This window comes from Chelonoidis abingdonii, chromosome 1 (genome assembly GCF_003597395.2).
Source record: "Chelonoidis abingdonii isolate Lonesome George chromosome 1, CheloAbing_2.0, whole genome shotgun sequence".
NCBI lineage: Eukaryota > Metazoa > Chordata > Testudines > Testudinidae > Chelonoidis > Chelonoidis abingdonii.
The window spans coordinates 93,682,118-93,754,206 of NC_133769.1; the positions used below are offsets into that span (position 1 = coordinate 93,682,118).

Below are 72,089 nucleotides of genomic sequence, written 5' to 3' on the forward strand. Positions count from 1 at the left end.
TCTGGAGCTCATTAGCTAGGTTAACCAGATGTCCCAATTTTATAGAGACAGTCCCGATTTTCGGGTCTTTTTTCTTACATAGGCTTATACAGTTGCTGTCTGGTCACCCTATCGTTAACTGAGGGGCCAAGTTCACAGGACAGGATTGCAAAAGTCTATGAAAAACTCCAATGACTTCAGTGGTGCCGGACCACTTTAACCCAGCTGAGAATCGAGCCTAGATCTTAAGTTACACATCAAAAATATTATTAAAAATATTATTAAGGTTGCAAGGTCAATCAGTCAAAAGTTAAGAAATAACTGAATGAAGCTTGCCTGTGCAGCCATCATTCAGTCCCCTTGTGCAAATGCATTATGATATAGTCAATAATTACTTGATTATGTCCTGCTTTTGCCACAGATCCCAGCCTCATTCATTGCACAGGACAGATGATACTCAATTAACGAGCAGCTATTCAGTATTTTGTTTTCTCTTCATTGGTCAGGGTGTGGCCCTTGGTCTTATTTCCTGCGCACTATCCAAACTCTGCTCTGCAGACAGAATTATCACTTTCCTTGTGGGCTTTTCCATAGTGCTTACCTGTGCCTTCCACCTTCTTTTCTATGGTGCTCACCTGTGCCTTCCACCTTCTGCAATAAATACTGCAGGGGTCCTAGAGACAATAGCCTCCTCCACAACACAGCCCTGATTCATCCTCAGAGCTTGTCCACTCTGTGCACTGAATGTGACAGGAGCCCTGTAGAAAAAAAAAAATAGCATGTTGTTATGTAACTAAACTCAATGTACACACACAAGGGGGCTGAATTACGGTTGCAAAGGTAACCTTAATTATGGCATTTTCTAATTTGACTGCTTGACTTAGCATCCTTAATCCGCTTCTAATGTAGTTTGTTGCAAGTAATTTCCTAGGTTTATAAAAAAAAAGCAAACTGAAAAAACAAAAATTCCATCATGTGGCATCATATTGACCCCCACATGATTAATCAACAGGGTTGGAACTTTTAGATTGACCACAGAGACCTCTGCCATTTCAGCTAACAGAATAACCAATAGCAATAGCAGGTTGTCATCTTTTATATGGACAAGCACTAGAGGGGGACGACACACACACTTTGCCAGTGGGTTTCACAGATATTTTCTGACAGCAGAGGAATAGTGAGACTCAGGAAACTTGGGTTCCACCCCAGCCTCTGGAGAGGCATATGATTTAAAAGTCACAGACTCTTCTGCTTTTTTCCCACAAGCTTGCCCTCCTTCTAGCCCATCTCCATCAGCATATCTCTTCCCCAGTCCTGTCTCTTTCCTACCCATAGGTTCTTGTCCCAGTCTCATCCTACTAGCCTACTGTGACAGACTGTACCCGCATGTTCACCACTTTTACAAGACTATGATACATTTTGTACAAAGTATGCCTTGCGAGGTATCATTTAAAAACTTATAATCTACTGATCGTTATTGTCCTGGTAAAATGCGTGTAGCAACATTGTATGTAGAGACTCTACTCTATGAGATTGCTGAGACATGATCCAAGTTTAGAAAAAACAGCCCAAACCAACTCCTCAGAGGCAAAAAGTTAGCCAGCACCTCAGTCAGGTGTCAACATAGTCAAGTGGACTATTACTGGGCTGAGCAGCTATTCTTTGGCAGGAAGAAGGGTGTAAGCGAGTAATGTACATCATGGCAGACAGACTTGCTGTCGCCTGAACCCCAGCTGGAGATGATTCTCAAAGAAGAGAAATGTTATAAGAAGGAAGAGCAGAGGACACAAATCACCCCAGTGGAGTGGTTGTTCTCAAAGCAAAGCAATGTAAAAGGTACCCAATAAAAGAGTTAAGGGGACACAGCTGTTCAACAGTCCAGATTGTATCCTCGGGAACGTCACACCTACCCAGTCTCCACTCTTCAGGCTTCTCATTACAGTCTACTTGCCCTGCCAATCCTACTCTCCCTTTCTGGGTTTGCTGTCTGAGTCCCAGTCTTCCCCCAGCTCTCAGCCTCTCTCCCTTCCCACATTCAGGCCCAGTATCCTTGCCCAGTTAATCCAAGTTCCCTCTCCCAGCCCATCTGACCTGCTTCTCCCCACCTCACAATGGTTCCCAGTCCTAGTCTCCCCACACTAGGATCCTCATCCAATCACAGTCTCTCCATATCTCTTTGGCCCAGTTTCTGCCCATCCCATCCCAGTTCTCTCCCTGCACCCTAACTCTTTGTTAGATCATGACCCCATCCCCCTGCCACTGGTTCCTACTCTCATTCTCCTTGTCCAGCCAGTCCCAGTATCCCCTCTTTCAGATCCTCGTCTGCTCTCAGTGTTCCCATCCCCAGACAAATTGTCCTATCCCCTTTCCCTCACCACCTCCATCTCTCCCCCATTGTTATTCATCACAATCTCCGTACTCAACCAGTTCCAGCATCCCTCTTGCCAATTCCCAGTCAGAGTTTCTCTTTCTCCTCTATTTCCAGTATCACCAGACTCCTTATCCCAGTCTACTCTTTCTCCCGCCCTCAGTCCAACTCAGTTATTCTGTGGGGATGACACATAAGCAATCTGCTCAAAGGGAGGAGCAAAGAGAGGCCGGAGCATGCTCAGTGAGGACAGAATCTTCCAAGATTTTAGCTGTTAAAATCAAAGATATCTCCCGAGCATGTGCAAATTGTGACTTTACAAAGGTGTGTACCTTGACCAAATCCAGCCAGATTTCCATGGGGATGGTAACAGACTTAATCATCCCTCATGCAAAGGTGACTCCCCTGTCAGTATTCAAGGCCCTGTTTTAAAGCAAGGTGGCACTAGAGCTATTTTAAAAAAAAGACGCAAAAATATTCTAATATAAGTAAAGCAATGTGTTTTTTAGCTTAGCCTCATTCTCAGAAATGGCTGAACTGTTGTGGCAGATATCTTCCAAAACAATTCCACCTGAGGAAGGCAATGCGTAGAGAAAATTTCAGTCCAAAGTGTTAAAGTTTGGCAAAGTAATATGCAACTGAAAACAGCGTCTTCTAATGGGAATTATTGGGCAACCTTAATAACAGGCGATGCTACCATACCTGCTTATAATGTTCTGTACAAACACTAATTAATTCTAACAACAATTCCCATAAGGCAAGCAAGACTTATAATTGCCAGACTTCATAGCCAAACACTAAATAGCTTGACTAAATAAAGACTATGTGGGAGACGAGCAATATTTACAGACATCTGCAAGGTGTGATTATAATGAAAGAGAAATTTGTTAGTGTGTTATAAAGGGTATAACTAGGAGAACATGCATAATACTAAGTGGAAAATGATGTTCTTTCTTCCCCCAATCCAGCAAAGCCCCTACACACATGCATAAGAGCTTTGCTGGATAAGGGCCTCTGGTCCTACCACATTATCTGGTTTCCATCCAAATGCGAAAATCCATTCCTGAAGGATTTAAATGAAAATGAAAATCTAGAGCGTAGCTAAGAAATCTTTCCAAACAGTGAAAGCTATTACACTGTGGAACAGTCTCCTGAGGAAAGTGATGGATGCCCCATTGCATAAGCCGTATAGAAACAGACTGGACAAAGCTCTGGAAATGGTACTGTAAGGGAACAGTCCTGCTGGATTGAATGTAGGGAAATCGACAAGATGCTCTAACAGAACTTCTCCATTTCTAATTTCTATGATATGCCGTTTTTATATAATACAGTTAGCATGGTTTGAAACTCTTCTGTAGGGGCTACAGAATCTCAGAGGGGAAGAGAAAATAGATCTGTGACCAGGGAGACAGGAGGGTGTGGCTAGGATACAATCAGAAGCAGCCTGCAGCCTTGCAGTTGCTGAGGAGCCAGGCAGCCTATCTGAAAGGAACAAGAAGTCCCAAGAGAGAAGTCAGGGGTGGCAACAGCTGCGGCTGCCGCTCTGAGGGGCTGCTCCCAGTTGGATGAAACATGGAGAGCAAGACAAATGAGACTTGCAGTGAGGATTATGTGTCACAAGAATGTTACAACAGCTATGACAGGGAACAAGCCTACCCATAATCAGGCGCTGTGATCTCCGGCCTTGCTCCGCCTGACTCAGACCCACTTCCAGGGAGAGCTGTAGAGAAGGGGGAAGGCACTGTCCCAGCCTGGCTCTCACCCATCGTTCTTCACAAGAGGATTTTTATTTTAGTTAACTGAAATTTTAATGATTTCCCTCATTTTCTCAAAGTAAAATGGTTTTTAAATCAGGGTTTACAAGAATGGATTAAAATCTAGAATGCAGAGTTTGATGTCTCACCCTTTGCTAACCCAGTGTGGGCACACCAAACAGCTCTGCCAATGCTCTCCAGTACTTTGTTGTTCCAGGCCTGGGACTTGGCTCTCAGCTCTGCCAATGCACCTCAATAGTGGGCGCCAACACCCAGACATTACACACTTCAGCCTTGGCATTCTGTTATTCAGCAGCGGAGTATTGTGCTTCAGTATGGGCTCATTTGTCTCACACAAAGATGATGGACGTAAGACTTAATTCCACCATGCTTATTATTTCAGGCACACTTAAATCTACTCCTCTACCATGGTTACTGGTTCTCTGCAACATTGCTCCACCCAGTGATTGTAGAGAGGAAAGCATAGCAAAGCTTGTGACAAAAGTGAGTAATATGCCACATCTACTGTTAATTAAAGGCTTGTTTGATCCACCACATGGTCGTCTGCCCTCAAGTCGCCCATTGTGGATAAGTTTATCGGCTGAGATATTTACAGTAGAGGAGTGTGGCAGGCTTCATGATCCGCAGAGAAAGTGACAAATAATTATCTTGTCTTAGACCTCACTTAGCTTCAACCCAGGTTTGATTTTCCGCGAAGGCAATGGACCCTTCTGAACCGGTTTTGTACTGAACATGGAATTTGTGTTGCAGTGGAATTCCAGTGGCATTGTTGAGACAGTCCACAATGTCAGTGTAGGCAGCCACAAACTACGACACCTATTGTTGAGAACTGCAAAATGACTCAATGTCCTGGAGGTCTTCATGCCTTGAATATCATTGATAAGAATGCTGTGGCTTAGCTTGACTGGATTGCATACGCCAAACAAATAACCTCAGTCGTGACACTGGAAAACCTGATATTTCAATCCCAAGGATGTCCCATGGCTCTGCCAACACGCATTTAGAAATCTGACCTGCAGCACTTCAGTCCTACTGTGCAGCTGCCCCTCCCATTTCCTCCCTTGGCCCGCCTCCTCTTTAGAATTAATATGGGATTCTAGAACAATGTCCTCTATTTCCCTCTGACAATAGTGCTACTGTAGGCTTGAGTGATTGTTACAGAATATTATAGCATTAGAGTCACAACAAAACTGTTCCAGAATGTATTTGTGGTTTTTCTCCCTGTCTCCAGTCCATCAAGGCCCTTCAGCACATGCATAAGCGCTTTGCTGGATTGGAGCATCTATGCCTACCCCATTATTTGGTTTCCACCCAGAGATGAAAAGACACTTTCTAATGATTTGAATGAAAATGAAAATCTAGAGAGAGTAAATTTCCCCATTCATAGCTGTTTCATCAGCTTTACCTCAGGTCAGGAGAACTGGAGGCCTTTCTTCTGAAAGCCCATATGGAGTCTGCAGGGTGCTTTGGGATCCTTTCGGATGGACAGTGCTAGAGAACCCTATTACGTGCGGTTATTAGGAAAGAAATTGTTTCCCTATCACTAATAGGCTGCAGCTTGCATGGCAAAATTTTCAACTAGCACCTTCACATTTGCTTGTTGCCTCAGGGGTGCCCTCCTTTTGGTGGGCAAAGGGGAGGGACACTGGGAAAGCCACTACTCGTACCTGATCTTTGGCCTCACTCACTATATTACATGTGGGGGAAGGTGATTTCTGTAACATTCCCCACCCATGCCCATCCCTCAAGCCTGTGGCTCAGATGCTTCACTGCTGGTGAACAACTTACATTTATATCCAGAGAAAATTATTTCACTTCTTCAGGCTCCCGGACAGCTATTTGATCACTGCTTGGAAAAGAATCATTGCTTTAAATGTCCAAATCCACACCACAAAAGTTTTGTCTCCAATTTTAGAGGGCTCCGTGGCTCCTTTTTACTCCCAGAGTACGCCTGGGCTGCACACTCCCCAGAGGATGGACCTGCAGGCAAGCGTGGTTTCCACCTTCTGCACTGGAGCAGGTGTGTCAAAAGATTTTATCAGAGCACTTTCACTAAAGCTGAGAGCTCTGTTTAATTACTGTTGAGAATTAATTATTCTGTTTCCATTTCCCAGGGATTTCTTGAGGACTCTGTCCCAATAATCACTCCTCCCTTTGTAATAAACCTTCTGAACTGTAGGAGTTCATAGATTTTAAAGAGATCATTGTGATAATCAAGTCAGATCTCCTGCATAGCATAGACCAGGAGTCGGCAACCTTTCAGAAGCGGTGTGCCGAGTCTTCATTTATTCACTCTAATTTAAGGTTTCACGTGCCAGTAATACATTTTAACGTTTTTAGAAGTCTCTTTCTACAAGTCTATAATATATAACTAAACTCTTGTTGTATGTAACTAAGGTTTTTAAAATGTTTAAGAAGCTTCATGTAAAATTAAATAAAAATGCAGAGCCCCCCAGACTGGTGGCCATGACCCAGGCAGTGTGAGTACCACTGAAAATAAGCTCACGTGCCGTCTTCGGCACATGTGCCATAGGTTGCCTACCCCGGGCATAGATCATAGATCCTCACCCAGTAATTCCTGCATCAAGCCCACAGCTTGTCTCAGCGCAGGTGTACCAATTAGAAAGAGACCCCATCTTGATTTAGAAACTTCAAGTGATGGAGAATCGACCATGTCCCTAGGTAAGTTGTTCAAATGGTTTTTTTATCCTCACCAGTCAAAAACATGTGCCTTATTTGTATTCTGAACTTGTCTGACTGAGCTTCCAATGATTGGATTTTGTTAATGTCTTTTTCTGCTACGTTAAAGAACCATATTCTGTCAGAAATCTCTTCCCCATGGAGGTATTTGCAGACCATGATCAAGTTACCTCTTAACTTTCTCTTGGATAAGCTAAAATAGATTCAACTTCTTAAGTATCTCACTGTAAGGCATGTTTTCCAGACATAGAGTGTGTCTACACTAGAAACATACGTCAACCTATATTATGTCGATTTACTGTCACCACGGACCATATAGATCATTGTTGCAACCACTGTTATATATTTGCAGCAAATCTTATACAAAGGTTGTCAAGTGAGGTGTCTATGAAAAGGTTATGGTTTGCTGGTTATGATTATACTATCTGTATGCATTTATCATTTTCGTATTTGAAGTTACAAGTATTGGCTGTATATCTGGATTTCAAATATTTGCTTCTGGGGTACTGCCCACAAGCTAGCTAGCCAGCACATCTTGGAGGGACTATTCAAATGGAGTGGCCTATCGAAAGGACACTTAACTCACAATGGACCATGGTAGATGCCCATCTACACTTAATGGAATTTCCTGCTGTGACTGTGCGAAGTACATGGCCATGTGACTTGCCCATGTGACTCCAAACTCCATTTTGTTGCTGTAATTTTCCATAGTACGAACAACGGGATTCCCTCCACACGACAGAAACTATAAAAGGCCCTGGAAACACTTCCATTTTGCCTCTTTCCTGCCCAAACTTCTAGACTATACTAATGAGAGCTTTCTAACCAAGGGACTGAGGTCCTTCCAATGATTTGGAAGCAACCAGAGACTTAGTAAGCCAGCACTTGAACCAAGAACTGTGCAATTACTGTATGTATTTGCTTCTTTTAACCAATTTTAGCTCTCATCTTTCTTTCTTTTTATTAATAAACCTTTGATTTTAGATACTAAAGAATTGGCACCAGCATGATTTTTGAGTAAGATCTAAGTTCTATATTGACTTGGGTGTGTGGCTGTTCCTTTGGGATCAGAAGAACCTTTTAATTGATGAGACTGGTTGTAAAGAACCACTCATCTTAAAATCCAGTGTTTTTGGTGGTAATACACGGACTGGAATGCCCAGGGAAACTGCTTTTATGACTTCTTGTTAGCCAGTGTGGTGAAACAGAAATTAACTTTTGTTGCTGGTTTGATATATCTTATGAGGGATTAGTCACCAGTCTTAGGGTGTATCTGCCCTATTTCTCAGCAGTTCATCCTGAATCTGGCATTCTCAGTTGTGACCCACTGAGGCACGGTTACACCAGACATAGTATGTGTCTACACTAGAAACATAAGGCAACCTCTATTATTTTGATTTACTGTCGCTACAGTGTGTGCATGTCCACACTACCCTCCTTGGGTTGATGGTGTATGCAAAGCCGGCTCTAGGCACCAGCGAAGGAAGCAGGTGCCTGGGGCAGCCAATAGAAAGGGGCAGCAGTCCATCCATTGTTGGGGCGGCATGTCTGGGTCGGGGCGGCGGTGGCACTTCGGCGGCAACTCAACCACTCTGCTTCAGTATTCAGTGACAATTTGGCGGTGGGTCCTTCACTCCCTGTCTTCCTCCTCGGCAGCACTTCGGTGACAGCTCAATCTTATTTTTTTTTTCTTTTTTTTTCTTTTTTCGCCACTTAGGGCAGCAAAAAAGCTGGAGCTGGCCTTGGGTGTATATCCTCACTAGGAGCACTTCCACTGACATAAGAGGGGCAGTGTGGGGAACTGAGGACCCGGTCTCTCAGCTCCACTGGTAGCTCTCTGATGGGAGACTGACTGCCCCACAGGCTCCTGATGGGCTGCCCCCACTCCCCTTTTCCCTCTGGGAGTGAGGAGAAGCCACCTGGGACTTCTTGCCTCCCCATTCCCCACTGGGAGTGGGTCCAGCCACATGGGCTTCTCACTCCAGCTCCCAGCTGGGAGCGGGGTCCAGTCGCTTGGGCTTTTCAGCTCTCCAGGGTGTAGCAGAGTGGATCTCTGCTCCGGCCCTGAAGGGGTTAAAAACAGCCCAGGGAAGGGGTTGGGGCCGGAGAAAGCAGCCTTTTAGGCTGGGCTGATTGGGGAAGTGGCTGCAGCTGGGGCCATGCCCCAAACTGAGCCACAGGCCCTTATATAAGGGCAGAGAAGCCAGGAGCCCAGAGAAGTCTCTCTCTGCGTTCAGAGGGAGAAGGACCTGGCTGCTGCAAGGGACCAGACAAGGTACCCAGGGTGAAGCAGGGCTGGGGAAGGCAGCGGAGCTGGGGAGCTCCTGCCTGGAAAGCCCCAGGCTGTGGCCTAGGAGTAGGCCAAGAGGTACTGGGGTTGCAGGGTGCAACCCAGGGGTAGGCCAAGGCAGCAGGTCCAAACCCCTTTGCTGACGATGAGTGGCTGATACTGCAGTCTGCCCTAGGGTGTGGGGCTAGACAATGACTGGCAGTAGCCTACAATGAGGCAAAGTGGGAATAGAGGGTGGAGTTCCCAGGAGGGGGAAACCCTAAGGAGAAAGGGGTTACTGCCAGGGGGCAGAACCCCATGTAAAAGGGGCACCGGGGTCCAGGGAGGGACACGGGGCCAGTAGCAGAAGGCGGATCACCGGCCTGCAGAGGGCGCTCCAGTTGCAGTTTGAGCTAATTCCCGGAAGTAACCAGTAGGAGGCGGCGCAGGGGTGAGTCATGCCGGGTTACAAGGGGAACTGGCCTGCAGCTGGGATCTAGCTGCCTGATTTTCTTGTCAATTTCAGGGCTCCTGCAGTGAAATTGACAAGATAGCCAACAGTAGATGTAAGTAATGCAGTGTCTACACAGAGACAGTCTCGCCTTAAATACATCGACATAATCCCTGTGCCTCTCGTGGAGGTGGGGTTATGATGTTAATGTAGTAGGGCAGTTACATCAGCAGGAACGAGGCTGTAGTGTGCACAGTGACATAATTAGGTCGACATAACTGTGTAGTGTAGACCGCCCATAGATTCCAAGGCCAGAAGGCCCCATTGTGATCATTTAGTCTGACCTCATACCACACAGCCACAGAACTTTGCCAAAAGTAATTCCTGGAGCATACCTTTCAGGGGGAAAAAACCCATCCAAACTTGATTTTAAAATTGCCAGGGACTGAGAAATCCTTATCCCTTCATAAATTGTTCCAAAAGTTAATTACCCTCACTATTAAAATGTATGCCTCATTTCCATGAATCATTCTTGTAGTTCTTTTCTGAATCCTTTCCAATTGTTCAATATCCTTTTAGAAACATGGACTCCAGAACTGGCCATGGTATTCCAGGAATGGTCCCGCTAACATCTCCCTACCTTAATTAATATTCCCCGTATACATCCAAAAGTGTGTGGCCCCCCCACTTACCTCCATTGCACTAGAAGCTCATGTTCAGGTGGTTATCAACACTAAGTCCTTTACAAGGTTACTGCATTCCAGGATACTGTCTCCCATCTTGCAAATGTCATGGATATTACGGGTTCCGAGATGTATGACCTTGCATTTGGCTGTCTTAAAACACAGTTTGTTAAATGAGTCCACTTCACCAAGCAGTTCAGGTCAGCCTATATAACTGAACCATCCCCAACATTATTTACCACACCACTATTTTTTGTGACATCTGCACATTTTACAAGCAATGATTTTATATTTTCTTCAAGATGACTGATAAACATTTTGAACAGCACTGAGCCAAAAACAAATCTCTTCAGAAACTCACTAGAAACAAGACCACAGGCTGAGTCCACATTTACAATTACTTTTTGAGATCTAGCAGTTAACCAGATTTTAATCCATATAATATGTACTACACTGATTTTGTATAGTTGATATTTTCCATGTTCTAACCCTCGACCTCTGGGGGAAAGTTTGTTTTGTGACAGGGAGAAGTTACATTTCAATGTCTTGACTGTTATATCATGATGTAATAAAGCAAAAATAACCACATTACAAGGGGAAGGAAGTCCTTGTGGTTAAAGCACTGAAATGGCGCACAGGAAATCTAGGTCCAATTCCAGGCTCAGTCACCCACTTTCTGCATGTCCTTTTTACTAAATTTGCCCTCAGTTCCTCATCTGTAGAATGCAGAGAACATTTCTCTACCTCATAGCAATGTTGACAGGATAAAGCCAATAAGGAACTCAGATGATAAGGCGTTGAGGACTACGTAAGCACTAAGGCAGAAGATAAATGTCACCGTATTATTACACCAGCATCTCATAACGGCTCCACATACTCATACAAACATCACTATGTTGCAATACATCTATTACTGCATCCAACATGTTTACCCCTCAATGATATCACGAAGTCTCAGCACAGCTATCACAATGTGATGATGCTGTGTCAACCCCAAGTATATTTCAGGACAGGTTTGAGGTCAAATTTTCAGAAGCAATTTTTAAAACTACACCTATGTATACCGAGCATGTAGATTTACTCCAGCAGGCAGCATTTGATTGATTTGTATGCACCACTGCAGTCTTCATACACAAATCTGAGTTTCCAGATCGTCAAAAACTTGCATGTGAATTATCATGCGCTGTAAACTGCAAGCAAAGTTTTCAATGTTAACCCAAAGCGCTTTGAAAATTTAGACCCCAATGTTGTGTGGACTATCCTTCAAAATAAGGGCTCTCTTGAAAATGATGATGGGAACATGCAATGTCTAATGTGTGGCACCATGCCAGATAATTGAACAGAGCATTCCTTCCATTCTGCAAGTGTAGCACTCCAGGGCTCAATGGTATTAAGTGCTGAAAGTTCAGATCAAGCTGAGGGAGGACGGAGGTCATTGAATTAGCTCTTATCTGCAAGAGTACTTTGACATGTAGCATGTTTGTTTAGTGTGATTATCTGGGTGGAGAGAGCCATAGAGGTTACTATTGCTCAAATAAATTCCTTATTCATGAAACCACAGTATTTGCCTTCACCTTTTCCCTCCTGCTGTCTACTCCGAACACAAATATACCCTAGTGCAGTGGGCGTGCCTGGGGAATACCAGGAAAGATTAGATGGAATGGGAGTGGAAATTTTTCACTGAGGAGTGCCAAAGAAGTCCATGGAGAGGAAATGTTTGCAGTCATTATTCATAGGTGGGCGGGGCCAGGCATTTCAGAATGAGGCTTGGTGGAGAGGAAATCCATGAGAATCTACCAGACAGGGTGGCGGAAAAGGGGGAGATTATTGTGTTTTAGTGAATTGAATTTGTAGCTCATGGGGCCTAATGGATAGCTAGGAAGGGCGACCTAAGGGGAAGGGCATGTCCTCTCCCTCCCCTGCTTGTGGAAAGCAGGATAGGCCTCTGTTTCCCAACATTTTGCATGACACTGAGTCTCTTGCATCATCTGTTTATTAATAAAACTGGCCCTGAGGAAAGGAAAGTAGAGCTGAACTTTAGAGTTTGGGCTTTATTTGGACTACCCCCAGGGCAGCTCCAGGCACCAGCACGCCAAGCACGAGCCTGGGGCAGCAAGCTGCGGGGGGCGCTCTGCCGGTCGCCACGAGGGCGGCAGGCAGGTTGCCTTCGGCGGCATGCCTGCGGAGGGTCCGCTGGTCTCGCTGCTTCGGCGAACCTCCCGCAGGCATGCCGCTGAATCTGTGGGACCAGGGGCCTCCCCTAGGCAAGCCGCCGAAGGCAGCCTGCCTGCCGTGACTGGGGCGGCAAAATACCTAGAGCCGCCCCTGACTACCTCCGAACCAGCTCCACACTTTGGAGTGTAAGCAAGAGATCTGTAAGAAGAATTACCGTTAGATCATATAGGGCATAATCATTGTACATTGACCATGGAAAGTAATAGCAAAGTTCCCATTAGCTTTGATGGAGCAAGATCACATCCATAGTCTTTCCCGCAGCCTAGTTTCCAGTAGTTTGTCCTCTGTCCAGTCCAGTTTGAAATTGCTGAAGTGCCTGGGCTCACATGAAAGTGGGAATCTATTCCGCACACTGATAGTGTTCACTGGTAGGAAATGTTTTCGGAGAGCCAAATGAAAGTTTCCTTTTGCTCAATTTCATTCCATTACGTCTAGTCACATTTTCTTGGACCACCTAAAATGATCAGTGCATCCCATGTGCATTTACCCCTCCAAGTTTCACTTTCTTCTCCTTGAGAAAGAATCCAGCTTTTCAGAAAGACGCCCTTCTTCGTCAGTCAGAAATTAAATAGCTCAATCAAAGGGAAGCTTGAGGTTCCAAGAGCTAAGAGCCTGACTGGCAGAGTTGCTGGGCATCCAGAATTCCAGCTGCAGTCAATGGGCACTGCAGGTGCTCAGTACCTCTGGAAGGCAGGCCACAAATATCAGCAAAATGTGAAGTGTCCCAGTCCAAGGGCGGGGTTGGGTGGAGGCGATCATTGGAATTGCAAACACATGCAGCACTGATTTAAAGGCGAGTCCAACGAATGGCACAACTGATAGGATGAGGCCCTTGATGTCGCAGTCAATATCACATGCCTGTAATAAAGCCCAAATTACTCAGAGTGAAGAATATGGAAAATCTAAATGACTTTTCACCATTTAAGCTCTTTTGTTCACATTTTCTCTGGAGCTCCATAACTACCACGCTAGAGGACTGCCATACATTCTCCCAGGGGCTGCCCCTCCCACTGCCAATGCGGAGAGATGCACCCATTAGACTGTACACTCTTTGGGACAAGGGTTCTCTTTTTGTACATGGTTGCATTGTGCCTAGCACAAAGGGTCCCTGGCTTATGGTGCTACCATTATACAAGTAGGGATGATGCTGACTTGATGGTTCAGCCTGACAGAAGAGGGGTTAAACAGTGCATAGGTGTCATGCTGGCCCCTGCACAAGAGTAAATTTCACCCTAAGTGCCATAGAGGTTCTTACTTTTGGCATACAAAGCCTTGGGAATACTGGGACCATCCATCTGAGGGACCAAGTGCCTTACCTATTGTCACAGACGGCTAGATCTGCAGACACTCTCATGATACAACCTGGAGAAAATAGGAGGCATGGCCTCTCTCTATCAAGGCCTTGTAGCTGTGCAATGCTCACTTCTTGTATATAAGTTTCAGCCTATAAGGGATTTCTTTCCATGCAAGGAAGCTCAATTACACGTGGAGCAAAATGATGTAAACAAATCAAAGTGGAAAATTCTTCAGAAATTATACCAACACAGAGGAACATAAACCACAAAATCCACACGCATTTGCAATGTGAGCAGCAGCCAGCGGTTGTGGTTTCAGACAGGGCAGATGCTCAGTATCAGAGGCAATGTTTACCTAAATCTGATACTGTTACACACCCTGGTTGGTAGGGTGCCAGGGTTCCAGCATGCAGCCGTTTGCATATAGCCAAAGCTGTTTACTCAGGGTTACTCTACACTGGCAACGTTTAAGCACTGCTGCAGCAGCACTTTAACATGGCTTGTGCAGTTGCAGCACTCGTGCACTGTCTACACTGGCACTTTCCAGCGCTAAAACTTGCTGCACTCGGGGGATGTTTTTTCACACCACTGAGCAAGAAAGTTGCAGCGCTATAAAGTGCCAGTGTAGACAAGCCCTGGATGTGAAAGGTTGCTGTTATCAATGGTATTTATAGCAGAGAGCCATTGATGATATCAGAACGTTGGAACCGTGGGATTCACCCTGGGTGCACGGGTGCAGTGCTAGTGGATCGTGATGCAGGATCAAGGCCAAAGGATTTATCTTGCCTTGCCCACACCTCGTGTTTGGACATGCTGACTTTCTCTATAATGAGCCAAAAAGCAAGCAGTGTCAAAACAGTCCCATGCTAGTGCTTGTGATGGGAGCATGTTTATTAATATTTTTAAAAAGAACAGGAGTACTTGTGGCACCTTAGAGACTAAAAAATGTATTTGAGCATAAGCTTTCGTGGGCTAAAACCCACTTCATCACATGTATGCAGTGGAAAATCCAGTAGATAGATAGACAGGTAGATAGATTAGATCATGAAAAAATGGGCGTGGCCATACCAACTCTAATGAGGCTAATTGATTAAGGTGGGCACCTACAGGCCTCAATCATAGATCAGGGCCCCACTGGTCTAGACTCTGTGTAAACACAGAACAAAAAGATAGTCCATACTCCAAAGAGTTTTCAATCTAATTAATTTTTCCTGGTGTAATTTACAGTGTTTGAGAGGGCTTGATTTAACATGCATCTATATAACCTGCCTGTGGCAGGTTCACCGTGTTTAGGTTATTTATCAGATTACTTTCAGAACAGGTGTTGTGTGCACTTAGAACTATGAAACCCAATTCCCATATAACGACTACATTCGGGAAATAAATGTCACAGTGCATATCATCCTTGGGTTTGATTCCTGCTAATCAATCACGCAGGCAGGGGCTCTTTTCCTGGACCCCTTCACATAGCCCTTTTCCAGCTATGCACATAATTCAGGAGGCCCATTTGGATGGAAGGTTCCATTCATGCATTGGATTTCAAAAGGAGGAATGTCAAAAGAAATCTTCCAGATGTAAATGGCCTCCAGATGTGGCTGTTTCTCCTCCACGCAGGAGGGGGAGGAGACTTGTGAGTGTCTCTCAAGTGAAATGGAAAAACATTCTCCACCAAGAAGGGGAGGGTGGGAGAAGAAAAATAGGAACAGAAAAGGAGAGTTGAAGAAAGAGAAGGACTGAGCTACAGCTAAATGATTCAGGAAGTTTGTTGTGTTACAAATAATATTTCCTGTGTGTATATTAGTAGTTCATATGGCACATCAGATACCAGAAATCCAACTGCAAACAATTTAAAATGGGATGGGCCCAATGAGTGAAGGGAGAAACAGGAAGGAATTTTGTTTGCAGGAAGTTCACGCTCCCCCTAAGGGGTGCTTCTGGTTGAATTCTACATTCTGAAACTCCCCGAGATCCTTTCGAGCCAGCACTCAGATCATGACCACATTATGGTTCAGCTGTGTTTATGTAGGCTCATTGCTAGTCCGGCTCCATGCATATTTTATAGACAATCTTCTTTTTCTCTGCAAAACTTGTCTAAACAGTGTACCTGTCTCTCAGATTTACAGTATTCACTACTCTAAATTATTCACCCAAGGTGAAATTCCTCCCAGGGCAGAGGGCCAGCACAAGGCCTGTTCAATTCCCTGAGGGGAGTATCACTTCAAATTGTTGCTGTGAATAGTCTCCCAGTCTGCAATTTGCTGTGAGTGTTCTGGATGGTGAAATTCAGAGTCAGGCTTCCAGAGAAAACTGTTCATGTTTCCTGAGAGCAGAATCCAACCCTGTTTGTTTTGTAAAGCACCAGGGGGCATCTATTGCACTGTAGATGTAAATAAAAACAGCAGGTTTTCTCCAGTTTTACAACTGCGAAACATGGCATTTGCTTGCCTTGCCTCATGGGTCCCCATCCATAAGTCATTAAGGCATCTCTCACCGTGGTTTGTCAAGCCCTAGGTGGCATCTGATGATGTGGTAGCACACAACCACATAGGTACCTCTGAAAAAGTCCATAAGAGATCTCAGCTGCCATACTCCCGTCCTGCTCATTGTTTCACTCTACCCTGGGAGGCTCTATGAAATACTGGCCATGAGAAAGATGTTTTCACTGAGGGAAGCCTGCGGCCAAAAGGTGCGTTCTTTTCTGTTTGATCTGATCACAGTTGGCTCTGACTCAGTCTGATCTCCTTTGGCAAAGCATCTCACAGCCCAAGTCCTATTGCCAAGAGCTTCCTAGCTTCCATGAGCCTGATGCTGTGCTTCTCCAGCTTCAGTGGACTTTGTGCTTCCTATGGGGTAAGAAGATCTGAGAGTTATCCAGATCCTAATCCACTGAGGTTCTTGCACATTAAGACTAGGACACTCAGACCTGGCAGAGACAGGTAGCTGCAGGGCATTGGTTATGGATCTGTCATTCAGAGCCACTCAGCTTTGAGCAAGTTAGGGCCACACAGGGGCAACCTGTCACTGGCAGGGCCTTACACCAGTGGAGGGTTGAGAATAGTTCCACTCCACTCTGCCATGACATCTCCCCCCTCCCTGTTCCGCCTGCTCCCTGCCCTGGAACCTCCCTGACGTGATCTTGAAACTGGCAGTGGGGTAGGGGATGGCTGGTGTAAGAGGCAAGGGAACTGCTTTTGCCAAATTTACACCAGCAGAGAGCTCCCTGGCACAGGGAATTGCTTCATTGGCCATCTCAGGATATTGTAAGGCCACTTTGCATGATTAACCTAGTGCAAAGTGGTTTTAGCCAGCTGGAAAAATCCAGTCTAGGTTTGTAGAGTCGACGCCAAAGTGGACAGGAAGCCCAAGAAGAATGCAGAGTACATGCCAGCCTCCACTGGCAAATCTTAGGCTCCATCTTTCAGCAGAACTCGCACACGGATCATTGTCATTCACTTTCTTTTCCAAAACATCTCTTCTCCACGATCCATTCCTAGGGCTGGAATGCTGGCCAGGGGGAGGGGAAAGGGGCGTGTGTGTCCTCTTGAACTCTGCAGCTCTAGATGACAGGAAGAGTTAAGTCACATGACCTGAAATTTCAGGAGAAATGCCTCCTTTGAGGTGAGAAGCAGCTGTTCCAGGGTACAGCAAATAGAAATGTATCCCAAACCTGCAGACACCTCAGCCCTTCTCCAGCTTCCCCACACCCATTTCCTCCTCTCTGCTTTCCACCCTAGCCTCTGCACAGCTAAACTCAACAACAGAAGAGTTTGTCACCTAGCCAGTGGAATATTGATTGTACAGGCAGGTGGAAACCAAGGAATGTAAAAATATGTCAGCCACACCAGAGAAGTTTATTCACCTTCCCTTGGGCCCGTTGCCAGTCCCTCCCCACTGTGTTTCAACATCCCAATTGCTCACATGACAGCTTGGCAGGTAGTAATTCAGGTATGGCCATTTCACCTCACATGCCTCTTTCATTTGTGGAATTCCAGAGACCATTTTCTCTGCCACTGAGATTGCCACTGGTCACCGGACAGGGCCGGCACACAAGAGCTCCTCTGTCTGCGCAGCAAACACTCCCGTTATCTGTCACTGCATGTTGGCACTTGCCCGCCCCCACAATGCAATGGAGAGTTCCAATTACAACTGGAACCAGTTAGTCCTGAATTAAGGGCTCCATTGTACCAATTACATATGGCTCCGAGGCAGGGATGGGCTGATCAGCAGCCTGCCCTCAAACTGCACAGCAGCCTGTGCTCAAATTCTTGCACACAGTCATGAGGAGTTCCCAGAGCCAGACAGCTAGTGTTTGTTTCCTGGCTTTTGTGACTGTCCCATCACTGTTTCCCATGCATGATGTGGGTACAGTGTGTGCTCTGCGGGACTCCTCCCAGTTACACATGCTCGCCAGCAGCCGCTGTGCAGCATGGGAGGCACACTGTCAGCACACAGTGGGACTAACGGGACCAGAGCACTGCCATGGGGATGGATGCGAGTGGATTGGCGTGGCTCCGGTTCTATTAAGAGAGACTCTAGAGACACAGCTTTCAGGTACTTTGCCCCGTCTGTTTTTATTCACAAAATATACCCACAGATCCTGTCTTCCCTGAATGAAGATGGCAAAAAACAGCAGCAAAGCCCCACACAGGCATTTGAAAGAAGCCCACCTGGAGACACATGTATCCAGCCCTCTAACCTGGAAAACAGATGTTTATTTTCTGATCCTGGCTCTCTCAGACCAGCTTTCATTATTAGTATTAATATTATTTATTGGTATTGGAGGCATCTAGGGCCTCAGTCCTGTGTGCTAGGTGCTGTACAAGCACATGACAAAGATGGTCCCCTGCCTTGAAGAGTTTACAGTCTAAAAAAAAGTCAATAAACAACAGCTGGAGCACCAATGGAAAAAAATTAGTGAGTGCTTAGTACCCACTGCAGCCAAGCTCCTCTCCTTCTACCCAGTGCCTCCCACCTGCCAGTGGCCCCACTGATCAACTGCTCCTCCTCTCTCCCAATGCCTTCGGCACACCGCAGAACAGCTCTTCACTGATGTGCAGGAGGCACTGGGAAGGAGAGTGAGGAGCAGAGATGGGGTGCACTCGGTGGAGGGGGTAGGGTGATATGGGAAAGAGGCAGGGCAGGGATGGAGTGGGGGCAGGAAGGAACGGGACCTGTGGAGTTGGGGCAGGGTAAGGAAGGGCTGGGGTGGGGCCAGGGTAAGGGGTGGAGTGGGGGCAGGAAGAGGCGGGGTAGGGGTGGGGGCTTGGAGGAAGGGGTGGAATTGAGGAGGCCCTGAGGCAGAGGGTTGGTGTCGAGCACCCTCCAGGTAGAGAGGAAGTCGGCGCCTATGCTGGGATGTATTAACAGAAGCGTTGTATGTAAGACATTGGAGGTAATTGTCCCTCTCTATTTGGCACCAGTGAGGCCTCAGCTGGAGTTCTGTGGCCAGTTTTGGACACTTTAGGAAAGATGTGGATAAACTGGACAGAGTCCAGAGGAGAGCAACACAAATGATCAAAGGCTGAGAAAATCTGGTCTAGGAGGAAAGGTGAAAGAAACTGGGCATGTATAGTCTTGAGAAAAGAAGACTGAGAGGGGACCTGGTAACAGTCTTCAAATCTGTTAAGGCCTGTTATAAAGAGGACTGTGACAATCTATGTCCACTTCAGGCAGGATGTTAACGCAACTTATTAGATAATCTTTCCATTATCCCTCCACAAGCCATTCCCTAAAACACTCTCTCTCTCTCTCTCTCTCTTTCTGCAGGATTGTTCCCTACAGTCTATTGTCCTTTGCTCAGTCCATTTTGAAATGACTCCAACAACAAGGCTTCTGTCACATGGTATAATTGTCTGCCGGGGGGAACGTATCAGCCCTCACCATTAGGAAATGTTTCCTGATATTCAAGCTGTGCTTCCCTTTGCTCACGTTCATCCTCTTACTTCCTTTGGGCCAGCGCCTTAACTAAAAACCCATGTCACTGCATGTAACAGAGGAGGGAGTGCTCGTTCTGAGCAAGATGCACCAACAACTTCAGGGCTATTTAATTCACAGCCTGCTGATTACTAAAAACATAGTGTACGTGTTTAAAATTTCACTGCTTATCCATTTGTCCTGGAACATTTGTTTGGGCTACTCTAAATAGCCCCTCCTCTCCCCCTTGGTGTTTTCATCATGATTTCGCCAAGTTATGTGTATTTACTTGTGTTCACCTTCATACATTAGTCCCTTCAGGCTCATAAGCATTTGGTTGCTTTTTTCTGAATTGACTCACATTTGCCAATGTCTCTAGGGTACTGAGGTAACCGGCATTGCACACGGTATTGTAGAGGCTGTAATGAACCATTGATATTTAGACAAGACTTGCCATTGACTTCAATTCACTGCCAGTGAAGCTCCATCACTGATAGCTACAGTAGAGACTATAGCACAGGCAAGGTTCAGGCATTTGCCCATCATTTCATCTACCCTGTCAGAGAGCAGAGTTAGACAACATGGTGGCATAACCTTCCTGAGCCCTGTCTAACATTACAGGTTCTGCCATTGCTACCATAAATGGCGCTGCAAGGATCGGTAATGATGGCTATGAAGTTTGCCAGTGTGATCTCAGCTCTAGATATCACAGGCCAGGAAGAAAATAATCCCTCTTTTGGCAGTGGTGAGCCTCCATTCTTGGCCATCCCATGCCACTGATTTTGAAGCACAACTCCCCAATGATAAGGAAGTAGAGCCTTTGGTATAATTGCTCTCAGAAATAGGGATGGTGGTGAAATACATCTCTGAAGTTTGCTGATGTAGGAAAGGCCACTGTATGAACAGCTTGGAATTGTGTTAGCTTTCATTGCACCCCTCCCAGATTCCTAAGTCACATTGCAAGCTCATAGCCAAACGTCTGTCTGTTGTCCCCACAAGTTGCTTTCATCTTACTGCTTTTCAAGTTCCAGTGTCTCTCAGTGAATAGCCGAGTTTCACTTGATTTTCCCCCAGATAATATAGTTGCATTTTTCCAAACTGACTCTCATGTTAATATTTCCTGCCCATATCCTGCTGCAACAACAAGGGAGCCACAAATGTGGCGACAGTATCTTATAAAGGAAAAATACTTAAAACGTGAAAACGGAGAGTGTTTCCTAGCAAGGGAGAAAGGGCAGGGTGAAGAGACAGTGAGCAAGAGGCAAAGGAGGGACTCCAAAGGAGAGAGATATTGACCTGCCCGCCCATATTCACATTCTCTTGAGAGTTTTCCCGCAAACCCTTTAACTACCTTTAGTTTCCTGGAAAAAGGCACTGCTTGAAATTCTGATCCCACCTATACTGGTGTCAAACCAGAGCTATGTCACTGGCATCAGTGGAGTTTTTCCAGATTTACGTGGAAACTGGTCCAACGTACATTGTACGTTTTCTTCTTTATAAAGGGACAAACGTCACTACATTTGGCAAAGTGATTTCTGTGTCTCTCCCCTTGTTGCTGAGTGTGAGGTTTGTTGGTTGTGTGTGGGTTCACACGGAAACTGAGTTCTTCCCCCTCCCTCTGCCATGTGGTGAAAAGCAGCACCTGGGAGGACCTTTCCCTGTCTCCTGCCATCACTTTTAGCTCAGCTCTGATTTTTTTCTCCTCATTGGCTCTATCACCATTGCTTGTTCAACCCCCATCATTTGGCCCCTCCCATGCCACTGCAGCCCTTCAGCTGCCCAAACCCACTCTCTCTGCCTCTGTGCCTTTCGTCCTTCCCTCACCTCCCATGCAGTTACCCTCTTCCTTTACCCCTGTCCTGGCTTAGTCCCACATTCCCTTCCTTTCCCACCATTCCTCTTCCCCCATTTCAATCCCAGCAAGTGACTCTGCCATAGAAAAGAAACCCATCTCTATGATCATAATATTAATAATTCAGTAAAGCATAGAACTACTTGGGCCTGTGTCTAGCATCATCCTGGTCACTATGCTTGTATGTCATATTCCTTTTCCCCACCCTTCCTCTGATTCTTGTTTCTTTAGAGAGACATGCTGGGTGAGATAATATCTTTTATTGGACCAACTTCTCTTGGTGAGAGAGACACACTTTCAAGCGACACAAAGCTCTTCTTGTCTCTTGAGGCTGTGACTGGGTCTTCCTGTATATGCAAAGCACCTGGCACATTTTGCTGCTGTTCAGTATAAATGAATCTGCAGATAAAAGGGAAGTGGTTCAGAGAGGGAGCAGTGAGGGCAGTTTATCTTCATGCATCACCCCTGTATCCTACCTACCAAACACAGAGCTAGATTGTAATCTTATAGACTGCCCAGAAGGCAAGGATAACATCTGTTTTGGACAGAAAGGCCATGGGAACTGTAATTAGCGCTGGAGAAAGGCACAGCTAACACTCCAGTGGAGTAGCACCAACTCAAAGGGGAAGAATGCCACCTACTAAGCCATCTGCATCAGCTCAAGTAGTGCTTGGGTCTTTATGGGTCTCCCAGCCAAGTAGAGGCAAAGCCTGACATGTTTAGCTTGTAGAAGAAGACAATGTTGCTACAAATCCTTTGAGCCATTTTATTGAATGTAAGGGGAATAATGTGGCACCATAACCCTGAAATTCCTGGCTGTTGACAGTTTAGACTCAGCTAACATAGGAACATACAGTTAGATTTGTCAATACCAGAACAAAACACATTGACATGTCTGTCTTGACTCTCGAGGTCCCTTCTAACCCTATGATTCTATTCCACCAAAACCAACAGCTGATCCTTGATGCTTGTGAGGATGATGAACCTTTGTTCCGTTCCAGCCTTTCCTTCAACTGCCAACACACCCAGCCTGCTGTGCAATGATCAGCCACATAAGGGAAAGCACCACAATTCAAATAGGTCCACACAAAAAAAGCTACGCTAATTCACAGTGTGGACTGGTGGCTTGAGCATGGGCCCCAAAACCAGGAAACCCCTGAGTTCTAAATTCTAGCTCTGGTAAAGACCTCCTCTCTGGCCTTGGATTAGTCACTGATCCCTCCCACCTCAGTTTCTCTAGATGGCAAGCCACATCTAACTATCTACATCTTATGAGATGGGTGTGAGGAGTAATTAATGTTAATTAACATCTGTAAAATAATCTGTATGGGGCAATTACTACTATGTTGTCAATTGACCAGGGCTCACCAGACAGCAGCTCTTGTCTCTGTTTTCCTTGCATGGGAGTGATGTTACCTTTGTAAAGCAGCCAAGAAAAAAGGGGAGGACAATGCTTTGATAGGAGCAGCCCAGCACCACACCCTGGGTAGAGCCTGCATTGTCAAAGAACCATCTATGACAACAAGTGCTGGAATGGACTGATGTGGAGTGTGGTTTCTAGGCAAGTCTCCCAAAGTCAGTACTTAAGGCATCTCTTAAGACACAAGTGGTGTCACCTAGTTATATTCATCGCATTCATAAGCAGACACTGCACTATGCAGCATCCCGGAGGGGGTAAACCAGCATGTGCAGAGACATTCCAGGGGTCGCCAGGGGGCAATAAAGAGAATTAGCTCCACTGCCAGTGTGGTAGAGTGAGGAGCTCCAGCAAGGGAACTGGGACAACCTCCATCCATCATTGCTTTGACAATGGAGGCATGAGACTCTGGGAGGGACACTTGGCTGGCCTGCATGGGAGAGCCAGTGCAAATGCACCATTTGTAGTATAACTAGTGAGCTTCTTCAACAGGAATGTTTTCCGTGTCAAAAGGAAGCCACTGGGGCTGAGGTTAAAATAAGGGGGATTGGATGGGAGCATAGTTCCCTCACCTCTACTATGGCAGAGAGGGAGAGCTCTTCCTCCTCTCCATCCCTCAGGAGAGCTGTGTTCGCCCCTAGCTCGCTCTCCTCTTTAGCGGGTGCAGTGATAGCTCTTCTTCTAGTTTCAATCTACTTTAACCAGTGCATGGAGAAGAGCTGTAATCCCCCCAATTCAGACATCATTGCTATGTCTTCACTACCACAAGCAGCCTCAATCTGCCACTCCCATGGAGTCAAAATTTCAGTTTGATGAAATTTCCCAACAATTTCCCAATCTGATGGGCAGGGCCATAATCCCCAGGTCCCATGTTAGCGATTCATAATCACCCAATATTATGCGAGAGCTAGTCTAATCCCTGCACTCAGCGAAGCCATAATTTCCTCAGTTTGCTGTTCTCCTACCTGATGCAAAGACCACAGTCCACTCTAGCCAAGGTTAACGTCGTAAACTGTCCAAACTCAAGTGAAAAAGTTAGTTCTCTAAGACAAGGTGAGCGGTCAAAATTCTCCAGTCCAACCCCAAACCCCAACCCCAAAAGAACGGCTGTATCAGTCTCACATTCTGGGAAGAAAAGTTGTTCTAGTGACTCTGAAAGTGACTGGGGAAGTTAGTTTCTCATCTGGTAAATGGTTTCATGTTGTTTAGAAAGAAGACATGTGGGTAAAAGATTTTTGCCATGACTCTGGGCTGGCCATATCATATTACTCTAGAGTAGAGGAGTCAAAAGTGAGTCATTGAAGGTCATGTCAATAAATACTTCATTCTACACCATGCCAGCCTGAATTCTACAGACCTCAGGTACAATTCTCCACCACACATAAGCCCCATTTTCAAAAGGTCAATGGGACTTACAGTCCTTCAGTGCTAAATTACTTTTGAAAATGGGATTTAAGTGTTTTTGAAAATTTTACCTTTCATTTGGTTTGCAGAAATACTTGAGCTTGTAGAGCCAGAGATCATCCCTTTTTGAATGTCCAGAAAACACCTAGAACATCATTGGTACTACCATAAAAAAAGCCAGAACATTGCTGGAGAAAGACAATGAGTTTAATGTTGACTGCTATTATGTCTTTTCATGTCCCTCTGCCTGTAAAGCCAGGCTCCCTTAGTACCATGAGTCTAACTGCATAGGCCTCAGAGGAAGAGCAAAATTACAACAAATACATCTGAGAAAGCTCTAAACATTATTTATAACAACATAATGCTCCTGTGATATCAAATACCCGTTACCTGAAAACCTAGCAGAACTTTAAGCAAGTCTCATGTAATGCCCACTAGAAAACTGGAATTGTCTCTTTTCCAGCGATATAAATGAAAGTTCCCATTTCTAGCCCTGAAGGATCATGCATGAAAAACACAATTTATCACATGGTTCTGAAATGTATCATATGCTGCTACAAATTATCATATCACATGGCGATCCCCAGAATGTGCATACACATCAATTGTAAAACCTGAAAACAGTGTATGCAATATTAACGAACCAGCTCTGCCACAAAAACCTTTTAAAGCCCATTACAAATGACCTACTGTAACTGTGTCTGCATTTCTAGAACAGCTGCTACACTAATTTACATTTGAAACCTTAAAGTTGCTCCTCACTCCACCCACTTCAAGAAATGACAAATAGAGGTGCAGTGAATTGCATGGAGTTCATCTCCTGTTTTGATGACCTCTGACATTTCCCACAGCAGTCTCCCATGATGTGACAAACTGATGTGTGCATGTGTGCAGTGGAGAGATCAAATACATTAGGGCAGTAAGTGATGGAAATTGGATTGGGGATTAATCTATACATGAGGTATATTTTTGTCTGAAAGAATTATAAAAAGAATACACCTAAGTGCTACAATTTCTCCTATTTAATTTGTATGCTGAGGAGTTCTGATAAATCTAGCATGCTCTTTGGACATCCATAGTTCAAACAAACCTTTGTTTTAAGATAAATCCTTATACAATAAGAGCATAGTCCACTGGTTTCTGTAGTCTGGTATCCCACCCGCCATAAGTGACCAATTCTGGATGCTTTAAAGGGAAGTTGAGCATACTTTTGTCCTCCAGTCCCAGTAATGCTCTTCATTGGGCAATATAAAATATGGCGGGATAATTATCCAGCTCCTCTCCTGATAATCAATTTTCATTTTTAAATGAGGCTTGACAGTCCTTCATTTTGATCCTACCAAATGTTGCTATAAATGCTATTCTTGTTATATAAACAACTGCTTAATATACATATAAAATACGAATACCCTGAAGCAGTGAGCTCCTCTGGTTATTTATGAGTTTAAAGACATTTCATTTAATCTATTTAAAATTATATGCTACCTTTTAACACACTAAGGAAGAGATCATTTATTCTCTCACTTCCACTCTACCTACCAGACTAGAAAAACAGACAGATCCATGGATGTATACCTGGAGAGAAGCTGCCACTTCTCTCATTGGAAATTCAAAGTTCCTGCCTGCAGTCAAGAGATCTGGGGTACTAAGCACAATGTGGACTTCCCAACTTGTCCGTAACATCACCATGTGTCCATACACAAGACTGTCCCCAACAGCAGGCTTGTGTTCGCACCACAGTTTGGGTTACGCTTGCTGTGCGCAAGGCTAACCAACATGCCACCCACTATTGTGTCAAACTCCATGGCTGCAATGCCAGTGAAGATGGCAGTCACTGACACAACAACTTCAATGGTACAAACATCCCTCCTATGACCATCCTTTGGTGCACTGGTCACTGTGTATGTGGCCTGGCTGATTACGTTTCTGTTCTAACTCAGTGTCAAGACTTCCAGATGGAGAGTAAAGAAGAAACTTCTCCCTGTAGGCGAGTTATTCCATATCTGCCTACTCGGGGATTCTTGAACTTCCCCCTGAAGTAGGTGGTGCTGGACTGGATGGACAGATGGACTGATCTGGTATGGCAATTTGTGTGACTCCAATTCCCTTTATCCATACAAAGAGTGCTGTACATACCATAGGCCTCTCTGCACACCACTTTCCACCAGCGCCCACTTCTTCGCAGTCACAGTGTGTTTTAGGCAAGTTGGCTCAGCGTTGTGTCACAGAGAAGCCATCATACAAGGATCCTGCCAGCTGCCAGATGAGAAAATGAAAACCCAATGCTGAGATGAGCATCACCCACTGTAGTAAACAGAACTGGGAGAATAGGAAAGGGGTGATGAGGCAGCGTCTCCGCCAACAGCCTCTCTGTTGTACCTTTCACCTCTGCTTTCCGTGACTATTTCAGAGGATGTCACCAAAACAACCAGATGAGCTAGGGCCCATTTAGCCTTAGGCTGTAGCTGGGGGACAAAGCCCTGACTCCATTGAAATCAATGGCAAAATTCCCATTGACTTCAATGGAGCTGAAACTGCACTCGGTACATGTGAGCAGTTCTCTCTCCTGCCAACTACAGCCCAGTTTAAGCTGTGCTAAAACTAGACATGGGTCACAGAAAAGGCAACAGTGCCAGGCAGAGGGAGTAGTGTGAAAAACAGCCAGTATGTCTTTTCACCAGCTCAGACTTGAAAAAGCATCTGCTTCCTTTTTATGAGAACACTCCAGTGTCCTCATCATTAGAGATGGAAAAGCCTTATCTTGTCTGTCACGGCTCCACTCTGCAAATGCAGGCTTATTCCGTAAAGCAGAGGATCTCAAACTCTTTCCTAGTGGGGCCTGTCACAAACAGATAGCTAAGAGTTAATGTTTCTTTCACCTGTAAAGGGTTAACAAAGGGAACCAAACACCTGACCAGAGGACCAATCAGGAAACCGGATTTTTAAAAGCTCAGGGAGGGAATGTTTGGGTAATCCCTGTGCCAGGATTACGGTCTCTCTCAGGGAAAGACTGGGAGGGGGAAAAAGAAGGAGGGGGAAGGTAAATTGCCCTCTCTGTTTTGTAATTCAAGGAGTTTAAGTACAGTAATCTTCCAGGATAACCCACGGAGGGGAAGCCTGGGGAGGAAGTAAAGAGAAGACAAGGGGAGGGGGGTTATTTCCCTTTGTGGTAAGACTCAGGGCATCTGAGTCTTGGGGTCCCCCAGGGAAGGTTTTGGGGAGACCAGAGTGAGCCAAACACTGGAAATTTTTGGCTGGTGGCAGCGCTATCAGATCCAAGCTGGTAATTAAGCTTGGAGGTTTCATGCAGGCACCCACATTTTGGACTCTAAGGTTCAGAATTAGGAATTATGCTTATGATATGGCCACATTTTTAACAAGAGAGTTTGTTATGGATGCCATCTCCTCGCCTTTCACCATCACCCAGACCCCTCCCCTTCCCAGTCACAACTATCTAACAGCCCCAAGGCACCGACAAGGGAAAGAGCCATGGGAAAGCATTCCTATATTTTAGGATGTCTCTAGTGTGACGAGTGTATTATCCTTTGAAAACAGCTCCTCATACTGTCTCCTCATTTCAGCTCTCCTTCCAGCCTGCTCTCACCTAGACACAAGGAGGCAAGCCATTCCCATCAGGTGAACATATGCTCCACTGCTTCAGGGACTGCCATTTGGGGATCTCGGTTTCATAGTGTATTTCCAGTTCCAGTCTGCAGGAATGATCAATATCCCCTTTCCCTGCTCACTTCAGAAAGTCCCCCTTTTCCTGAAGGTGGTAGAGAGGTGTGGTGCTCAGTGACTCACTCAGACATCACCACGCCCTACGCAAGGACATTTATTTGTTTGTTTGAGTGTATTGTATCTTTGACCACATTCATAACTACAGATTTAAAAAAAAAATGGTAACCAGAAATCCGTTTTTGTAAACAGATGCTGTTTGGGTGCCTCCTATTACTCATCTGGATTCGTGTCATTCCTTTTTCCAGGCTGTGGTCTCTGTACTGTGCTCTGAGTCAGACAGAACTCCACAAGTGATTTCTTTGAGTTGCTGGTTTCCTCCCAGTGACTCTTGACTTGCTGCCAAGGAAGCAGGGCGTAGCTTCTTAATTTTTTTTTCTTTAAAGCTAGACTGATTAACAGAAACTCCTTTAAAATGCAGGGAAAAGACACCACCCCATCGCACATCCTGACACAGCAGCAGAGGAAACTTATAACTCCAGCAGGCAGGGCACTCCCTCCACTGCAGCTCTGTACATCAAGAAGACATGACTAAGGCAAAGCAAGCTCCTTCTTCTAAAGGTGCCAGAACCAGCCCCACTACAGGGTAAGACCTCTTCATAAAATCCTCTGCAACTGCTCTCCCCATTCAGCATCTCCCATTCCTTTGATCTAATAGCTGTCTTTCCTTTTTCCCTCATTTTCATGGCTCTCTATATCTCTGAGTGCGACTCACTAATGGCAAACCCTTATGCCTTTATATTTTGCTTTGAAATCCAGCCACACATTGGGCTGAGGCACCAATAGAAGGCACTGCAGGGTCTGACTGCAATTGTACGCTGCTTGCTAAGGTAACTCTATTCTTGCCTTGAGGGTGTGAGAGAGACACAGCAGAACCGTCTGTGCAGCGTGGAGTAAGGGAGATGCTTGACACATGTTTTTTTTTTTTGCAATGACACATTTGTAAGCTTCAGAGTTCGGCGCAGGTCTCTTTGAAATCAATCTTGCTGATTCAGATTTACACCAGCTCAACTCAGATCAGAATCTGGCCTTTGTTTTTTTCAGATGTCCCTCATGCTTTTGTGTGTATGTCAAAGCTCTCCCATATTATTAGCGGTTTGCAAGTCACTGGTTTAACAAAATAATTAAAACTTACGTCTTTGATGGCACAACTCAAGTCAGAGCTGGGAGGGCCCTTCTTAGAATCCAAGCTAGTGAGACTGAAGCGGACCAGAAGTTCTAACCAAAGACATATGAACAATGCGATTGCATGTTACACTTTCTTAGCAGCCAAATCTCTGGGCTTGGGAGTGATGAGAATAAAAGTAAGGCAGACGAGAGAAGTGTTGAAAGCAATAGGAGAGCTGCATGGAAAAAGTGGAGGGGATAAATGAGTGGAGCAGTGGGAACCTATTGGTGGAAAGTAGAGCATTGCAGAAATTGGCAAATTTCTCACTCCCACACTAAATGCTTTTCCCCAGCAATTCTCTCATTTCCCCTAAACATATTTCAGATCAGCACTGCTCCCATTTCATTCGCAGTCTGTCTGCAGATAGTCAGAGTTTAGCCTGTTGCTGTGCACATTTGCAGCTGTTGCCTTCCACCCAAGAGGCAGCTGCAATTCAGTGGTGGGTGAAGTGACTAAGACAGAGAGAGGCTATAGAGCTCTTACAGATCCTTCTGGGTGAAAGGCACTTTTGGTAGTGAAAGCAGTTATTTGGGGTCATTAATACTAAACATATATTTGAGGATGTCTGGGGGAAGGAAACAGTGGCTGAGTGGCCTTTTGCTGGAAGGCACTGGTGAAACTGGATTTGTTCAGGCGCGCCCTATTTCAGTATCTCTGTAATGAGGAGAGAGTTTCTTTTTCTGAATACACACAGAGAAGGGCACGGGATGGGATGTGCCTGAGGAGATGGGGCCAAGTTCATCCCTGGGATAGCTCCACTGGCCCACTAGGCATCCCCCACAGCAGTCGGAGATGCCAAAAAGGATTTCAAATCTGCCAGACTTACCCTCCTCCTTCCATTCTTTGCACAAATGCCTGGGAGGTGGGGCAGGTAAGCACTGAGACTGCAATGAGGTCTTTCCTGTGCTTAAACACGGATTATTTCCCTATAATATGACAATGCAGAGCAGCCCCGCTCAAAGACACACAATTACATGCTGCTGGAGTGATGGCCCCAAAATAGTGTAGTAATGTCACTGCATGCTGCAGTGTCTTGGGGTCATTATTATTATTATCACTTCTACTTCTGTAAAGCCTAGAAGCCTTAACCAACATTGGGGTCCCTGTGTGCTAGGTACCAGACTGCCCCCAAGAACTTGCAGTCTAAACACACCAAGGGAGGCAGGAAAACAAAAGCACTATTACTTGCCCCTGGTCACAGGCAGAGCTAGGCCTAGAACCCAGGTCTCCTAAGTGCCAGCCTGGCTGGGCACCCTTTGAACAATAGCACTTCTTCCAGGAGACCATTTAAAGTGAAGGAGGAACGAATCCTGCTTCTTTCACTCATGCAGGCGATCCTGTTGGAGTCACCTCGGCCTAGATTGTCCTGCAGGCATTCTGTGCCGTTTCTATAGGACAGCGCACATCAGGGGAACAGTCTGTACCTTTTGTTCATCCAATTTCAAAGTTCAGAAGGAGGGGGATTGAGCCCCTCCCATGGAAAAACCTGAGAGAAGTGGGACAGGGATTGCGGACCGCACAGAGAATTCTCTGATTCTGGAGGAGTGGGGCAGAGTGCCACAGGGGTGGCTGACACCTCCTCTTTTTCTCTGTGGGCAGAGAGAGCTGTTCACGCAAGGCCCTCTCTGCTTGTATAGTGCCCGCAGGGGGCATCTTCGGGGCCTTCAACTAGTTCCATTCTTAAGCAATGTAAGGGCGTGACAATAAAGTACTGTAGCCCTCTCATGGCTTGCAATGGAGCATGGGCTCCGTCTAGAAAGCTTGAAAACAGACTCAATTACAGGAGATGAAATGTAGCGGATTGGCTGCTTTGGTATTTCAAGAGAGGCCCCAAGGCAGGGCTCTTGGGGGTATGCCTGATGCCAGCAGCTGGGAGGATGCTTCCCAGCACAGGTAGACGGATGAGCTCTTTTCAGGCTAGCATGGTAAAAATAGCCGTGTGGCTGCAGTGGTAGCTTGGGCTAGACAGGTGGGGGTCCAGCAGGATTGTACTCAGGGAGCTAGCTCGAGCTGCCACCTGTGCCTCTATGGCAACGCGGTTATTTTTAGTGTGCAGCTAGTGCGTGTTTGCCTACCCATGCTGGGAAGCCACCTCCAGCTGCTGTGTAGACATATACTTGACCCAGTACAGGGGAATTCAGACCTAAAAGCGTCCTTAACTTTGTCCATAAGCCTGCTGCATGACTCTCAGGCAGCACGGCACGGCAGACAGCCAGAACCTTCCTCAATATGTGTGCCTGAATTTCCCCATACTGAAGGCAGGTGATCTCTGCACTAACACTGCCTCCCCTCCCTCTGCCAGAGGATTTCATGGTGCATGTCAGCTTGAGGCCACGTGTCAGACGTCCCTTGTATAATGGCAGATTTCCAGTCCTGCCCTAAATTCCCTCTGCCTGTTGGGCAGAAACTGTCATCACACTGAGCACTGTACCTGTTATGCAATGTGCTGAGGAACCAGAATGGGCACCCAAGTGGGTGTTTACACTAAAATACCTGTGGTGGACCTCCTCCCGCAAGATTGGGCAGCATTAACACTTTCTCAGTAGTAGACACATTGACTTTTACGTTAGTGTCACTTTCCATCTGAACAATAGCAGAAGAAAGGGCAGATCAGTGCTCAGAGAATTTCATTCCCAGGGGCGGCTCCAGGCCCCAGCACGCCAAGCGCGTGCTTGGGGCGGCACGCCGTGGGGAGTGCTCTGCCGGTCGCCAGGAGGGCGGCAGGCGGGGCTCCGGTGGACCTCTCGCAAGCGTGCCTGCAGAGGGTCCACTGGTCCTGCAGCTTCGGTGAAGCCGCGGGACCAGCGGACCCTCCACAGGCATGCCTGCGGGAGGTCCACCGGAGCTGCAGGACCGGTGACCGGCAGAGCGCCCCCCCACAGCATGCCGCCATGCTTGGGGCGGCGAAATGTCTGGAGACATCCCTGTTCATTCCTACTTTCCCTCTTGCTTCTGTTCTCTGGCAAAAAGGCTAATTAATGCAAGGAAGATCACAGGAACTAGTCTTCCTACTTTCCCAGCATAGCAGCAGCCTGAGAGCAGGAGGGATGATGAGCTGAGATACTTTGTCTTCTCCTGCCCAAGTGAGGGGTTCACTTCCCATCCCAACATTTGAAGATAGAGTCCTAATTTTTCAAGGATCTTTCCTGCAAGCCAAGTGCTCACAAAGACAAACAAGAGGGTGCTGAATGGGTTTGGGGGCTGCTTCTTCCAACATATCACACCCTGCCTGCTCATGTGAAGTTCCCTGCAGGGCACAGAGCATTCCAGGACACCTTTTTTCTCACAATGCTTGCTGCTCTGAGACTACCTTCTGAAGCAGCGGCTGGATGGGACTGCAGTTGCTGGCAGGATTTCTATAAAACTTAGAGCAGTGGTCCCCAACCTTTTTGTGGCCAGTAGTACATTCATGTTTTCAGAAGTGTGTGGCGGGCACCAACAATTTTTCAAGGCTTATTTTGTATTTGTACATTAAATAATGCAAAAAAATCATATTAAATATTATATAATATATGAATCCATAAGATAAAAAGGGCAATTTTACATGTAAAATGTATTAAAATTAAGGAGTTTTTACAAAATAAATATCATAAATTTTTCATCTTATTTATTTTCAAAAAGTAAAACATTGTTGAACTACTGGTCCAAATATATTTATTATTCTTACTTCAGCATAGAATGAAGCCTGCAGCCCCAGAGTTCTCTGTCCCCAGCAGGCGCAGGGCTGCAGCTTCTCTCCAGCTTAAGCCACGGCCCTGCACCTGGCAGGGACAGAGAATACCAGTGCCCGCAGCCTGCAGCCCCGGAATTCTCTGTCCCTGGCAGGCACAGGGCCATGGCCTCTCTCCCCTGCTGGGCACTAGGCGAGTGCACATAAATGCCCCGGCGGGCGCCATGGCGCCCGCAGGCACTGCGTTGGGGACCACTGTCTGAGAGGGTTTTTTGAAAAGTGCCTCATAGAGTCATGATGTTTAAGGGCAGAAGGGAGCACTGGATTTAGCCTGCCCACCCTCTATATCACCTGCTCATTAAACCTAACAAACAAAATTAGACCAAAATATTACAGCCCACAACAGACTAGACTATTATGTGCCACAGGCAGGGAATAAGAGGGACCCAGGTGGATCAATCCCCAAGGCCCGTGAAATGACTGAGATCTACTCAGATAGCCCTAGCAAGTGACTCACACCCACATGCCGCAGAGGAAAGCGAAAAATGCCACAGATCACTGCCAATCTGACTTGGGGAAAAATCCCTTCCCAACCCTACATGTGGCAATCAGTTATATCCTGAGCATGTGAGCAACCAACCAAGTGCCTGACAGAGAGAATGCTTGGTGCCACCTCAGAGCCCTGGACCACCCTGCCCACTGTCCCATCTCTAGCCTGGGCCATCCCTGATGCTTGAGAGGAAGGAGGCAAAAAAAACCCACCCAAATCCTCCCAGAATACACTGAAGGCAGGGTAGGAAAACCCCTTCCTGACCACTGCTGGAGACCAGCTGAAACCCTGGAGCATGAGCTTTAGAAACATAAGACATAAACTCAGCTGCTATAGCAGCCAACATGCAAAACACTAGCCTCCGTGATGCACTTGAAAAATCCTTCCCAAACCTGCAGCCTCATCCACCTGCCCCTCTTGAACAGGTTGCAGCATCACAGTGGAGCAGAGGGCACTCTGGGAGGGGCTTTCCACTAATGCTAAGTGTGGCCTGCTCTCTTTTGTTTTATTTTCATGGTAGAAAAGACCTTAAGGCCAGGCAAAGAGGATTCAATCTCCTCCGCTTCCCACCCGCTCCGCCCCACCCCAACCCAATCCCCCCTTGAAGGAGAGATCCTGCTTGTCAAGCTGAAATTTGGAGTATAGGGAGGGCCAGTGCAACCATTTAGGTGACCTAGGCGGTCGTCGAGGGCACTAGGATTTGGGGGGGTGGCATTTTCTTTGGCAGTGACTGCAGTGACCGGATCCTTGGCCGCCCTGGTCGCGCCAGCATTTAGGCGGAAGGAGCTGGGGCAGGAGAGCACAGGAAGGCCGCCTGCAGCAAGTAAGAGGGGGGGCACGCAGAGGAACTCCCCACTCCAGCTCACCCCTGCCCCGCCTCCTCCCCGAGCATGCCATGGCTGCTTCACTTCTCCCGCCTCCCAGGCTTGCAGTGCCAATTAGCTTAGGCGCCGCAAGCCTGGGAGGCAGGAGAAGTGAAGCAGCGATGGCATGCTCAGAGTGCTCGTGCGTGAAGCAGGGGTGAGCTGTGGCAGGGGAGGTGCCTCAGGGCGGAGGGGGGAAGCTGCCGCAGGGGGGGCACCTCAGGGCGGGAGCTTGGGGACGGGGGAAAGCGCAAGGTGGAAGTTTTGCCTAGGATGCGAAACATCCTTGCACCGGCCCTGGGTATAGGATTTACCCACCAAATAGGAAACACAGTGTCTGCAGCAGGGGAGGTAAGAATCCCACAGTGAGAGTCTAATAGGGCGTGAACCATGACATTCCTGGGCTACATGCAAAATCAATGGGCCATGCTTGCTGAAACACGTTGCTTCATTTTGCTGCCAAATCAATCAGGAGGTTTCCATCATCCTGTTGGCCACCCCTTGTTTTCCTTTCAAGCCACAGTTATAGCTCCTGGGAGGGCATCCTGGTGGTTATTTTGGCGCTGTGTGGACACATCTTCTGCTTAAAGGGTGCACAAGGCAAGTCCCTTTTCTTCCCCACATTGCTTGCTCAGGCCAAAGTCTGCTTGGGCATTATTAACTTTGGAGTCCAAAGTCCAAGCACTTGTCATTGCTGAGTAAGTCTGAGCTGTGTCCCTCTTAACGGCTCCTTGTGGAAGGGCGAGCCAGCGATCAGGACAAGGGGACTGAAGCGCAAAACACTCACGTGTGAGGGATAAAAAATGCAAGCAGAGCAAGGGTTTTCTAAGGTACAGCTGCCCTCTTTGGAAACCACATGTATTGCTGAAGTAAGCCATTGTACTGCTAGGATTTTGCACCAAACACCCAGGAGCAGAGCATTTGCCATACCTCATCAGATGTCAGGAATTCTTTCCTCACCTTGTGGAAATCAGTTTACACCCTGTAACAGGAGATCTAATTACCCTTGTGATAAATAATGTGCATGCTATTATTGTTTGTAACTCTCAGCCCTCTTACAGTCAAAAGGGATTTATGACGTTGCAGCAGTGAAAAGCCCATGCTAAGTGCACTCTGCATAAAGAAGTAATGCACTTTAATTTGTTCTAAACTAGATAGCCATTCATTTCACCATGTCTCCTTTAATCTCATATTATGGGATGACATTAAAAAAAAGAGAGCTAAAGAATATATTCACAAATATATTCCCTACTACTTCAGCTCTTTCTCTTTCTTTCTTTCGGAACAACTGGAGGGAAAAGCACAGCAGCAGGGTGCCTATCTAACCATCTCCCTTCAGTTAAAGGCCACATGGAGACAGAACAGTATTCAGGCAGATTTCACACTCAGGCTTTAGATAGCAGTGCACTGTATTACAACTTTAAAGGACAGTTTATTGGGATCATGATAGAGCCATAGCGTCACAGACTTTAAGGTCAGAAGGGACCAATATGATCATCTAGTCTGACCTCCTGCGCAATGCAGCCTGCAGAATCTCACCCACCCACTCCCGCAACAAACCCCTAACCTATGTCTAAGTTATTGAAGTCCTCAAATCATGGTTTAAAGACTTCAAGGTGCAGAGAATCCTCCAGCAAGTGACCCGTGCCCCACGCTGCAGAGGAAGGCGAAAAACCCCCAGGGCCTCTGCCAATCTGCCCTGGAGAAAAATTCCTTCCTGATCCCAAATATGGCGATCAGATAAACCCTGAGCATGTGGACAAGACTCACCAGCCAGTACCCAGGAAAGAATTCTCTGTAGTAACTCAGATCCCACCCATATGTAAGGGGACTGTTGCCCCCTTACTAACACTCAGTGGGAGTGTTTGGTTGCTAGCTCCCAGCGCTAAAAAGGGAGGGGTCGATGGGAAATCAGGAGCCTGAGGCTGACAGTCTCCAGTAACAATGTGGAGAGGCCAATGCTCCAGATCAGCCTGATTGACAGGGCAGGCAGGCTAATCAAGGAGTCAGGAGGCCAGGGGGTCCTGTCCTCCCTGGGAGCTGGAATTGTCTGAGTCAGATGGAGTGGGGCCGAGCTAAGGAGAGAGTAGGGGCCCAAGCGAAGCTGCTGGGAGCAGAGCTGCAGCCACCAGAGCCAGAGGGGCCAGACAAGCAGCCCAGGAAACAGGTGAGAGCTGAGAGAGAGTCACAGAAGCAGCCTGCAGAGCAGACCTGCCCTGGGAGCAGAGCTGTAGCAACTGGAGCCAGAGAGGCCAGAGAAGCAGCCCAGGGAGCTGAAGGTGGAGCAGCAGCAGCAGCCATGCTGAGGCAGTGTGGAGCTGAGGCTGGAGCAGTCCGGAGCTGGGTGCAGTGAACAGCTGGGGAGAGCGAGGGGGACCCTGGTCAGTGGGCCCAGCACAGGGAGACGCCTCAGCCAAGAGGCTCTGCAGACCAGACTTGGAGGGGGCTCATAACCCTGACAGAGCGGGGGTGACACTGGGGAGAAGGGTCCTTCTACCCAGAGCCTGAGAGTGTGTGGCCACTGCCAGAGCAGGTGTCCGACCCGCAGCATCCACAGCCAAGGCCTGAGGAACAGACAATGAAGTGCCCTGATGTCCAGAGATACTGTTTGTGATGGTCCCTGCCACAGAGCGGGGTGATGTGTTTTCCTTTAATCTTTCCCATTTTTCCTTATGCTTTTTTAAAATTAATTGTTAATTAAATAACTTATATTTGCTTTAAATTGTATGATGTGATCAGTGGATCAGGGAGGTGCGAAGTGCAAAGAGAGTACCCCAGAATGGGGACACCCTAGCCCCTGTCCTGGGTGACCACAGCAGGGTTGGGGGTTGAGTCCCCCAGGAATCCTGGGCCCAGCCTTGTTGGGGTTACGAGGACTCTGCCAGACAGGAGAGTGGAAGGGGAGTCCTCAAGGGCAGGGAGGCCTCTGGGTAAAGAAAGTGGGAGCGAGGACTCAGATCCTTTTGCTAGCCCACTTCACCGGGGTAGTGCAGAAGCCAGGAAAGTTCCCCACAATAGCGGGACCATTCCCTCACTTACACATCTAACATCCCATCACAGGCCATTGATCGTAAACCATTTCCTACAATATCTGCACTATCACACACGCACACATGCAGCCAAACTCAGATACACTCAAACTCAACAATATGTGCACACAAAAATAAAACAAACACAAATGCATGCAGGTAAGCTCACAGACATACCCACAGAGAAGATACACACACATGCAGACACAAGCAGACTCACAGAGACATATGCATAGAAATAAACATGCATATATACACACACACACCCCCACAGCCTCCAGCCCATCGACCAGACACGTCTAAGCATGCTCTTTTCTCTCTCGATTCCTTTTTCATTATTTCATTGCGCATTCCAGGCCCTCCCAAACATTTTACACATTTAATTAGCCAGTTTTAGGAATAGAAATCCTGAGACTCTTAACGTGGCAAGGTGCGTATGCATCCTCCCTCACTTCCCGAGCTCCCCCAAAGTACCAGCATTCAGCGTCTTATTATTACTAATCAATAAGCCACTGAAACATTTCTGTGTCTCCCATTAGCTCTAGTTTCCCTTTACCCCCTCCCTGGTTTCTCTGTTTTGCTTTTAAGGCACTCAGCCCCTCCCTTTCTCTCTATTTTCCTCCAGCAGTGGTTGTTGGCAGCTTGTTAGACCTCAGGCAGCTCTCTCTTCCCCTCCCTCCTACCAAGAGAGCTTCAGTGTTTCTGTTGAGATTGTCACATGCGTTGGAGCTCCAGGGCTTTTCTTCCTGAGAAAGTGCCAATTTCTCAGCGCTTGCCTTCAGTCCTGAGAGATTCACCCACTCTCAAATGAATCATAGACATCACAGAGGAAAAACCCTGTCAGATCATCTTTTCCCATCCTCCTAGTGCAGGACTGCTCCCTAGAGCCGTTCTCCAGGGCTTTGTCCAATCCAGTTATAAGTGACTCAAGCGATGAGTTTTCCACCACTTCCCTCGTGAGACTACTCCACAGCATAACAGACCTCACTCACTACTAGAAAATGTTTCCTGATCCCCAGCCAAAACATTCTGTTTGCTCAGTTTCAGCCCATTACTCTCAGTTACAGCCCCTTGGGCCACCCTGTGCAATTCCTCTCTTTCCTTTATGTTTACACCCATTAGATACTTGGAGGTGGTTGGCATATCCCTGCTGGTTGTTGTAAAGCCAAGCTGTGCACCTAGTAAGGCCTTTTAATCACACCCCTTAAACCAAAAACGCCAAAAGCACATGTACACACACACAGACTCATAGATTCATAGACTTAAGGTCAGAAGGAACAATTATGGTCATCTAGTCTGACCTCCTGCACAATGCAGGCCACAGAATCTCACCCACCCACTCCTGGAACAAACCCCTAACCTATGTCTGAGTTATTGAAGTCCTCAAATCGTGGTTTAAAGACCTCAAGGTGCAGAGAATCCTCCAGCAAGTGACCTGTGCCCCATGGTGCAGAGGAAGGTGAAAAATCCCCAGGGCCTCTGCCAATCTGCCCTGGAGGAAGATTCCTTCCTGACCTCAAATATGGCGATCAATTAAACCCTGAGCACGTGGCAAGACTCACCAGCCAGCACCCAGGAAAGAATTCTCTGAGTAACTCAGATCCCACCCCATCTAACATCCCATCACAGACCATTGGGCCTATTTACCTGCTAACTCCCAAGAGATCTCTCCGCAGGGAGATCTGCCAAAACACCCACATCTTTATAAACAGCACCTGAGTTGCAAACTGAGTCAGGCTGGTGAATCAAGAGCAGACTCTCAAGGCTTTGTACCATGCTACCTGCACATAACGACACATAAACTCTGTGTCAACAGGGCCTCTGGCCTTACTCGGGTCTGAAACAAGAAGTAGACCATAGGGAAACATGGACCATTTATGATGTTTCACCTTTGTAATCTGTAGGGCCACGAATTCTCTGGTATTGGTTCCGTGGGAAAAATAATAATGTCACAATGGCAGAATGATCTTTGCATCTTTGTATCATGGCAATTGAGTCCACCCTTTGAGAGACAGCAGGCTCGCATCACAGGGCCTGACAAAACTGCAATGGCCCTGGAGTGCTCAGCTATTGTATCTACTGAAGGTAAGCCTGTGGGACAGTTCTGTGAATTTGTGATAGGTGACACATTGTCCTGACCCCCCTGATCGTGGTGATACCATAAGAAGCATTGCCCTGGTGATTTGCTGGTGCCAGAGCTATACATTTGTACCAGCTGTAGGGTGGCACCTCCAGTATTTTTCTCTTCTGCTGTGTACTTTTTGCCTTCATTACCAAATGATCCTGGCCCTGATTAGGGCCATTGGCTCTATTATCTGTCCTGCAGGTCTGCACTAATACTAAGGTGGCAACTAGCGCTGGTTGAACATTTTCCATTCAAACTATTTTGCCAGAAAGCTGGGTTTGAACTTAAATTATTTTTTCCCCTGAAAAGTGTATGCACTCTGCAGATGCCTTTTTGGTGTTTTTTGGTAAAAAAATCGGATATGGTGGTCTTCCTGCCATCAGTAGTGTAGAAGTGCTGTGTGCTATGAATCAACCACTGCGTCCTCCCCAGAAGAAGCTGCACTGCAGCAGTTGGTGAAGGGGGTCCCTGTAGGGACAGTGTTTGTAAAACCAATTTAGGATCCTTCATGACAACAAATGCTACAGGAATGTAAATTGTTGTTCATTATTAGCACTCCTGTGCATTGATAGCATTCTCTCCAGCCATGATCTCAGGGGGAGTGGGGGAAGAGGGGGGAGAATCTCAAGCTACCATCACCAGTACTAAGGCTCTCTTCCATCTCAAGCCATCTGAGGAGAATACCAGGCATATGAGCTCACGTCCTCTCCTCCCGTCAAGTCTGGCATCTTTCAGTAACTGTTCTACCCACTCACCTTGGCCCAGGGACTGATTTCCCATCATAAACGTCCGCAGGGGGCTGCCGCAGGGCTTACTGAGCATTCCACAGGCCCTCGTTCCCGGACTTGACACCTCCCTGGCTTGTGAGATGCGGCCCTGGAAAGGACAGGCTACACCAAGCAATTGCAGGGTTAAGTAATTGCAGGTTTGAATTCTTTGGAGTGAGCCAATGGAAAAACTGGCAACTCCAGGATGGCTGGGACTGAATCACAGTCCAATAAAAGCCTGATAAACTCCAATTCCAGCTGCAACTAGACTGAGGAAAGGAGGAGAAAGGATATGCACCCGGCATGTGCTGCTGCTCTAGCAATGTGACCCCACCCAGCTGATGAGAACACAAGCCTCACTCCTGCAGAACAACCAAGGCACTTTCTATTGTGTCTTAATAAGAAAAGCACATGCAGCCCACTCAGAAATGGAAAAGACCCATTATCTTGCTCTCCTCTATCCCTGAGCATACATGGGGTTATTAGCTACTGTGTATTCAATGGGCAAAAGGGACAATGAAAGGAGAGGGTAGTCATGTTTTTACTCAGAAAGACTCAAAGCTATGAATCAGCACCCCCTGAGGAGCTCACGTTAGGTAGCATGTATAGTGAGAGTGGCCACAGGAATTAGTAATGCCAAAAATGACCTAACTAGGACTGATCGTGAGAAGCAAGCTAGATGTGAGCAGAACAGAGCAGAAAAAGAAAATTCACAGCAAACAAAAAACAAAAATTCCAAAATCAATTTATGTTTGGTCATTTTATTAGAGGTGTCTTTTTGGGGGGTTGGTTTGGTTTGTTTGTTTGGTTTGGTTTTTTTTAATTTTTGGGTGGAACATTTTTATAACAAAGGTACATTTCAGTTATTTTCTGTTTTTGTAAATAAAGAAATGTTTAAAAATGAATGTTCTGGTCAGCTTGGTCAGGTGAGGATTTTAAAAAATCATTTCTATTTTTTAAAAATGTCCTTTAACAATGATACATTTAAAAAACATTTCCCCCTCCCCCGAAATATTTAAATATTTTTAAAATGGCATTTTCCAATGCAAAATATTTTCTGTTTGAAAAAAAATGTGAGGACCTCTAGTTATGAGCTTCCTATGTGATATGGTGGTAAAGAAAGCCAATGTGGTTTGGGTGACTGTACACAGAGACCTCACTTCAGGGAGCAGGGAAGCTATGATTTCTCACAGCCTATACGCACTGTTGAATCCATGTTCTCTTTTGTCAATTCAGTTTCAGAACCAAAGCACAGGGCATTCATATGACAGATTATTAAAGGTGCTGGAGGGATCCACTTAGAGCTTGGTTTACAGAACTGCTGAACACCCAACAGCAGCCACAGCAGCCAGTGAGAGGTGTGAGTGGTCCCCACCTCTGAAAATCCTGAAGTATAAGGAGTTTTTTGGGGTAATCCAAGGGTTAAAAGCAAGCCATGACAAAGAGAAACAGAACATCAGGACCAATTTTCTACTAGTCAGATCTAGGAAGCCCCATTGGTTGAGACCTTGCAAACTGGACAGGACAATGCACAGATATTTATAGTGAAGAATAATCCTGCAAGGCACAGAGGTCATTTCTTTCTCCAATTTCTGTAATTCTGGGAATTCCTGTTGGTTATTAGCTAATGCCGGTTTTGGACAAATGGTAAGCAAGTGGGAAAGCTTGGCAGTCCCATGAGGTGTGGGAAAATAGTATTTGGACTGTGATGATACAACCTAGTAATCTTTAAAAGCAGATCTGACACGCACAACACTTCAATTAGGCAAAAGGGAAGGACTGGGGAAGGTGGAGTAAATGAATAACATATGTCATTTGGGTGACTCTACAAAGCCTTTCTGTATGACAGATGTTATTACGAATGGTAACTGCAGTATTATATTGCATTGTCATTGCTCCTCATCCTGAAAGCTACAGCTGGATTCCTTGCCTGACTCATCTGGCCCAGAATAACTGCAAATATAAAGCAGGTGTTTGACACTGCTCTCACCTAGCAATGAGAGAGAGGGTGGGAAATTAACTTAGCCCCTTTATTTACCTCCCCACACATTTTCAGGAGCAGTCTTCTCTTGGGCAGAGAAGATAAGACTAAAGGACCCAACAAGTCTTTGCTGTCTCTAATTTCTGTGACTCTAAGTACAAAATACTGATAACAGTCCTGTAGGTGAGATTTGAAATCCTAATGCTTTCCACTTGCCACTTTTGTGCAGGGGGAGTGAATCTGTTCTCAATATCAGCCCTCTGATCCTTAGATTTCATCATTTCAGAAAATAAAACAGTAGCTTTGGTTAAATGACACTATCAGACCCCGCTAATGCTAGTCCCTAAAATCTTGCTTCTTTTTAAATCAAATATTCATAAGTGACAAGAAACACCACAAGAAGTCAAGTCCTGCTGCACATAGGGGAATAATGCAAAGGAATCAGATACATTACATGTGTAGGGTGTCTTAATGCAGTAATATATTGAGCAGATTTGCTTGAATTTAAAAGGAAATCAAGAGTAGCCCTCACTACAGACCAATGCTTGGGATTTTTTTTATGGAAACTGTAACAATTTCCATTTTAGGAATAAAGGATCTGAGCAAAACATTGACTCCAGTTCTTCTTCTTAGTGTATGTGCACCGTGCCTCAGGTGGCACGTGACCAGGATTCATCATTGAATTTGGTCCGCTCGTTGGATTATTAGTTTCCCCGGCCCGGGGCCGGGTACTCACAGGGAATGATCCACACCGGGCAATGACTCCAGTTATCCCATCTTCCACCACACCAGATCCGACCATTGAGCCACTAAGCACAGTAGTCTATTCTCTCCCCCTCTAGAACAGCCCAGTGGTTCATCTATGCTGGTATTCTCTCTTAACAAAATGGATCAGACCACCATCCTGCATAGTCCTGTAGTCCACTCTAACAGTGCCCAGTACCTGATGTGTCAGAGGAAGACAAATCTCCACCCTAACTGACTCATGATACACCAGACCAACTGGATAACACTGTATTGTCGGGTGGGGCATGAGGAAAAGGAAATCCTTCCTGACGTCCATGGCCCCATTGGGCAAATAGCTCAGTTTGGCATTGGGGACTCGAGTATATCACTTTACCCTGCACAGCACTTAACCTTATTAACGGTCAGACATATAGTCAGCCTATTTTTAAAAACTACCTACAGTATCTTCAAAACCCTCCTGAGCATTTCCCGGAAGACTGGCTACAGTGGCTACAGCTTCTCTCTAACTACTCTGAGTGATTTGCTGGGGACGGGGGGGTGGGGAGGGGTGTTACCAGTATTTTTAGATATTTTTTCAGCGCTCGGCCAATATTTCTGGGGTGGGTTTAGAACAAACCCGGTTACTTTCTTGGATGTAAATACTGGGTTATTGTAACAAAGTTCTTGGTTCCAGCACCCACCTTTATTTTCTTCTCCAATACTCTTTTTTCCTCAGAATCATCTGCATTTGAGACCTTCCCCCCTCCCACCACACACACAGACTAAGAAGCCAAGATGTTGGTGCTATTGGCTGGTATCTTTGTGGTCCACATTGCCACCGTGGTCATGCTGTTTGTATCCACCATTGCCAACGTAAGTCATTCTGCTTCTAAACAAGACGGTAATGTTGTAGCCACGTCGGTCGCTGGGTAATCTCGAAAGCTTGTCTGTCTCACTGACAGAAGCTGAAGACATTACCTCACCCGCTTTGTCTCTCTGAACAAGACAGGCAGCAGATGTTGAATGCTCAACCCTTCCATGGTTATAACTCCACACACCACTGAAAGGTTCTGCCGTAGGGTTGCCAGGCTATAGAGTTAGGGAGTAGGGCACCCTCTTTCAGTAAATAATAATGCGCAAAGGAGCTGTTCAGAAAACATAAGGAGCCCGATTCACTGCTCTGTTACTCCAATTTTATGCTGGGGTAACTCCCTTGAAATAAATGGATCTCTGGAAAAAAATCAAGCCACTTTAATTTAAATGACACCCTGAGAACAGAAAAGTTCCGAATCCTGAACTAAAACAAACAGAGGCAGCCTCAAGGTGATGTTTCCACTCCCATAACTTTAAAGTAGGAACCACCTGTACACGCCCCATTCAAGAACTAGTTGAGCAAGTGAGATTAATGGAGGATAGTTTTGAGCTGAAATTTATCAGCCCATCTGCCAGATAGTCTCTTGTATAATTATACGGTGGATGCTTGTCTGTTTCTGGAACTAAAAAGTGTTCTCATGAGCTGTTTGGGCAAAACTAACAGTTGTTGGTAGCGTTCATTATTATCTATATGCTAAAACACTACACACAACACATATAAGGACTGGTCCCTGTCCAAACCAATAGCACTTTGTAATAGTTGAAATATGTAGCAGATCTATCAACATACTACAAAATTGCAACACCCAATAAGCTCCCACCCCAAATGGTGAAAATGGAATGTGCAATGAACTGGACTAGTCCATGACACAAGATGGCATCTCATTTAAAAGAAAAAAACAAAGAGCGTTTGGCTAATATGTTATCTGATTGGCTGAACCAGTTTTAGATTCTTCCAGACTTATTAGTGCCACCCACGTTCAAGGAATAGGTATAGTAAGTTGGTCAAATTCTGCCCTCAGATACCTTTACGCAATGTCACTGAAGTCAGTGGGGCTGTGTGAATATCACAGAGGGCATGTTTTCTCACATGCACACAGATCATTGATCTCTTGTGACATTAAAATCATAGGTCAAAATTAAGAGATTATTGCAAACCTAGGAGAAAAGATTTGTTATATAACATATGCAATTCATCTTCTACCAGGCTAGGAGGAGCTGGCTGCGGAAGGTTCATACACTGAAAATTCCCCAGATTCCACAGAGCATGCGATCCAAGAGCACATACATACAACACAAAAAGGCCAAGTGTTGCTGGGGACTGTAAATTGTTGACTGTAAATTGTTGGGCCAATGGCCAAGTAACTCACAGCAGTATGAATACCAAAACATTTGCAGGGGAGAGTTTCTTGAGCTGGAAAGAGCTGCTAAAAATCCCACTTGGTGTCAAGATGCTGCTAAGTATTTATTCCCAACAACATGCTCTTGCTCACCAAGTCAAAAAGGAAAACCAACAATTCTTATCAGAGTGAAGATAAAAGTCTTGTTAAGGGACAAATGCTGTCACATCAGTACAGTACTAGGGAAAGCCTAGTGCTCCATCTAGTCAGGCCTACTGTCTCCAATAATTGTTCCATCATTGTTCAAAAGAAAGCACAAACTCCCATATTGGAATGCAAGTGCTCAAACTTGTGCCACACGTGGAAATTTCTTCCTGATACCACCAGCTACAGAGCTTAGACCCTGAAGGAAGCGTATCCCCCTCTTTCTTAGGAATTGTTTCCTATCCAGTGCCACTGCAGATTGTTATTTATATAGCGTTAGCACCTAGAGGCCTCAGCTAGGTTGGAGCCTTGATGCGCTAGGCACTGTACAGACATATAGTAAAATGACAATCCCTGCCTCAAAGTGCTTATAAAGATGGATGCTATTTTTAGTTAGACAAATGGTCTTGCTTGTATACTATACTACAGAATGACCCCCTCCTCCCCAGTTCTCTGCAGCAGAAGGGAGGCAAAGGGGCAGGCCACCATTTTTATAATGACCAGCCCAGCTCCATTTTAAACTTCATAGCCAAATACACATGAAAAACTCTCCTGTCTTTCAGAGACTTCACTTGCACGGGCAGCAACGCAATTATTTATGTGTAACACAGAGCTATTCCTGTGCCTTAGTTTATGCTGCCCCCTCGTGGCAGCCTTTGTCTGAAAATTATTCAACAACCTCCAAATCCTATTTAAGCGGCTGCCTTGGAACCCGACAATAAGAGGGAAGACCCAGAGCTAAAATGCTCAAGAAACCCCAGTGAACTCTCAGTTTATCCTGCACTCTGGTGGTCTAGAGAAGTCTGGCACTGCAGACCTAGATGGGAATAGACTGCCCTGTCTACTAGATTTTCGACACAAAGAACTACAGCCAAAAGAGGGGCTAGGATCTCTAATGAGAGGATATTGCACACATTTTAAAACTTGTGCAAACATGTATTCAGAGTCTAGAGCCCCCCAAAGGAGGTCACCATAACAATGACAACTTCAAAGCTTTAGCTTTACCATGACACTCCTGCCACATCAGGGCTTCCAGCCAATTGCCACCTTCAGTCGAGGAGTGTCCACCATTCTGATTCACATAGGACACCTCCATTTGTGATTAAGGTGTCCTGGATGCCCCATTTGCAGGACATTGAAACTGCTCCCAAATGCTGTCAAAGCCAACACAGCAGCAGTGTGTCTAAGCACCCACAGTGCAGATGACCAGCTAGAAAAGGCTGTGCATAAAAGGGGTAAAAAGAGTCCTTTGTCCTCTGCCAACAATCTTTTTGTACCCCCAAAGCATATGTGTTTTACTCTTATTATCTTAGCTGCCTTAGCTAAAAATACTGACCAGTGTCTATGCAATAATCCAGTCCTTTTCAAAATAAACCCAATATTCATGCAGTGATCTCGTGTGACTGTGAGTTAGGTTTTTTCAATTTTCTATTTGTTGTAAGCGTACTGCCCTTTAATGTAATTGAGTGGCCCCTTATTGTCACATTACATGGCAGGACAAAAAGGAACCCAAGAGCAATTTTCATTATATTTTTTTAATTGAGTCCCCCACCCCCACACATACACACCAACTCTTCTTCTATCTGGACTAAATATCTCAAGCCTTTCAAGTCTCTTATCCCAGACAACTTTAGATCTTCATGAGTTCCATGCACAGGGGGAAAGTTTTATCGCTACAAAGCTTCCAGCGGTCATTATCCCTCTTATGCCCAGATCAGGTGATAGGCTGGAGCAACCGTTGTCAGAATGGTCAAGAACAACAACATTGACATGACTGTTTTGTTCCATTTCAGGTCTGGATGGCAGGTACCTCTACCAAGGGGACAAACTCAACAGGACTCTGGCTAAACTGCGATGCTGGGGAATGCCATCAGATTGCATTTGCTGAAGGGGATATGCGTAAGAGACATTTTCTTTAGGTCTTGATACGACCTGTACAGTCTGAAGGCCTACCATGCATTGTGATACCAATAGTATCTTAACGTACACTCTCTCTCTCCCCTCCTGCCTCTGTATTGCCAGCTTCCCTCAAGGCAGTGCAAGCCTTCATGATCCTGGCTATCATCTTCTCCTTCTTCTCATTGGTCATGTTCGTGGTACAGCTCTTCACCATGGAGAAAGGGAAACGGTTCTATATCACTGGAGCCATCATGCTGATTTGCTGTAAGTCCAGTCTCTCTGCATCAGGTTGCTAAAAGGATTAAACATGTGTATGTGTGTGTGTATGTGTAACACACACCCCTTTCCCTCCCACACCCCTACACGGCAGCTGGCAGAGCCACCAGTCAAGTAACCTTGGAGGCCAGGCGAGCTGTGAGCTGCAGCCCACAGGGAGAGGCAGGAGCAATAGCTGTGCCCTGCAGGGAGAAGGCGCTGCTTTCCAGAAGGGGAGGCTGAGGGTAAGGGGGAAGCCTGCCTGGGGTTGGCCATGACTCAAACTGTTTGGGGTCATCTGAACCTTTAAATTTCTCCTCCCTACTATCAACATATACAGTTTTTTGGGGCGGATGACCCCCCCTCCATACCTTCCCCAAAGTTGGCCCATACTTATAGAGCTGGTTGAAAAATGTCCATCAAAACTTTTTCAACAAAAAATGGCTGTTTCCTATAAGGAATTTTTTGTTGAATATTTTCATTTGAAGTTTTCCAGCTGAAAAACTCAAAATCAAAACCATGGGACGGGTTCTTCTCCACAGCATAAACCAAACAATCCCAGAGCATCTTGCTCCACCACACAGTGGATCTGATGTAAAATTCAAAATGGCTGTTTCAGGAAAGCAGTCACTGCTTTGGTTATTCACAACGGATGGTCTGGAACACAAAGGAGTCTTTCCAAGAAAGAACAGGGATCGCCAATAATGTTTTCAAACTGTCAACACCATCAGACAGTGAAAGGAGAAATCCTCTTATCCTGCTCCACTCATCCCTAATTGCTATTGCCTTTTTGAGAAGAATGGCATCAGGCATTTACCTAAAGCTTTGATGTATCCAGAGGCAATTTAATTCTCCACTTCAGATTACAGTTTGGTTTATTGCCCAGGCAGTTATCCATACCAGCAGGGGCAGCTCTAGGCATTTTGTCGCCTCAAGCACAGCAGGCAGGCTGCCTTCAGCAGCTTGCCTGCGGAGGGTCTGCTGGTCCTGCAGCTAAGGCGGACCTCCCGCAGGCAGGTCCTCCGAAGCCGCGGGACCAGCGGACCCTCCGCAGGCATTCCGCCGAAGGTAGCCTGCCTGCCGCCCTCATGGTGACCAGCAGAGCGCCCCAAGTGGCTTGCCGCCCCAAGCACGCACTTGGCGTGCTGGTGCCTGGAGCCGCCCCTGCATACCAGCCCCACCTACTGTGTGTAAATCATAAACAGAAGGTAATCTCACCCAAAGCCCATTAAAGTAATGGGAGATGCTTTATCAGGGTGACCAGATGTTCCAATTTTATAGGGACAGTCCCGATTTGGGGGGATTTTTCTTATATAGGCTCCTATTACCCTCCACAGCCCCATCCCGATTTTTTACACTTGCTATCTGGTCACCCTATTCTTCATTGACTTCTTTGGCTTTGGACCAGACTCTGACTATATGAAAGAGGGAAAGTACAAGTCCAATATATTAGCTTTTAATCCTCCTGAGCTCCCCACTGGTTATGAATAGATTCCCAATATAAGTGCTGCTCTTGGGGTCCAAGGCTCGATACAGATCACAGCCTTCAATTGGACGTCCTTATTGGAGGGAGGAACGGAGAAAAGAAACGTGTTTGGAGGGAGCAGGTTGTTTGATTTGTTATTGGTTTTACACCTGAGAATGCCTAGAACAGCCAGTAGATAAAGGATCACTGTCAAGGTTGGCAAGCCCGAAAATGTCATCCACTTTCCCCCCCTCGAGTTGTTTTCAGTGTGTTCATTATGTTTATGCTTTTTGTAATTAAAAAAGAAGAAACCATGAAAAGCCTGTGCCGGTAGCCCCCGGACTTATGAAAAACCCTACAACAGCAAACCCCAGTGTTAACGTAAGAGCACACAACGAAGAAGTGTGCACAGCCTCACCTGCGAGTGATCTGCCCAAATGCACACTAGCGTGTTCAGCTTCAGCACTCATAAGGAAGCCGACACTAACACACCAGAATCTAAATTTGTGCACCATTCCCGACAACTCTGGAATCTGAGTATCTCCGGTATGCAACCTTGGCCTATCTCCTTCCATTAACAAACCAGGAGGTACTGACCTGGTGTTCACAAGAAACCCTAGGATAAAAAAATTAGCATACAGTGCTCAGAGCTCATGAGCAGCCCTACAACAGTAAATGGGCCATCAGCTTCACAGGGCACATGCCACAATATCATTGCAGTACCTGAGCTGTCCTGCAAAGATTCAGGTTTTCAAATATCTTCCAATTCTTTCTTCCCTCCCCTCCCCCTACAGGGCTGTTCATTTTGATTGCAGTCTCCATCTACACAGCCCGATTCCCACACTACTTCACAGCGCCTCGAGACCATCATGGCTACTCCTTCATATTGGCCTGGATCTGCTTTTGCTTCAGCTTCATCATTGGCATCCTCTACCTTGTCCTTAGAAAGAAATAAAGGCTGGCAGGAGTAAAAGGGGTTGGGGGTGGGGGTTAGAAATTGGGGGTGGGGAGGATGAGGAATCATTCAGCTGGAAGAACTGTTTGGCCAATAACACCAAAAAACACCCACCACAAATGAATCCACCAAAGAGAGAGAAACAGCTCCTCCAGTCCAGCCAGCGCCTCCTTGATCCTTGGGCCCTGAAGTTACAAACAAACTGCCTAGTCTCCTGGCTCTGCTCTCCTTCCTCGCAAAGTCAGGCTGTGGCTTAAGGAACCACCAGACTCCACTTCACCGACTCGGCGGCACCTCAAGGAAATGAGCGCTGCATCTTACTTCCTCCCCACCCCTCCTCCCTGTTTCTCCTTAGCCTGCGTTGTGGGTGCAGGAGTGAGGGATAAGGCTTTTTTGCCCTGAAGAACAATGGGACAGGCCTTTTGTTACATTTTTAGAAGGGTTAAAGACATTATATCTGGGAACAGCCCAACTCGATTAAATTCAATTTTTTAAAATATCATAACTGCAAATTCATTGCCATCCTGTTTCCTACTTAAGAAAGAGACTAATTCCCATGAATAAATCAGGGCCAGAGGTGGAGAGAGAGAGGGAAGCATATAAGAATGGAGGGGAGGAGCCAGGGAAGGAAGGAGGCAGGCAATGATCCTAGTAACGGAGGATGCAGTTATAACTCAGTGGTACATACCCCAGAGGGTCACCTGGGGGTGTTTCTCCACTATAGCTGGCTGTGTATCTCTCTAACACAGCCACACGATGAAGATCTCAGGAAGTCCCTATGAAGCCATAAACAGGCAGATTTGTGATGCATGTGCTCTATAAGCCATGGGACTAAAGGGACTTTCCAATCTGATCGCTGAGGCAGCCTGCTTAGGCTCGTGGGAGCTCACTGTTGAAACACTGAATTAGGTTTTTTAACTACCTGTAGGTAATAGATTTTTTCCACTCTTTGTAGCACAGGATGGGGCATTAATCACCGACCCCGCCGTGACATTGTCAGTCACCTCAAACTACAACGACATTTGATGGCAGAAGAAATAAGGCCTAGTAGTTAGAGTGGAAAAATCTGAGACTTAGGAATCCAGCATTCTGTTCCCAACTCTGTCACTTAACCTATCTGTGCCTATGTTCTTCCATTTGTAAAATGATGTTCATTATACCTACCTCCCAGGGGTGCGGAGAGGCTTTGTTAATTAATGCCTATACAAGGAAAATCCCACACGAAAGGCTGTATGGAAAAAAATAGCATTGTCGTGTCATAATTGCAGGAATAGAGTTCCTGTCTGCATCAGGGTATCCAAGCCAAACATTTCTGTCCCTTTGAAAAGCTTAAATAGTAAGTGGAGATTGTTAGTGGCAAGAGGTCAGGACTCACTGTGGTTATGCCCACAAACTCAAGTTAGGTGGCAACAAAAAATTCATGGGTGCAGGGATAGCATGAACAGTATTTTCTCTCACACTTTCTCTGTTACATTCTCTTTCCATATAGACTTTGTTAATTCGGTGGACATATTCTAGTACTGTACTTTGCTGTTTCTTTGACAGAGTGTTTATTTCTATACAGTCATTGTAAATATTTTGATACAAATGTTTCTAGCTTTAGGGATATAAAATACAATTTAATTCCATTTATTTTACACATTTTTGCTTTTTTTAAAGAAAAAGTAGTTGAGACTGTGATTGAAGGTCTTGCTTTTCTCGCCAAACCAAAGCTCGCTCTGCTATGATGCTGCAGTACTACCACCTGGTGGCTGGTGCAGATGATAGGACTTCCCTTTGGGTGTGAGCCAGGCTATTGTTTCAGGTTCTCTGCAACTCAGGCAAATGCTGTTGCACTTGGCTATGCTTGGTTCCCATTTTCAAGCTTTCTTTACAACCATGAGAACTAGAAACTTAGTTGTACAAAAGCTGAGATTCTGGTTCAGTCTCATGACTCCAGAAGCTCAGGCCCAAGGCAGGAGCCCATAGTGCAGGGGTGGTCAAGCTGAGCCTGACAAGGAGCCAGAATTTACCAGTGTACATTGCCAAAGAGCCACAGTAGTATGTCAGCATCACCTCTCCCCACCCCTCTGCTCCCAGTGCCTCCCGCCCACTGGCAGCCCCACCGATCAGCACCTCCCCCTCTTGCCCTGCACTTCCTGATCAGCTGTTTCATGGTGTGCAGGAGCAGAAGTGGCGCCAGGGTTTTTGGCGCCCTAGGCGGGGGTCCTTCCGTGCTCCCAGTCGTTGGCGGCAATTCTGCGGTGGGGGGGGGTCCTTCCACGCTCCTGGTCTTCGGGGCACTTCGGCGGCGGGTCCCGGAGCAAGTGAAGGACCCGCCTCAGAATTGCCGCTGCCTACCCAGAGCGTGGAAGGACCCCCCGCCGCCAAAATGCCGCCCTCCCAAATCCTGGTGCCCTAGGCGACCGCCTAGGTCACCTAAATGGAAGCGCCGGCCCTGTGCAGGAGGCTCGGAGGGGGAGGGGGAAGAGCGAGGGCACGGCAGGCTCAGGGGAGGGAGTGGGAAAGGGTGGAGTGGGGGTAGGGCCTGTGGCAGAGCCAGGGGTTGAGCACTGAGCAACCCCCGACCCCCACACATTGAAAAGTTGGCGTTTGTAGCTCCAGCCCCAGAGTTGGTGCCTATACAAGGAGCCACATATTAACTTCTGAAGAGCTGCATGTGACTCCGGAGCCACAGGCTGGCCACCCCTGCCGTAGTGTCTATGCCTCAATCTCACTCTGGGCATGAGTAGGACCTAGTTCCAATATCAGCATCGTAAAGATTTACTGTGCACATCGTTATTTTGGGAGATGCGCAAGATGACTGACTGGAACTTTTTTCCACCTTCAGCATCTATGATTTAATGCCTGGACAGGTCTAGAATGTGAGATGAGAACTCAAGGACCCCAATGGCATTTCCTGGCCTCAGCAAACCTAGATGTGATCCTCTGAGGTGCTAAGCATTCTTTGCTCCTTAGCTTGTGTGGACAGCCATCTTGGTAGAAAGTGTTGCCAATCAAATACACCACAAAGTTAGAGTGGTACATACAGAGGGGATCTAAGAGAAATCAGCTTTAATAGTATCAGAATTCTACTCCCCAAGTATAAACTGGCTGAAACATCACTACGGGATATGGGAACCAATTGGAAGGAATACTTGAACTGTGACCAGATGTACAGAGGCTTTTCTCGCTCCCTGGAGAAGCCCCATTAGCCCTGCAGTGCTTCACCCCTGAGGCACACCTGGGAAGAGGCCCTGCCAATCCATCTCAGGAGGTTCTCCTAGCTGTTAGCTAATTCAATGCTAGGGTTGCAAACCCTCCCAGTTTTGCTGGGAGTCTCCTGGAATCGGGCTCTATCACCCAGAGGCTACTGAAGCCAAACCAGGAGATATTAGGCTGGCAGCACAGTGGTGCTAAGGCAGGCTCCCTACCTGCCCTGGCTCCGTGCTGCTCTCAGAAGCAGCTGGCACGTCCCTGAGTTCCTGGTGAGGGGACCAGCCAATGGTCTCTGTGTACTGCCCGCATCCTGAGCACTGACTCTGCAGCTCCCATTGGCTGGGAACTGCGGCCAATGGGAGCTGTGGGGACAGTGTCTCCAGGCAGAGGCAGTGCACGGAGTCCCCTTCCTTCTCCCTCCCCCGAGGCTGCAAGGACATGCCAGCCACTTCCGGGAGTGGAGCGGGGCCAGAGCAGGCAGGGAGCCTGTCTTAGCCCCGCTGCACCGACACCCTGGAGCCACCCAAGGTAAGCACAACCCGGCCGGAGCCTGCACCCCTCACCCCCTCCTGCACACCTAAGCCCCTCCCAGTGCCTGCACCCCACACTTATTCCTGAACCCCAAACCCCTGCCTCAGTCCTGAGTCCCCTCCTGGAGCCAGCACTCCAAACCCCCTCCTGCACCCAACTTCCTCCCAGAGCCTGCACTATCACTTCCTTCCACACCCCAATGCTCTGTCCCAGCCCCTGAGCCCCCTCCTACAGCCCAAGCCCCTGCCCCAGCCCGGAGCCCCTTCCAGAACCCAAACTCCCTCCCAGAGCATGCACCCCATGCCTCCTCTGCACCCCAGCCCCCTGTCCCAGCCTGGAGCCCCCTCCAGAACCCAAACTCCCTCCCAGAGCATGCACCCTATGCCTCCCCCTGCACCCCAGCCTCCTGCCCTAGCTCAGTGAAAGTGAGTGAGGGTGGGGGGATTGAGCAACGGAGGGAGGGAGGATGGACTGAGCGGAGGGGGACCTCAGAGAAGGGGTGGGGCCTCGAGGAAGGGGCAGGGCAGGGGGAGGGGCAAGGGTGTTTGGGTTTGTGTGATTAGACAGTTGGCAAACCTATGTGCAACTCAACCTGTTTAAGCTCAACACCTTTAAAGGAAAAGGCTGTTGGTCCCAGAGTGGGGGAGAGACTGTCAGAATGTAGTGTTACATAGCAGCCTGGAGAGGGTGCTGTAGAGAAACAGGGGCTATTCTGTTTGGTCTGTATGTCTGTGTTTACTGCTTGGAACAGGGCAGGAACTGAATGTAGCTGGAGACTTTCCCAAGTTGGTGCCAGTTTGGGTTAAATCAAAGTCACTGCAATGTAACCCAACCCAGAGGGAGTATCTGTGTTCCAAACACCTGAGACTCATCTGATGAACCCTCAGCATTTTGCCTCTGGTCCTGCTACATTAGAAAATGAAGAGCCACAGAATCACCTAGGATACTGGTTAAATATAATACATCTTGCAAGAGTCACAGATATATAAGCACCCTAAAAAAAGGGAGCTAAAAGAGGTAAGAAGCGACCAGTATTACATGCAGTCCGAAAAAGCATCCTTTGTCAAATGGGAATCAATGCCCAAGGGAGGTTAATACACTGGAATACAAATTTTGGCTGATAAGGCATTAATTCAAAACCTATTGGAAGTTTTTCTGTTGATTTCAGGGGGCTTTGGATCAGGCCTTAAAAGGGCTAAGGAGAGAACTGGCCCCAATAGCTAAGAATATCAGAACAAATAGGAAAGCCTTTAAATACAACAGAAGGAAGAAAGCCACAGGAACTGGTAAGTTACTAGGATGCATTCAAAGAGGATAAGGAGATCCCAGAGAGGCAAAATGCTTTCTTTGCCTCAGGCCTCACTGCAGAGATTAGGAACCCACCCCAGGCACACACACTGCAGCTGCAGGCAATAGAGGTCAGGCATTGTTAGGAGGTAGAAGCATCAAATAAAGAAGTGATGGACCAACTCGAGATATTAAATTATTGACTCAGACTTTCAGGCCAGAAGGGACCATTCTGATAATCTAGTCTGACCTCCTGCATATCGTAGGCTGCAGAACCTCACCCCACCCACTCCTGTAATAGACCCATAACCTCTGGCTGAGTTACTGAAGTCATCAAATTTTAAATTAAAGACTTCAAGTTACAGAGAATCCACCATTTACTCTAGTTCAAGCCAACAAGTGAACTGTGCCCCATGCTGCAGAGAAAGGCACCCCGCACCCTTCACTCCCACCTCAGGGTCTCTGCAAATCTGACATGGGGGAAAATTCCTTCACAACCCCAAATATAGCAATCAGTTAGAGCCTGAGCATGTTAGCAAGATCCATCAGCCAAACTCCTGGGAAAAAATTCACTGTAGTAAATCAGAGCCCTTCCCATCTAGTGTCCCATCTCCGGCTGTTGGATATATTTGCTATTAGCAGTTACAGATTGGCTACATGCTATCATAAGCAGTCTCATCATACCATCTCCTCCATAAACTTTATCAAGCTCACCCTTGAAACCAGTTAGGTTTTTTGTCCCCACTGATCCCCTTAGAAGGCTGTTCCAGGACTTCACTGCTTTGATGGTTAGAAGCCTTTGTCTAATTTCAAGCCTAAACTGTTGAGGGCTAGTTTATATCCAATTGTTCTTGAGCCATTATTGGCCATTAAGTTAAATAATTCCTCTCCTTCCCTGGTGTTTATTCCTCTGATGTATTTAGAGAGCTCGATTATATCTCCCTTCAGCCTTCGTTTTGTTAGGCTAAACAAGCCAAGCTCCTAAGTCTCCTCTTGTAAGGTAGGTTCTCCATTCCTCTGATCATCCTAGTAGCCCTTCTCTGTACCTGTTGCAGTTTGAATTTAATCTTTCTTAAACAAGGAAGCCATGAATTGCACACAGTATTCCAGATGAGGTCTCACCAACACCTTCTATAATGGTAATATATATATATATGTCTCTACAGGAAATACAGCTGCAAAAACAAAGTACAGTAAATCCTCACAATTCTTCAACAAAAAAACTTCAAAAACAGACTCCAATGAGAAACTGAAGAACTGGAATTAATTTGCAGACTGGACACTTTTAAATTAAGCTTGAATAAAGACTGGGAGTGGATTGGTGATTATTCAGAGTAAAAACTATTCTCCCATGCTAATTTTCCCCCTACTGTTACTCATACTTTCTTGTCACCTGTTTGAAATGGGCCATCCTGATTATCACTACAAAAGTTTTTTTCTCCTGTTGATAATAGCCCACCTTAATTGATTAGTCTCATTAGAGTTGGTATGGCAACCCTCATTTTTTCATGTTCTCCATCTAGATATATCTTCCTACTGCATTTTCCACTGCATGCATCTGATGAAGTGGATTTTAGCCCATGAAGGCTTATGCCCAAATACATTTTTTAGTCTCTAAGGTGCCACAAGTACTCCTTGTTCCTCACATGACGTCATCTTGGTTAACATTGTTTTCTTGTTACGTTGCTGATCAATTAGAGAACATGCTCATTTAAAGCTGCACAATGCTCCCTTATAACGTTGTTTAGCAGCTGCCTGCTTTGTCCACTGCAGGAAGAGCAGCCTGTTGGAGCTAAGTGGTGGGGGCTTGGAACTAGGGTGGACCGGCAGCCCCCCTAAGTTCCCTGTGTGGCAGCCGCCCAGCAGACTATCAATTGCCAGGGAGTTCAGCTGTTCCGCCTCCCAATGCCATGTGCTGCTTCTGACTTGGAGCTGCTCCTGGGAGCCTCCTGCTCGCTGCGCGGGGGGTGGGGGTAGAGAAGAGGGGTGCTAATGTCAGGGTGTCCCCTCCCCCTACTGCCCCCTACTCCTGTACCTCACCTCCACAGAATAGGGTGGATACGTGACAAGGCTCAGAACAGAGGGAGCTTGATGGCAACAGCTGCTGTCTCAACTTGCTGATCTTCTTAAAAAAGCAGTGTACTTAGAGTGGGGTAAGCATACTTAAAGGGCAATGTGTGTCTCTCTCTTGCTCACACACATGGTATATGTCTGTCTCTCTCTGCCATGCTGTCTCTTCTCCCTCTATTCGTGCTGCCTTGCAGAGTGTGAGGCTACATTAACAACGTGTTAACCCTTGAGGGCTCAGCCGAGTGGTAGTTCATCATTTAGCAGCAAGGCATTCCTTAGGAAATATCCCACCCTCTTCCACACTCTGATTTCACCACCTCAACCAAGTGTCATAACCATCATATTAAATTGTTTAAAACTTATACTGTGTATATGTGTGTGTGTGTACATATATTATATATATACATATACATACATACATATACATATATATGTACACACACACGCATATGTATATATACACATATATACACAGAGAGAGAGAGAGAGAGAGAGAGAGATTTCTGTCTGGCAAAAAAAAAATTTCCTAGAACCTAACTCTGCTTATTTACATTAATTCTTATGGGGAAACTGGATTCACTGAACATTGTTTTGCTTAAAGTAGCATTTTTCAGGAACATAACTACAATGTTAAGCGAGGAGTTACTGTAATTCCAAGCCTTCTCCACATTCAGACACTTGAGTTTTTTAGTTCAGTCTACTTCTATAACTAATTCCCTTAATTTTTTAAAGTTTGCCCTTCTGAAATCAAGGACCCTAGTTGCAGAGCTATTTTTGCATATCATTCTGTTTAGTTTAAACTGAATTAGCTCATGCATTACTTCAGTGTTCGGTCTTGGGACCAATTTTATTGCAGGTTAAAAGCAAGAAAAAAGAAGTATTTCTTCACACAATGCACAATCAACCTGTGGAACTCCTTGCCAGAGGATGTTGTGAAGGCCAATACTATAACAGAATTCAGAAAAGAATTAAATAAATTCATGGAGGAAAGGTCCATCAATGCCTATTAGCCTGGATGGTCAGGAATAGTGTCCGTAGCCTCTGTTTGCCTGAAGCTGGGAATGGGCAATAGGGGATGGATCATTTGATGATTACCTGGTCTGTTCATTCCCTCTGAGGCACCTGGCATTGGCCACTGTCAAAAGACAGGATATAAGGTTGGATGGACCATTGCTCTGACCTGGTATGGCTGTTCTTATGATCACTCAAACCAATGTTGTCCTCTACAACCGGTTCTTCTAGAAGGTCCTCACTTCTTACAGATACTAAATCTAAAATGATATCACCTCTTATTGGTTCAGTGACTATTTGGTAAAGAAATTTGTCAGCTATCACATCCAGGAATAACTGGCCCTACCATTATTAGTAGCACTTGTAGCTCCAATATATATCTGGGAAATTAAAGTCTCCCATAATCACACAATTCTCAGTACTATTTATTTAATTAAAATATTAAAGTGGTCTCTTTCCATATCTAAATGGGATCCTGGGGGTCTGTACACACCCCAGCCACTATCCCAGTAGAGCCTCTATTACCTTTCTTCCGCCAAGTTATTTTGACCCAAACGGATTCTGTTTTATCCATTCCATCACTTGTAATTTCTTTACAGAGTACTGTGTCACTAACATACAATGCCACTCCACCACCTTTACCTTTATTTCTGTCTTTCCTGAACAGCACATAACTTTCAATACCTGACCTCCAGGAACTCAGCCAAACTGTAGGTGATAAAGTCTCACAACAAGCTAGCGAAGGACATGTGGGGCATTTCTATCCTGTATTAGAAATTGAAATGAGAGCTACCAAGGACAAGTCAGACTAAATAGCAACTTCTCAACATAGAAAGAAGTTAACATAATGGGATGTCCCAGGAACAAGTGCAAAGAGCATGGGGTTTCAATATCTGTATTAATAAAATGCAAGAGGAGAGACAACAGATTATTTCATTAGTTAACACAAGCGAAGACTATGAGGAAGATCTAAAGAGATGGATTACAGTTAACTGGGTAATGACGGCAGATGACACTGATCTTAGATGAGTGGATAATGCACATTGGAAAGAATAGCTCAAACTGTGTGTACACACTGATGGCTTCTGAATTATTTGTAAACTCTCAGGGAAGAGATCTAGGGCCTGTTGTTGACAGCTCGATGAAGATGCCTGCTCAATGTGCAGTGGCAGTTCCAAAAATATGAATCAGAGGCTGGGCTGTATTTATCAGGGGACTGAGAATAATGCAGCAAATATGGTAGAGCCAGTATATAAAGTGATGGCCTGTCTTCATCTTTAATACTGTGGTCAGAGTTTGGTCAACTCTTAGCCAAGAAGACAACAGAAATGGAAAAGGGGCAGGAAGGGGTGATAGAAATTATTAGAAGCATAAAGGGCTTTTTAGAAGAAGAAATTACAAAGACTAGAGACCAGATTCATCCCTGGAGTAATTCTGCTGTCTAGTGGAATTACACTCGGTGTGAATTTAGCACCAGGACTATTCAGAGGAGGAAAGCTAGAACATAAAAATAAACTGCTACTACATGCAAAACACCCACAGCATAGGGAATGTCCTAGCACTGGGGGCCATGAAGACATATACTGTTGCTGTACGGCATGTGTCATAAATAGATAGCTAAGGGTTAATGTTTCTTTTACCTGTAAAGGGTTAACAAAGGGAACCAAACACCTGACCAGAGGACCAATCAGGAAACCGGATTTTTCAAAGCCAGGGGAGGGAATTTGTTTTGGTTTTTTTGTCTTTGGTCTGGCTCTCAGCTACTGAGAGAGGATCCTTTTTCTATCTGTAAGCTTCTCACTCTTCAGTTTCCCCAGTTGTAAGTACAAAGGTTAAGGCAAAACATAGGCTTTCTATATGTTTTGTTTTGTATTTACATGGGTGTGTGTTGGAATGTGTTAATTTTGTATCTCTTTTGAATAAGGCTGTTTATCATATTTTCTTTTTAACAATTTGACTCTGTAGATAATTGTCACCTGATACAGAAGGATATTTTAATGTCTTTTTCTTCTTTTTTATTAAAGCTTTCTTTTTAAAACCTGTTTGAGGTTTTTCTCTGGTTAAAGGCTAAGGAAACGAAGGGAGGGGGCAAATCTCTTGGGTTGGCTTGACTAGGTTTGAATGCATAGCTCTCAAGAGGGAGAGAAGGAGGGGGAAGGTAAATTGCCCTCTCTGTTTTGCATTCAAGGAGTTTAAGTACAGTATCGCCCAGGATAACCCAGGGAGGGGGAACTGGGGATGAGATAAAGAGGAGACAAGGGGAGGAGGTTGTTTTCCCTTTGGTGTGAGACTCAGGGCTTCTGAGTCTTGGGGTCCCCCAGAGAAGGTTTTGGGAGACCAGAGAGAGAGTCAGGCCCTGGAAATTCCTGGCTGGTGGCAGCGAGATCAGATCCAAGCTGGTAATAAGCTTGGGGGAGTTTCATACAAGCACCCAGATTTTGGACGCTAAGGTCCAGATTTGGGAAAGATGCTTATGATAGCATGTTGTAAGAGGCTGTATAATCTTATAGTTTACATCTGAAGCCTTGCCAGCTAAGATAATAAGAGCAATTGGGATGTGAGCTGATTGAGGAATCAGGAAGGAATTCTACTCCCACTCCCTATTTACAGTGCTGCACAGTTGGCAAGGTGTATTATTGTCGGCTTTTCAGCTTCCTTTGAAGCACCTGGCACTAGATATTGTCAGAGAGATGATACTGGACTAGATGTGCCAGTGATCTGATGCGATATGACAAATCCTATGTTCCACAACTCACCCAAAGTATGTGGGTATCTAGGATAAATATACACCTTGTCATTTGCTATATTGCTTAGAAAACCAACATTGCCTTCCCGTTCAACTGCAGTGATTGGCACGATGGCCGTAAGCAGCAGCTCCTCCCCTACTCTCAATTCCACGGGCTAATGTGAGTAAGGCCAGGCAGCCCACGGGGAGATGGTCCTCAACTAATACTTCTCGAGAAGTGAAGGGGGAGCATGCTTTTTAAAAACAGACTTCTGGGACACCTAATCACCCAGCCTGATCCACTGGGCCCCAGACAGCAGCCGTCACCAGGACTCAGTGTTGGGCTTTGGATTGGAGCCTAACTTTAGGGGCTCTTGGCTGACTTTGCTCCAAGAGCAGTTTTTCAATTTTGTGGAGCAGAAGAAAAACCATTTTTCTGGCAATAATTCCTGGGCTGAGGTTTTTGTTTATTTTTTATGCCTGACAAAGAAGCTTTCAGTCACCATTCTGATATTACCGTGGGCAAAAGTCTTATCTATGGGTTGATTCACCATCCCTAGTGATTTTTAAGTCAAGATTGGTTTTGTCCAAAAGAAATGCTCTAGTTCAAATAGGAATGGATTCAGGAAAATCTTATGTCCTGTCTTGTACAGGAGGTCAGACTAAATGATGCCTGTAGTCTCTTCTATCTTTTAATCTAGAATTTCACAAGGAATATGGGTAGTTCTTAGGGCTTATGGACATGCCCAAAGTGTGGCTGCTGGAGCCTTGAAATGCAGTACAGGGCCACTCTAAACTTGACTTTAGCTTTAATATGGCACCTGTGTGGTTGTGGGGCTACAGATCCCACACTGCCTGGTTGTGAAGGAATGTCCCAGCACCTGAACTGATCTGGATAACAAGAAGAATGTAAATTAAATCATGCAACATGATGTCATCATTTCCATAGAGCCATAAGTGTGTACACAATCCATGAACAAGTACACTTAGCCACACAAGAAAGAGGCTCAGTTTTGCAAGGTGCAGAATATCTCCTTTGAGGTATTGAGGTCAGTGAAAGTTGAGGGTTTCTCAGCTCCTCGCAGGAAGCATCAACAAGGGGTGGGCTCAAAGTCCCTGCCAAACAGAGTTTATAGAATCAATGGGTGGAAAGGCAGGGAGATGCAAACTGAAAGAGTGTAAAGTGTCATCTTTGGAGCTGGAATACTTCCCTGACTAGATGAGTTTTCAGAAGATGTTCAGAAGGAGAAGAGGCTCCTTTCTTATGGCAAAAATGTGAGCAGCCCTGAGAACGCTGGAAGGGGCTCAAAGTCCTTACACAAGCAGGAGAGATGCAGGGGCGAAAGAGACAATTCTCCAGCCAAGGAAGTCAAGTACTCAAGGTTAACACAGAAATATGAAGGGTATTGTCTGACAAGTGTCCATACTGTGCAATTAAACACTCTTCTCAAAATCCAAATGAATTGATGATCCGTTATTAAGCATTATGCAAAACACCTTCCAGACTAGATTGCACAAAAGAGAAGATGTAGGGAACCATCCTGCCTGGAGGAGGAAGAAATCAATAAGTGAGATGTTAACATCTACAAGTATCTGAAAGTCATCATCACAAAAAGGGGATAAGAAAGAAGAATCCAAGATACTATGGGGGCAGGCATCTTACAGCTCTGTGTTATGAATGACAAGTCTATATTGTACAGAATGGCTCTAATAGATGTAACTAGTACAATGGAATAAAACGGAGCAAAGGTTTGAAAGTCAGGGATGTCTGGCAATGGCGAGAACTGTTAACTGTAGGATAGCTCCTCAGGGCAATGGCAAAAGCCCCATTGCTTGACACCACTGAAAATAGGACTGGACATAAGCTCTGTAAAATATATTGCAAGGAGTGACCCTGAACATCCGAAAGTGGAGATGAACTTGCTGACCTAATAGCTCTTGTCCAATGCTAATTTCTATGGTATCGCTCTAGGTCTGAAGACTGCTGTTTTACATATTGCCACTAGAGGTCAGTGAAAGACCAATAATAATTTGCCACATCCTCCAGCTCAGTGATGAAGCATACGACATTTGGGTATTGGAAGCCGATGAGAATTTATCAGCAAATCAAGGCAGAAGTCTGAAATCTCTACCCTGAATGTCACCACTCCTAATATTGCACAAGCCCTTCAGGGCAGCATGGAACTGGACTCACTGATGCTCCTGAGGCCTGTGATGGAATGGGAGGGAATTGTTCTAGGAGTGTGTGTTGCATGTAGTCTTAGGGCTGGTCTACACTGGGGGTGGGGATCAGTCTAAGATATGCAACTTCAGCTATGTGAATAGCGTAGCTGAAGTCGAAGTATCTTAGATCAATTTACCTCTTGTCCTCATGGCGCGGGATAGACGTCTGTGGCTCCCCCTGTCAACTCCGCTACCGCCGTTTGCGCTGGTGGAGTTCCGGAGTCGACGGGAGCGCATTCGGGGATCGATATATCACGTCTAGATGAGACACGATATAGCAATCCCCGAGAAATCGATTGCTACCCGCCAATACAGCGGGTAGTCTGGATGTATCCTTATTATTCTCTATAACAGGGTTCAAAAAAGAACTAGATAAATTCATCGAGGATAGTTCCATCAATAACTATTAGCCAGGATGGGCAGGGATTGTGTCCCTAGCCTCTGTTTGCCAGAAGCTGGGAATGAATGACCGGGGGTGGATCACTTGATGATTACTGTTCTGTTCATTCCCTCTGGGACACCTGGCATTGGCCACTGTCGGAAGACAGAATACTGGCCTAGATGGACCTTTGGTCTGACCCAGTAGGGGCCATTCTTATGTAGAGCACCTTGGCTCTTTGCAGCACACACTTTAGCTCTCAGACAGATGCTACTGTCCAGCATTTTAAGGTGAGATGTAAAATAAAGTGAACATTTACCACAATCTCACAATCACAGAAGAACATGGAAAAGGAAGGACTAAGGCCCCGTCTACACTACAAAATTAAGTCAACCTAACTTATATCACATGAACCCGACACTGTAATGACATCATTTGTGCATGTCTACACTTTGTTCCTCGTGTCAGCTGTGCGCATCCTCACCAGGAGCGCTTATATTGATTGTACTATCAGTGTGGGGCATTGTGAGATGGCTCCTGAAAGCCAGTAACAGTTAATGTAAGCAACGTAGTGTCTACACCAACACTATGTTGACCTAATTACATCGACTGTGACTCTGTGCTGCTTGAGGTGGAATTATTAAGTTAGCGTAATGGGAAAGTTATGGTGGCAGGAGTGAAATTCCATTGTAGACCCTTACATAGTTAGATCAACATAAGCTGCCTTGCATCAGCCTAACTCCGTAGTGTAGACCGGGCCCAAGTTCTGCTTTCACTTCCCCATGCAATCACTGGGAACTGATCATGTGTCTTATGTCCACCTGAGCCCAGCAAGTGACCCCTACTCAATTTCCTCAGGAAAGCAGGATACTCGCTCAAACTCTCTCTTTCTCACTCGTCTGAGATCAAGACCAACATTTGTAAATATTAATTACAGAAAACAGCACCTAAATCTACACTGAGGAACCTGAGCCAGTAGGCCATTTTTCAAACTGATGAGCTGTGGGTGCTTAGCATTTCAGGAAGTCAGGCCCCTGAATCAATACCTCGTTTTAAGCACCCACATTCGACAAACGTAGCTCAGATACATAGCGGAGGCCTCCAAAGTGCGCAGCAAGGAGCCAAAATTCAGAGCAGTCATTTTTATTGCCATGCACCCATTGAAAGATTTGCTTAGACCTTACTGCCACAAATGCCCAGTATCAGTTACTATACTCATAAATGTGGCCATATCCAGTGATTTCTGGTATTCCATATCACTAAAAAAGGATAATTCTCTCTCCTGCTCCTTGTGTATGCTGGCAAAGAGGTGCTCACACCTAGCACCAGGCGGGGATGGACTGTAGTCAGCACCATGGGAGAGGTTGGGGAGGAAGTGTCAAAGCTGAGGGGAGGGGTGACAGAGAAGAGTGGTACTCTCCATTTTTCTGCCCAGCTGAGAAGTGCTCTACAAAATGAGTAGCACTTGGGAGATTCGTAAATTGGGGAGCTACAGAAACACAGAAATTGGGCTGAGAAGACTGTATTTGATTTTATAAAAACAGGCAGTTTGGATTCAGATTCCAGTTAATCTGAGCCACCAACTTGGGGAGAAGGCTTTGAGGTAAAATATTTTGATTTTGCTTCATCTCTACAATAAGCCAGTAAGGAAGTTTGGATTTTGGTTTTTGTAAACCCTCATCGTAATACTTAATCCTGCCTCGAGTGCAAGGGACTTGACAAAATGACCTCTAGAGGTTCCTTCCAGTCCTATGACTCTATGATCTGTGACAAAGTTCCTCCTCTACCTTGGTGGGTCCTGCGCTTATTGGCGGATTTGTTCACCTCAGTGATCTTCCCCTCTTGTGGAACCTACAGTCTGGGTCAGCTCCTCCTGTGTCTGATCAGGAGTTGGGAGGTTTGGGGGGAACCCGGGCCCACCCTCTACTCTGGGTTCCAGCCGCAGGCCTGTTATGCAGCTGTCATAGTGTGCCTCTGTAAAGCTGCATGAAGCTTACACAGCCTGGGCTACTTCCCATAGGCTCCTCCAAAACCTTCTTTATCTCACCCACAAGAACTTCCTCACGGTGTCCTGATAACCGCTGTCTTCTCAGTCTCCTCCAGCAGTTACACGCTCAATCATACTCATTCTCAGCTCTTGCCTCTTGCTCCCAGGTCTAGCCGCTCCTTCTCTCTGTCCTCTCTGCTGATGAGTGAGTCATTAAAACAGGTCCTGATAGCCTGTCTTGAATTGGCTGCAGGTGTTCTAATTAAAGTAGCTATCTCTACTGCCTTCTAGAAAGATCTTAATTGGCTCCAGGTGCCTTGATTAACCTGGAGCAACTGCCATTTGGTACCAGGGTACGAGGGTTTTGTTTAGCCTGGGGCTAACATATCTGTTTCTCAGTACTTTACTGTAGCCATCTGGCCTTGCCCCATCACAGATCATTTAGGCTTTGGGTGGCAAAATCAGAGACAGGGTTGGTTCCAATCTAGAATCCATTTCAGCCCAACCATCAAAGTGTAGAGAGTTTGAATAAGAAGTCTCTGGTTCTGGCCATTCTGTATTCCAGGAGGAGCAGTTGTGAGCAATGCCGATAGTTGCCTAACACTTTCCATTATAAACCTCTGTTTTCAGATGCTTATTGCTTTGACAAGTTTTCCCCATCTGGGCTGAGCTTTTCCATGCTGCTGTCTCTGCCTCAGGTTCATTTAAATAAATAAATAAAACCAACTGAGCAAAAACAGCTCATCTGTTTCTAAGCAAAAGCTTACAGAAAAATAGACAATTTTATCAATGTTAAATTTTCCCCTCATCCATTTCCGGAACAGCTCTAGCACCATCATGCTGTGGAGAAGGCAGTGAAATTTGGAAGGAAAATAGTCGTGGCGTCAGTCAGGTGCCTTTTGCTGTTCTCGTGAAAAGCCATCCGGATTTTGTCAAGTCTTATGCTGTGGAAAACAACCATTCTGTACACCCGGCTGGAGGCTTGATCTTCATTTCCTGAATGTCTGAACTGCACTGCATATGGCTTCTAGTGAACATTCTTATGACAACATATGCACAATACAATATGCCCAGCGCTAGAACTCCAAAGAGGACACAAGCAAAATGGACCCTTCTCCTCCTTTTCCATTTCCTTTGGCCTGGAGAAGGTACGAAGGGCTGGAAGCCATGAGTTTTCATCTCACCTCTTCCATTGACTAGAACTGATCCGTGCACTTCACAACGCTTGTTATTCATTAGCGGCTCGTATTCAACACAGGCAAGTATTATTTCCCCCATTCTACAGATAAGGCATCGAGGATCTGTATAAAGTCACTTCAGATAGAGCTGTGAAAAGAACCAAGCTTCTAATATGGCAGATCTAGGTCTTATCAGCTCTGACTCTCAGAATGAATTTGCCAAAACTATGTGCTTACTATGCCATCTAGGGCTACTTCTGCATACTCACTTTCACAAAGTACTCTGAGACTGAATGAATGAACACTGTCAAAGCCAAGCACCATTAACTAAAATAAAACCCAGGAATCCTAACTTTGAGTCCTGCTTTAACTACCAGGGAACACTTCCCTCGAGAGCCAGGAAAAGAATCCAGGAATCTGATTTCCAGCACTGTACGGCTAAGGCCAACAAATAGTTGTATAACTCACTGACAAAGTGACTGTTCCACCCACATCCCAGTGGCTGGCCCACACACAGAATAACAGCCTGCTACTGCTACCAGCTAACAAAGTTGGTATTTTAGCTCAAGGATTAGACATCTATGCTGTGATTCTGAAAGCCATTAGCAAATTCATTGCATCCCATTTATCTTTATTCTGTGTGTAGTCTTCATTCCCTCCGCTGTTAAATGGCAGAAACAATTGTTACCTTTTGAAAGAACACTGTAGAAATGCAATTTACATTAGCAAAAAACACCCGCACTTCTTCCAGTTTCTGAACCTTGGAAAGGGGTTACGGGTACTGTAAGCGCATCAACAGTTTCCATTGGCTACTGCTGCAGAATAGCATGATATCAGTTCAACAACTGACATGAAAAGCCTTTCTGTAAGTAATGCTCAGTCTTAAAACCACAAGGCACACTGAGAATAAACCATATAATTTGGTTTAATACCAAATGGGTTGTGAAGAAGTGCTGAATACTTTAAAAAGTGCTGAATACTTTAAAAATGCAAGTATAATTTGAATTATATGATCACATACTAATTTCACCAGACACCTGCCTCATTCAGTACACAGGATGGATGGTACTCAGGGAACAACACAGTTGTTCAATATTTCTTTTTATCCTCCTCATTCAATATGTGGCTTTATATTCTGCAAACTATCAAAACACTGCACTGAACATATCCCTCATGGGATTTTCTACTATGCTCACTGCTCCTGTATTTGAGTGTTTCACAAACATTAACATGTTTTTATCTCCCAAACACACTTGTGAAATACAGGCATTATCATCCCTGTTTTATAATGGGGGACCTGAGACACAGCGAGGTTAAGGACACAATATGTAAAATTGTCCCCTTATTTTGGGAGCCACAATAATCAAGTGCCCAGCAATTAGAAACTGACAATTAATGGCCTCTTCTTAAAATTTTAGTCTAATTTTCCTCTTGACAGAGGAAGTCTGTGGTAGAACTAGGAGTTCAATCCAGTTCTCCTAGGCCCCAGTCCAGTCCCTTTTTTCAGAATATGTTTGGGGGCAGAATTAAGGTTATACAGGTATACTTAATTCTAGCCCATCCGAACTTCTGGCTTTACAAACTTTACATTATTTAAACATCTTTTTGGACTTCCAGTATGAGTTCCTATTTTCAGTGGCTTATAACATTGCCAAACTTCAACAATTTGGGCTGAAATTTTCCATTCTGGGTCTCTGCCTCAGGGTGATTTTTGGGGGGGAAATTACAGCCAAAACGGTTCAGCGAGCCCTGAGGTGGAATGGGGAGGGCTCAGAAGACTGGGTCCAGAGGCTTGCAAGGGAGTAGAGAAGGAAACCAGGACTGAGAACAGGGTAGAGAAACTGCAATTGGTTGGAAGTGGGAAAGCAGACTAGGAGCCAGAAAGGAAAGTGGGGGGATGGGACACTGAGATTGGATGAGGAGCCAGGAGGGAGAAAATGGGATTGACTGGGCAAGAAGATTGGGTGAAAAGCCTCGGGAGCTGAGAAATGGAGCCTGGGACTGGATGAGGAGACTGGGGCAGGGTTGAGGAGCCAGAGTGGGAAAGATACATAACTGGGATAGGGACAGGATAGAAGAGAAAGGGCAGAAAAGGTTGAGTGTGGAGCAGATGGGCAGAAGAAAATCTGTGTCCAGTACAGCACAATCCCCTCCACAGCCTTTAATGGAACCCACGATTCCTGAGTCTCACCAGTCCTCTGCTGTCAGCAAATATTCATGAAACCCACAGGCAAGTCTCTCATTTCTCTCTAATGTTGGTCCACACATAGGATTGTGTTGTGCTTTTGCTATAGTTACTTCGTTAGCTCAAGTGGCAGAGAGCTGAGCAGTGGATCTAAAAAGATTTCAGACACTGCTGGTGACCCATGTAAGTCTCATTATGATACCACATGATGAAATTTGGTTTTCTTCAATTTGCCCTTTTAATAACCTAGAAAAATTACACAAACAAAAAAATTCCTACCTCTAAAAGGACTTTATTACATTTATAAAACCAAGCACTCTGATGTGAGGAAATGCCAGACTCATGGTTGCCTGTGTGTGGTCTCATGGTTAAGGCAGTTGAATGCTGCCCTTGAGAACAGGATTCTATTCCCAGCTTCTCTCAGAGAGTTCTTGTGTCATGCTGGGCAAGTCACTTACACCAAGATTTTCAGAAGCGATCACTGTGTTCCTCATGTTCTGGGTGCCTGATTTGAGGCCCTTAGTCTGATTTGCAGAAGTGCTGAGAACTCACAGCTGCAACTGAAGGCAATGGGAGCTCTGCTTTGAGCATATGAAGTGCTATATAATGCTCATTACTCTAAAAAAATGTATACAAAAAAATCAGGTTCTAGACATCTCAAATTGGGCACCCAAAATTCATGGATAATTTTGATCTTCCTCTGACCTTGAGTTCCCCATCTGTAAAATGGAGATAAACCCCTCTTCTCAAAGGCTGTTATGCAAATACATTAATGGTGTGAAGCATTCAGATACTATAGTGGCAAGCATCAGAGAAAACCCCATGAGGAAATTGATCATTCTGTCTGCAGAGTAGGGTTTGACTAGTGTGCAGGAAATAAGGCCTAGGGCCACACCCTGACCAATGAGATGAAAACAAAAGAGTGAATAGCTGCTCCTCAAGTTAGCACCGTCCTGTGCACTGAATGAGGCAGGGGGCCTGTGGAAAAAATAGTATGTGATCATGTAATTCAAAACTGTATCATCATGCATTCACATGAGGGGGGCAAATTAAGGTTGCACAGGCAACCTTCCTTCTGGCATTTCTTAACTCTGGAGTGTTTGACTGAAAACTTAATTATGATCTTTTTATGTAAGTTTTTTGTTTGTGTTACACATATAGGGTGAAATTTATCCCTATATAGAAGACCAGCACAAGTCTCTCTTTCACACCACTTCAGCATCATTTAAGGCCTCAAAACAATGCTTAAGTGGTGCATGTGCATTGAACGGGGGCTCAGCCTAGGGGTACATATCATCCATTATGTTTGTGTAATATATTATACACACACATAATAAATATGTATACATCCATCCAAAGGAGACATTTTAAAGCCATTTCGCCAAGAATATGGGAATGTGGGAAAGGGGCCAGAGAAATATTTTTCAGCTTTTAAGTGACAGATCATGGAATTGAGCCAGTCCTGCAGGTCAGAAGTACTGGCAGACTGACCGGCATTTCGAAACAAACAAAGAGATTCTTTGTGCCAGCTTGTTTTCAAGCAGTGAGCATGTGTCCACAGGGCTGTGCACAGGCTTCTGTATCAAACGTATTTTCCCCTGAATGCAAGGGTGATGTGTAAGTATATGAGAAAGTGTGTATGTATATGTGTGTGTGTGTGTGTGTGTGTGCGTACGCGCATGTAAATGCACATGAGAGAGACAGACAGACATATTTGCTGGGCAACAGTGTGGCGGTGTGTATAAGTGTATGGGTGGACAAGGTAATATTTTTTATTGGATCAACTTCTCTTGGAGAGAGACAAGCTTCTGAGCTTATGCAGAGCTCTTCTTCGGGTCTGGGCAACATGCTCAGAGTGCCACAGCTAAAGACAAGATGGAACATTGTTTATCGTAAGTAGTTAACACATATTTTGAGGGACCTTTCGAGGTGAAGCGGCCCGTGTCATTGTGTGTACTTCTTTTTTAAAGTTGTGTGATCATCGTGTCTGACAGTTAGTGGGGATGTGTTTAAGGGCACAGCATAAGGAAAGATTGAAGTAAAATGCCACATATGCAATATAAAATACATACCCAGCAATTTAAAACAAAAACATTTTTTGCATTTTTAAGCTTAAATTAATTATTTCTAACCCCCATATTTCTTGCAGTATAATTTGTTCTACAAATGATAGGCTAATTCGTAATTAAGATATGCTAATGAGTTTGACCATATACCATACAGAACCATGGAGTTGATAAAAAGCTTATTTGCTCTTTTTGGGTTATCTTGCTTTTCCACTCCTGAGTTTCTCATTGACATTCTTTCCCCCAAGATGCACAATAGCAATGCATTGTTCGACCTAATATTTAATTTAGCCTGACGCACTTTCATCTCTGAAGATAGCAGTGCCTAACTGTTCACTCTAAATATCTCTCCAAGTTGTTTTACAGTTGGGTTCTCATTAGTAAGGCTACGAGTCAGTCCCGGAGGTCACAGATTCTGTGATTTTACTAGACCTCCATGACTTTCTCAAAATTCCACTAATTCAACACCAGGCGGCAGGGCTTAGGCTTGGATTTCAGCTTTGTGGTAACTTAGCTTTGGGGGGGCCCCATGGCGTGGAGCTCCGGGCATTTGCTCTGCTTGCTACCCTCTAACACTAGCCCTGTGTGCATTTCCATGATTTATTGTTTATTCCCCATGTCCTGTCCAGGACTTTCATTAAAAATACCCCTGCCAAAATCACAGCCTTACTCATTAGCCACGTGTAAAGAACACGGGCCTTTTGGGTGAGGCAAGGGAGGGAAGGTCTTCCATTTTTCACTACTTATTTGTTCCTCGGTGTGATGAGAGATACACTGGTGCATCCGTTAGCTACATGAAAACTTCCTCTTATAATCAATAGGAATACAAGCAATAAAATAATCAGTGACCTGAATCATCACACCAAACTCAGCCCCCTGCATTTTCTCCACAAAAGCACCCAAATCTTTTTGAGTTTAGAAAATAACAACACACTTTTTATTAATCTACTTGCATATGTGGTCCCCTTCACCATGGTATCAGAGTGTATTTTAAACAGGGATGAGGTGAGCAAGTAGTATCCACATTTTACAGAGGGGAAACTGACGCACGGAGCTATAAAGAGCCTGCTTCAACAAAGCACTTATGCACATGCTTATTTGCTTTGCTGAACTGAGGCTGAAGTGACTTACTAAAGGTTACACAGGTTTGGTAGAGGTGGGAGTTGAATCCAGATCTCCAAATCCACCTCCAATTGTCAACAATTTAAGGTTACTTGGTGGGAGTAATTAGATGCACTCCCCTGCCCTTTGACCCATTGCTGGGTTTCATCCCCTTGTTGGTTCCTGCCCAGCTGCCAGG

The 72,089-nt window shown here is 45.7% G+C and overlaps 1 protein-coding gene across 1 annotated transcript; it reads left to right on the top strand.

Annotated features, from left to right (window-relative positions):
- Window positions 1-28,517: 28,517 nt before the first annotated feature.
- On the top strand, window positions 28,518-51,577 carry EMP1 (epithelial membrane protein 1). The gene is made up of 5 exons (XM_032797461.2): window positions 28,518-28,665; window positions 43,695-43,831; window positions 47,169-47,274; window positions 47,398-47,538; window positions 49,789-51,577. Exons 2-5 carry the CDS (start codon window positions 43,754-43,756, stop codon window positions 49,947-49,949), a joined length of 486 nt encoding a protein of 161 aa, XP_032653352.1. The 5' UTR covers window positions 28,518-28,665; window positions 43,695-43,753; the 3' UTR covers window positions 49,950-51,577.
- Window positions 51,578-72,089: the final 20,512 nt, after the last annotated feature.

Coding starts and splice junctions, on each gene's coding strand:
- EMP1 (XM_032797461.2), top strand. CDS start 43,754: ATGTTGGTGCTATTGGCTGGTATCTTTGTGGTCCACATTGCCACCGTG. Junction 47,275..47,397: donor ATTTGCTGAAGGGGATATGC/GTAAGAGACATT, acceptor CTGTATTGCCAG/CTTCCCTCAAGGCAGTGCAA. Junction 47,539..49,788: donor AGCCATCATGCTGATTTGCT/GTAAGTCCAGTC, acceptor CTCCCCCTACAG/GGCTGTTCATTTTGATTGCA.